Below are 72,089 nucleotides of genomic sequence, written 5' to 3'. Positions count from 1 at the left end.
TCCGTCCTTCGCCTCGCGGGGTGTCCTCTCCGTCGCCGTCGGCCTCCTCCTCCTCCTCCATCTCCTCCTCCGCCTCTTTTTCTCCTCCTCCTCCTCCACCTCCTCCTTCTCCTTCTTCTTCTTCTTCTTCCGAAGACGACGTATCGCGCACTCGTTCGGATTCCTCTTCTTTGTCGTCCGTGTCGTCGTCCGCGTCGTCTTCTTCTTCTTCTTCTTCTTTGTCCGATTCCTCGTCTTCTCGTCCTTCTCTCCCTCCTCCTCCTCTTCCTCCTCCTCCTCCTCCCGACGGCGGCGACGACGATACATCGGGCGCCGGGTCGACGAGCATTCTGACACACGTTGCGCCGATGGAAACTTTGGCAGAGCGGCGGACGGTATCGCCGCGACCTCGTTCTTTTTCTCCTTCTCCCCCTCCCCATCATCCCCCTCCTCCTCCTCCTCCTCCCGCTCCTCCTCCCGGAGGCAAAGCTTCCCACACCGGGTTGACTTTGGCAGTGTTTTGGAGGAGGCCACCTCGACCGCGGCCTCGGCCTCGACCTCGGCCTCGACCGCGGCCTCGACCGCGGCCTCGACCGCGGCCTCGACCGCGGCCTCGACCGCGTTCTTCTCCTTCCGCTTCTTCTCCTTCCTCTGACGACGGTGACGCGTCGCTCGCCGGTTCGACCTACGCGACGACCTTGGCAGAGTTTTGGCGAAGGCCACCTCGACCTCGACCTCGGCCTCGACCTCGACCGCGTTCTTCTTCTTCTTCTTCTTCTTCTTCTTCTTCTTCTTCTTCTGACGACGGTGACGTGTCGCTCGCCGGCTTGACCAGCATTTTGACGAGTTGACTTGTGTTGAATCGAGGCGCCGTCATGTTGACTTTTGGCAGAAAGAACATAAAATAAATGTAAACACTGGGCACCGGAGACGGTTTTTAGTTTAGTATGTTTCTTTTTCTTCTTTTCTTTCATTTTTTAAAAAAAAACAACCTTTTTTTTAAAAACTTTTTTCCGTCGACGCGTACGTGAGGTAACGGCAAAGCCGAGGGCGACCGAATGGTAGGTGAGATACAGACTGGCGGGGGGGGGGGAGGCGAGGCGAGGTGCGGGGCCAGTAGGCGGAGGCAATATCGTTTTGACGAAATAAAAAGACGAGTGACCCTCGATCGCGGATGGAACGCGTCGGACATGTCTTCCGCGAACGGAGGCGAGAACGCGCCGGCCCGCGACGATTCGCCGACCGCCCGACGGCGGCCTCGGGAGGCAGACGGCAAAGTCGCGCCCCGCGCCGACGGCGGCCGTGGGAACGAAAGACGTGAGCCGGCCGGCCCCGGTCCGCGCTTTGACCGGGACGCGGCCGGGCTCGCCGCGGACGACGACGGCGATGACGTACCGGCCGGAGGCGATTCCCCGACGGCCCGCCGTGTCCGACCGTGGGAGCGTTGGGCCGGCGCGACGTTTCCTCGCGAAGCGCGGGGCGGGTCGAATGGCTGGAACGCGATCCCGTCCGCGCCGATCGAATGGGCTCTGGCCGCGACCGTGCCGGCCTGGGACGATTCCGCTCCCGCTCGAGAAGCCAGGCGACGGGTGATGTTTCCACAGAGGGCGGACCAAGCGCCGCCGCCGCTGCTGAGAGCGTGGAGAGTCGCGTCCGACGGCGTCGATCCAGGGGGCGACCGGGACCGGGACCGGGACCGGGACCGGGCCTTTGACGATTCCACGTTTGCCCGAGGGGCGGGCACCGCCGCCACCGCCGCCGCGACCGCCGCCGCGACCGCCGCCGCGACCGAATCCGAACATCGGTTCGCCCGTTTGTCGGGCTCGCCGGGCTCCGTGGATCGCACGGGGCCGGGGGACGCTCGCCGGTGTGCCGAGCTTGACCCCGAGCGTCTCGAGCCAGGTGCGCCCCCCCCCGGCGGCACGTTTCTGGATCGGCACGCTTACTACGCCCGGGGAGGGCGCGCCTACCCGAAGGCGACGTACACCGCGGAGCGTCTGAAGATCGAGATCGGACGAGAGAGGTTCGCGCACCCGAACGCCGTCGCGGCCCCCGGCGCCGGCCCCCGGCGCCGGCCCCCCTCGGAATCTCGCTATGCCGACGGACGGGATGTACGTGACGCTGGACGCGCGTCCGTGGTGTTACGTGTGCGGGCGCGCGCCCCAGAACTACAGCTCGCAGTGCTACCGGAGAACGAAAGAGCTCGCGGGGGAGCTCGAACGCTACGTCGGTCGTCTGCGTTTCGAACCGTGATCCTGTGGCGGACACATTTGTGCGCGCGTGTGTGTGTGTGTGTGTGTGTGTGTGTGTGTGTGTGTGTGTTCTGTGTCGTTGCTTGTAACACTGGTGATGACTAAATAAATGTAAGACAAAAACAATACAACGCAACTGTCTTGTCATGTCTTTATTTGTATCATTTATTTATTTATTTACATTTAGCATATGGGATGACTTGTAATACAACGTAAAACTCGGGTCGTTTCGACCCGAGGACGAGGCCGAGGGCTCGCAGGTCATTCTGACCCCGGGGACGACGGCGAGGCTGGGAGCTCGCTATAAACGTGGGTCAGTCTGACCCCGAGGACGGGGGCCGGGAGCTCGGCGATGAACGCGGGTCATTCTGACCCCGAGGACAGGGGCCGGGAGCTCGGCGATGAACGCGGGTCATTCTGACCCCGGGGACAGGAGGGGGGGGGAAGGGCCGGGAGCTCGGCGATATACGCGGGTCATTCTGACCCAGAGGGACGAGGCCGGGAGCTCGGCGATATACGCGGGTCATTGTGACCCCGAGGACGGGGGGCCGGGAGCTCGACGATCAACGCGGGTCATTTAGACCCCGGGGACGAGGCCGGGGACGAGGCCGGGGACGAGGCCGGGAGCTCTGCGATAAACGCGGGTCATTCTGACCCAGAGGGACGAGGCCGGGAGCTCGGCGATATACGCGGGTCATTGTGACCCCGAGGACAGGGGCCGGGAGCTCGGCGATAAACGCGGGTCATTATGACCCCGGGGGACGGGGCTGGGAGCTCGGCGATCAACGCGGGTCATTTTGACCCGAGGGACGAGGCCGAGGGCTCGCTCGAACTCGAGGGTCGAACAGACCTCAGGACGACGGGCTTTAGGGATTCATATGTACATGCACGCATGCATGCGTATGTATACACTGGTAGTGTGTCATTTTGTGACCCTGAGACCGCTACACACACAAATACATAAACACTTGAACGTGGGTCTTTTTGACCCAGAAGGCAACAGGAGGGTTAATGAATTCTTTTTTTTTTTTTAATTTTCCAGTAAGAAAGTGTCTCAGAACATCGGAAGTACAATTTTTATGACACTTTCTTAAATACCTGAAGCTTTCATCATTATATTGCCCGCAAGGTGCATTTACTCATTATTATGCTCTTAAACGACGTTTCACACTGAACAGAGTTCAAAACTAGATTTTCTTAACGAATTGATTTTTTTTTAAATTTTCCTGCAAAAAGGTTTCTCAGAACATCGGAACTACAAATTGTATGATACTTTCTTAAATACCTGAAGCTTTCATCACTATACTGGCCGTAAGCTGCATTTACTCATTTTTATGCTCTTAAACGACGTTTCACACTGAACAGAATTCAAAACTAGATGTTCTAAAAGAATCCATTTTTTTTAAATTTCCATCAAGAAAGTGTTTCAGAACATAGGAACTACAAATTGTATGATGATTTTCATGAATACCTGAAGCTTTGATCACTACACTGGCCGTAAGCTGCATTTACTCATTGTTATGCTCTTAAACGACGTTTCACACTGAACAGAGTTCAAAACTAGATTTTTTAAAAGAATCCAGTTTTTTTTTTAATTTTCCAAAAAGAAAGTGTCTCAGAACATCGGAACGACAAATTGTATAATACTTTCTTAAATACCTGGAGCTTTCATCACTATATTGCCCTTAAGCTGCATTTACTCATTTTTATGCTCTTAAACGACGTTTCACACTGAACAGAGTTGAAAACTAGATTTTCTAAAAGAATCCATTTTTCTTAAATTTTCCATCAAGAAATTGACTCAGAACATCGGAACTTCAAATTGTATGATGATTTTCATTAATATCTGAAGCTTTCATCACTATACTGCCCTTAAGCTGCATTTACTCATTTTTATGCTCTTAAACGACGTTTCACACTAAACAGAGTTCAAAACTAGATTTTCTTAACGAATTCATTTTTTTTAAATTTTCCAGTAAGAAAGTGTCTCAGAACATCGGAACTACAATTTTTATGACACTTTCTTAAATACCTGAAGCTTTCATCACTATACTGGCCGTAAGCTGCATTTACTCATTATTATGCTCTTAAACGACGTTTCACACTGAACAGAGTTCAAAACTAGATTTTCTTAAAGAATTCTTTATTTTAAACGTTCCATAAAGAAAGTGTCTCAGAACATCGGAACTACAAATTGTATAATACTTTCTTAAATACCTGAAGCTTTCATCACCCAACTTCCCTTAAGCTGCATTTACTCATTTTTATGCTCCTAAATGACGTTTCACACTGAACAGTGTTCAAAACTAGATTTTCTTAACGAATTCATTTTTTTTTTAAATTTTCCAGTAAGAAAGTATCTCAGAACATCGGAACGACAAATTGTATGATACTTTCTTAAATACCTGAAGCTTTCATCACTATATTGCCCTTAAGCTGCATTTACTTATTTTTATGCTCTTAAACGACGTTTCACACTGAACAAAGTTGAAAACTAGATTTTCTAAAAGAATCCATTTTCTTATATTTTCCAGTAAGAAAGTGTCTCAGAACATCGGAACTTCAAATTGTATGATGATTTTCATGAATACCTGAGGCTTTCATCACTATACTGGCCGTAGGCTGCATTCACTCGTTATTATGCTCTTAAACGACGTTTCACACTGAACAGAGTTGAAAACTTGATTTTCTTAAAGAATCCATTTTTTTTAAACGTTCCATAAAGAAAGTGTCTCAGAACATCGGAACTACAAATTGTATGATACTTTCTTAAATACCTGAAGCTTTCATCACTATACTGGCCGTAAGCTGCATTTACTCAATTTTATGCTCTTAAACGACGTTTCACACTGAACAGAGTTGAAAACTAGATTTTCTAAAAGAATCCATTTTCTTATATTTTCCAGTAAGAAAGTGTCTCAGAACATCGGAACTTCAAATTGTATGATGATTTTCATGAATACCTGAGGCTTTCATCACTATACTGGCCGTAGGCTGCATTCACTCGTTATTATGCTCTTAAACGACGTTTCACAATGAAGAGAGTTCAAAACTAGATTTTCTAAAAGAATTCATTTTTTTAAAACGTTCCATAAAGAAAGTGTCTCAGAACATCGGAACTACAAATTGTATGATACTTTCTCAAATACCTGAAGCTTTCATCACTATACTGGCTGTAAGCTGCATTTACTCAATTTTATGCTCTTAAACGACGTTTCACACTGAACAGAGTTGAAAACTAGATTTTCTAAAAGAATCCATTTTCTTAATTTTTCCATCAAGAAAGTGACTCGGAACATCGGAACTTCAAATTGTATGATTATTTTCATTAATACCAGAAGCTTTCATCACTATACTGGTCGTAAGCTGCATTTACTCATTTGTATGCTCTTAAACGACGTTTCACACTGTACAGAGTTGAAAACTAGACTTTCTTAAAGAATTCATTTTTTTTAAATTTTCCATCAAGAAAGTGTTTCAGAACATAGGAACTACAAATTATATGATCTTTTAATGAATACCTGCAGATTCCATGACTATACTGCCCGAAAGCTGCATTTACTCATTTTTATGCTCTTACATGCCGTTTTAACTAGATTTTCTTAAAGAAAATCTAGTTTTCAACTCTGTTCAGCCTGAAACATATTTTAATAGCATAAAAATGAGAAAATGCAGCTATCAGGCTATAGTGATGAACGCATCAGGTATTCATCAAAATAACATACACCTTATACGTCTCGTTTGCTGATACACTTTGTTGTTGAAATAAATAAATAAAAATAATTCTTTAAGAAAATCTAGTTTTCAACTCTGTTCAGCCTGAAACTTCTTTTAAGAGCATAAAAATGAAAAACTGCAGCTTTCAGGCAGTCTTGTAATGAAAGCATCTGTCGTGGGTTGAGGTTTTGATCCTGTTTTATTTTGTAGTACCCGTAGTGGTTATGTTGTCCTGTCCGTTTGGTAGTCGTTCTTGATTCAAGATTTTAGAGCCCTTTTTTAGTGCCCTTTGTTTTTTTTGTTGCTCTTGCCGGTCCTTGTTTTTGTTCTATTAAAGATTCCTGGAACGGTACTTCGGCGTTTGGGTCCTGTTTTGCACACGTCCCATAACAGCATCAGGTTTTGATCAAAATAACATGCAACTTGTATGTCTTGGGACGGCTGTAGCTCAAGGGTGGTCGTCCCGTTACCACAAGGTAGCCGGTTCGATCCCCAGTTCACACTCAAAGTGTCTCTGAGCACGACACCTAACCCCTCGTTGATCCCCGGGCGCCTCACAGGGCAGCCCACTGCTCCTTCATCAAGGATGGGTCAAATGCAGAGAAGAATTTCCCCAAGGGGATTAATAAAAGATTATGTTTCTTTTCTGATACACTTTGTTAATGAAAGAAAGAAATAAAAATAATTCTTTAAGAAAATCTAGTTTTCAACTCTGTTCAGCCTGAAACGTCTTTTAATAGCATAAAAATGAGCAACTGCAGCTTTTCAGTCGTGATGAAAGGATCAGGTTTTGATGAAAATGACATACAACTTGTAAGTCTAGTGTTCTGAGATACTTTCTTGAAGAAATAAATAAATAAAAACAATTCTTTAAGAAAATCTAGTTTTCAACTCTGTTCAGCCTGAAACGTCTTTTAAGAGCATAAAAATGAGCAACTGCATCTTTCAGTCAGTATAATGATGAAAGCATCAGGTTTTGATGAAGATAACATACAACTTGTAAGTCTAGTGTTCTGAGACACTTTCTTGATAAAAAAAATTAATAAAAAGATTTTTTAAAGAAAATCTAGTTTTCAACTGTGTTCAGCCTGAAACGTCTTTTAAGAGCATAAAAATGAGAAACTGCAGCTTTTAGGCAGTCTAGTAATGATAGCATCTGTCGTGGGTTGAGGTTTTGATCCTGTTTTAGTTTGTAGTACTGTGTCTACCCGTAGCGGTTTTGTTGTCCTGTCCGTTTGGTAGTCGTCCTTGATTCAGGGTTTTAGTGCCCTTTTGTTTTTTTGTTGCTCTTGCCGGTCCTTGTTTTTGTTCTATTAAAGATTCCTGGAACAGTACTTCGGCGTTTGGATCCTGATTTGCACACATCCCATAACAGCATCAGGTTTTAATCAAAATAACATACAACTTGTACATCTTGTTTTCTGATACACTTTGTTAATGAAAGAAATTAATAAAAATATTTCTTTAAGAAAATCTATTTTTCAACTCTGTTCAGCCTGAAATGTCTTTTAAGAGCATTATAATGAGCAACTGCATCTTTCAGTCAGTAAAATGATGAAAGCATCAGGTTTTGATGAAGATTACATACGACTTGTATGTCTAGTGTTCTGAGACACTTTCTTGATGAAATAAATAAATACAAAGAACTCTTTTAGAAAATGTACTTTTCATCTCTGTTCAGCCTGAAACGTCTTTTAAGAGCATAAAAATGAGGAACTGCAGCTTTCAGTCACTATAGTGATGAAAGCATCAGGTTTTGATGAAAATAACATACAACTTGTAAGTCTAGTGTTCTGAGACACTTTCTTGATGAAAGAAATAAATAAAAAGATTTTTTTAAAGAAAATGTAGTTTTCAACTCTGTTCAGCCTGAAACGTCTTTTGAAAGCATAAAAATGAGGAACTGCAGCTTTCAGTCAATATAATGATGAAAACATCAGGTTTTGATGAAAGTAACACAAAACTTTTAAGTCTTGTTTTCTGATACACTTTGTTGATGAAAGAAATAAATAAAAATAATTCTTTAAGAAAATCTAGTTTTCAACTCTGTTTCGTCTGAAACGTCTTTTAAGAGCATAAAAATGAGAAAATGCAGCTATCATTCAATAAAGTGATGAAAACATCAGGTTTTGATGGAAGTAGCATAACTCATGGTTATGTCCATGGTGGATAAGACCATGTCCATGGTGGATTACCGTCCAATTCCAATTACTATTCATCCTTGCGACCCGACCCCGGATAAGCGGCGGAAAATGGATGGATGGATGGACAGTCTTTTTTTTTCTTCAAACAATATTTTTCTGTGCTGTTCTTTGATATTTCTTACTCAAGCACTCTTCAAATAACACGTGATTCCCATGCAACAACCTGTGATGTCCTAGCACCCAGGTACCATAAACATACTTGTCAAAATCATTTCTTGGCGGCAAAGTCTCAATAACCACGGTAAATTATTAGCTATTCAGGAATTATTATGTAGGATCTAACAATAACGTGGTTTTTATTTGCCACAGTATACATGTCTTGAATAAGTTACCAAGCTTGACAAAACCTGTTGTATGAAATGTGGGGGCGTTAGCACAGAGCAATAGTGTAGCATAGTCTGTATCTGCAACTGTGCAGAAATTCCAGGTTTACTCAAAAATGAATAAACAGAATGACGTGAAAAGAAATGCTACAAAGATGAGAGTGACGGCAAGCTTGATGCAGAAACAGTTAGCCACCTTTTTCTCATTCAAACAAGCTAATTTCGTGGAGTACTGTCCTCCTGTGCTCAAGCTAACGAATGTAGGTTAGCGCTAGGTAACATTACTTAACGGTGCATCTTGGGTCAGCCGAGGAACACGGTAGGACAGTATTCCACTAAACTATCTCGTTCGAATGAGAAAAAGGCGACTAATGAACCTACACTAGCTAACGTAACTTAAAAGACGTTTCAGGCTGAACAGAGTTCAAAACTAGATTTTCTTGAATAAATAATATTTTATTGATTTTTCTCAGAAAAGTGTCTCAAAACACCAGCCTTACAAGTTTCATAATATTTACATGAATACCTGATGCTTTCATCACTTTACGAAAGCTACAATTTTACCTTTTTATGCTCATAAAAGACGTTTCAAGCTGAACAGTTACTCGATTTTCTTAAAGAATTCGAAGTTTCATGAGTTTCTTCAAAAAAGTGTCTCAGAACACCAGCCTAACAGTAGCAGATTCAGTTATGGATATTTAAAAAACGTAAACACTGAAAAAATACGGACCCGCAGGGATCGTTTTGAGAGGGTTAACGTGAAACCTTGTTAATGTGAAGCCACACCCCATTAGTGTAAAGCCACACCCCATTAGTGTACAGCCACACCCTGTTAACATGAACCGCTAAGCCACACCCTGTTGACATTAAGCCACACCTTGTTAACGTGAAATCACACCCTGTTAAGGTAAAGCCACATCCTATTAACAAGAAACGTGAAGCCACACCCCATTAACATGAAGCCACACCCCATTCACAACTTGATTTACCAGCCTGCTGGATCAAAACTCGGCACCTGGCCCCGCTCCTTTCACAGAACTAGGTTTCGTTAAACTAAAGCTGTGTGCACCCATAAAAATCACAAAGCATGCCTCTCGGACTTTCCGCAAGGAGATTTAGCGTCGTCTTTTCCAGATCCAAAATGTATTGTGCCTTCCATCAGATACTTGAGAATTAGTTTCCGGAGGTTCAGACTAGAGAGTGTCCGTCGACTTAAGCTACGCAATTTCTTCCTCATGCCAGTCCTTTCTTCTCACTATTAATATCAATACCCTGTACTGTCCAAATAACAGACCACACCGGGTCTTACAGTACTGAATGCAATCTTGCACGTCAGCATAGATCCAATGTTTACTTTACCGCAGTTACACAATTATCCGAATTATCCTTTCTTTCAAGAATCAATGTTGTGCATTAATAGTCTAAAAAGTCTAAACTTATTCACTCCTATGACGCTAAGCACATTCATTCATTCATTCACTTCTTCTCAACTCAGTTGGAAGAAGCCGCCATTGCTCATTGACACGTATTCACAATACACACACTTTTGAGTGATCGAGGAAATTATGAAGGTAAAAAAGTGTAACCAATATAAATCAATAAAATCAATATAAATCATTTAGATTTTCTTGTATAACCATTTTGATTTTTTTCTGTATAACCATTGAACAAATATATATACTGTTTGGTCTTTATTTTAGTATAGTTTGTGATTAGACCATATATATATATATATATATATATATATATATATATATATATATATATATATATATATATATAGCGGAAATTGGATAAATGAAGCAACAGTTCAGTGCTTACTATCCTGTAGTTTTTTTATTAATACCATGGTCCAACAAATAATGTAAATGTTAAATACAACAATAATAATTTAATTAAGACACAATTCAAGCTGCGGCTGTGGATGTGAAAACACTAAGTGATATCTGTTGAAATGTCGAACTAATTAACAGTTTGTTAACAAAAAATATTCCACAAGGATAGGTTAATAAATTAACAAAAGCAGAAATAAAGACACATCTACGATCCAGGGGTCAGGACCAGCTCAGCCACAGCCATGATCCATTGCAGTAGGCAGGACCGGTTCCAGACCGCCACGATCTATGGAAACTAGAGGCGAGGAAGCACAGAGGCTCCCGATGTGCATTGAAGCGAGAATAATTTATCCAGAAGTAGAGAAAGGACAGGAGAAGAGGAGGAGAGGAGAGGAAGAAGAGAAGAGAGAGAGGAGCTTAGTGACTTAGATACAAATTTTAGTCTTAGTCCAAATCCAGTCTACATCTTAGTCTCAGTTTTAGTCCAAGTCCTAGTCCAAGTCTTGGTCCAAGTTTTAGTTCCAGTCTTTATCCAAGGTTTAGTCCAAATCCAAGTCTACATTTTAATCCCAATTTAAGTCCAAGTCCTGGTCCAAGTCTTAGTCCACTTTGAGTCTCTTCAGCAGCTCTGCTGAGACAGACAGATGTCACTTTCTGCAGATGGTGTTCATTCCTCCTCAGTAATTAAAATTAGTCTAAATAATATCACACACACACACACACACACACACACACACACACACACACACACACACACACACACACACACACACACACACACTTCTGATTTGATGTCTTAAGGAACAAAGTCTTTCTGCTGACTAATTGCTAACGGCTAACGGAGCTCCTCTGAGTGAAGAAGAGGAGCGCCAGCAGGACGAAGGTTCAGAATCCGGTCCTCACTATCTGCTGGCTCAGTGTCGGCTGCAGCGGCCGAGTAGCACCTGGATCACGCAGCTGAAGACCACAAACAAGGCGGTCCTTATCCAGCTCCGACCACAAAACCCTCCTCTCCTCCTAGCCCTGAACGTTACACAGACGTGAGGCAGTTTAGTGGTTTAGCGGGTTTAGGACCAGGACCACAGCACCCACTCATTCGGGTATTACCTGGACGGATTGCAGACGTGGATGACCTCCAGCAGCTGGGACCTGAAGCTGTCGTTGGGATGCGTGCTGGCCAAGACCTTCAAGACTCGGCCGTCATCGGAGCCCAGGAACATCACCGTCTGGTTCCATGAAGTGGCTGGCTGACACGTCCACCACGATCTGGGTCAGCTTGGAGCTGCAAGAACCGCTGGGTGAGAGACCATGATGCCCAGGTGACAGCCTGGGAATGCCAGCTTTTTTTCACTCCTGAAAAGTATCACTCCAGATCAATTCTAGGTCGATAAAACTCCCTTTGGTATGGCCACAGCACTCTGATACACGCTCGATTTTGGAAGCTAAGCAGGGTTAGGCCTGGTCAGTACTTGGATGTCAGAGCGCCTTGGAATAGCAGGTGCTGTAAGCTTTTTTGCACTCCAGGTCATTAAAACTCCCTTTGGTAGGCTCAGTTTTCACTTATGGCCACAACACTCTCATCACGCCCAAACTTTACCGATATACGGAGCTGATCAGGGTTGGGCCATCCAAGGCAGACCAGGGACCTGCTTTTCGTATCGGGTTTACTGAGTTAGCTGGATAAATTTGAGGATAAGATTACGCATGTCAGGCTTTTCGTTTTTTTTTAAGCAAGTTTGGAAAAATCACTATAGCAACACATCAAAATCCCTTAACCTGCTCCAGAGCAGGTTTAGTGAAAGTTCACTGGATAACATGGCCACTCCCAAAAAGCAGCTCTCTTCGAGGGGTGTCACGATACCAAAATTTCAGTAGTCGGTGGCAACGCCAGTAAAATAACACGATTCTCAATACCAATTTCGATACTACAATAAAAAAAGATTCCATGTACTTGAACTTGAAACAAACAAAACAGCCGACATGTTCGCTGCACCACACTTCACTGAAAGTTTTAGTTTACTTTCCAGATTTAGAATTAGCTAAGAAGTGAGTCCTCCCGCCTAATTTTCATCTCTGTTGAGAGTTGCGCATGCCCAGAACTGATGGTGACTGGGTCCGCCCACTTACTGTCAGAAAAAAATCTTCCATAGCAATGCGCTCGTCTGCTAGCTCAGTCAGTGCACAAAACTGTCTGCATTTGCTTCAAACCTATCCGTTTTCTCTTGAGAAGCTAATGTCAACACGACGAACAGACCTAAGCAGACCTGCTTTTCAAATTCCATCGCGCATGTCTCAAAAGCATGGTCAGATGCAAAATAATCTCCAGTGGCAATCTGTAGTTGTTAGCTCGCGATCTAACAGCGAGCTATGCAGGCCTGCTTTCCAGTTTCCATCGTGCATGAGATCCACTTGCCAGTAGGTCTAACACAGGGAAGAGCCCTCCAGCTCCAGCTTCTTCTGCACTTCAATAAATTGTTCAATTAAAGGAGCACACTAGGTGCATATGTAACCACTATTAGATGTCTTCTGGCGAAATCAATCTGGAGCTGGATCAGTTTTTGTCAACAGCAGGTTTATATCACGTTAACTTTTCAATCCTTTTCTTTCCATCATCTAAGACAAAAAGGACACGTCTGCTTCTGCGGGCAGCGCATGCTCTGCCTTTGCAAGAATCCTCTATTACTCTGGGGAATAACACAGGACTAATGCAGAACTAATACAGAGAACAGTGATTGTATAGTGATTTCTTTAACATATGAAAAAAATAAATGAAATATAACAGAAAATGTCTCTCTCTTAAAGACATGAGGAGAAACACAAAATAAAACATTACCACAACAATAAAACAACATACTGTACATAATTGCATTTAAGACAAAAAGGGAGAGAGGGCAAGCTTAATTCCTGGCATGGGCACCTCAAAGAGCATGTCCGGTTTTCACCGCAGATGCCCCTAATCTTGTTCACTTCCAGTTCCCACCTCAGATATCGTGGCATGCCCAGGCATCTGCGGGTCATGCCACGAGATCTGAGAGCAGTTGCTAGTAATTATGTGTAGGGTATATGCATACTTACATATACACATACATATATATATATATATATATATATATATATATATATATATACACACACACACACACACACACACACACACACACACACACACACACACACACACACACACACATATATATATATACATATATATTAGATTATATATTACGTTAATATCGCGTTAACTTTTCAATCCTTTAATGGCGTTAATTATTTGATCATGCCTTAACCTCATGGTTTTTTTTTTGCATTGGGAGGAGCTTATGGCTTAAATCTCTCCGGAGTTCAGCCCTGGCGTCTCACGGTTCTCCCAGTCCTGCCCGCATGAGGTCAATCAAACATGAAAAAGAAATAAATAAGATAATAAACGCATTACAGCGGCACTGCTTTCACTTTAAAGGCGATTTATGTTGATGCGTGCGCTGCCGCAGCCTGACTTCGTTATGCAGCAGACTGGCAGCGTGGCGAAGTGAGTCTGACGTAAAACACGTATTGTTCTGTAGCTTCTGTTCTTAACAAGCAGCGGTGCTGTCACGAGCCGCTTCACACGCGCTCACTGGCCGGAAAATACACTCCAGGTATATGTACTGGCAGGTACCGCGTCCAGATTGAAAGTTGATCGCGCATGCGCAAAGCTCCTGACCCTGAGGTCTGATCCATGCAGAGCACTTTAAAGAAGCATCACTTCTGGATCTTTACTCTTCTTTCAAAGAGGAGAACTTTCCTAACATCAGAAGTTGTTGAGTGCACTTGTTTAAGCCAACACAGACTGGATTTTTCTCACTGAGGAAGAAAAACTGAGAAAAGAAGGAGTGGTTTGTCCCTCACAAGGACACTTACTACAGTACCTGTTCAAATATATATATATATATATATATATATATATATATATATATATATATATATATATTTTTATATATATATATATATATATAGATATATAGATATATAGATATATATAGATATCTATATATATATATATAGATATCTATATATATCTCTATATAGATATCTATATAGATATAGATATCTATATAGATATAGATATCTATATCTATATCTATGTCTATATATATATATATATATATATATATATATATATATATATATATATATATATATATATATATATATATATATGTATGTTAACTTGCTGTTGTTCCAGAGTGCTGTTATATTGTTCTGATAACAGTACTTTAAAATAAAAGCATGCACCACACTAGTTTTTTACTTCATTGTTGAATTTGACACAAAAAGAGATCAATTGTCATGGTTATTTGACATGATTCATATTAAAATACTTAAGTATATTGAATAGCTCATAATACATATTAGATTTGGTTGGATAAATATTAATGAGTTCAATTAGACAGAGAGGCAGATATTTGATTCAATATAGATGTGTATTTAACCAATAACAAAACAGAAAATGACAGTTTGAGTTCACATAATTTAGATGCCCTAAATTTAGGCAACATAATAAGGCCCCATTGCAACTACACAAGCAGAATAAACTGGTGAATAAACGGCTATGCTAACAAATGTCCTTGCACAGTCGATTTATAAATTAAGAAAAAAATATTTTTAAGAGAAACAGAGAAAAACATCTCTACACTTGTGGTAATGAATACAAAATATGTATGTGCCCTGCATTTGTTTACTCCTGACAGAAGCGCTCAAACAAAGGTATACTTGCTCTTGTGGCCAAATAGGTCAATAACACTCATCTTCAATATGTACTGGGTGCAGAAAACTGGAGCACAGTCACAATTTTCTAAACTACCACATTAATATTTTTTACAAACAGTGTAGGTCATGCCATGAAGCTTTAATGAGATACAATTCAATTAAATGAATAATATTGCCATTAACTTTGAACTTCTTGTCATATACATTTGACTATCAAATTTTGAATAACATTGTAGTATAACTGTATGGATGCCTCGTTAAAAATTATTGATAAAAGAACATAAATAATAATCAAGGAAACCTTGCAAATGAATGCAAAAACCACAAGATGGTAATGCTACTTCTAAGGAGTACAACATTGACGACTGACATCCTTAAACCATCTGGGCATCTCACTAGATGCCTCAAATAGGTTCTTTTCTCTTAGGTTGCATAGCACCTGAGTAGTGCAACATGAAGTGCCTATAAGACAGGAGTGTCAAACTCATTTTTACCCCGGGCCACATCAGCATCATGGTCTCCTTCAAAGGGCCAGTTGTAACTGTAACACTGTATAAATACTACCGAACATATTGTAAAATAACTGTCTGTGTATTTGATTATTGTTTATTCAAGTTTAAAAACATTGTACATGCCTTTATTTAGGGGCGGCTGTAGCTCAGGGGGATGAGTAGTCGTCCTGTTACTCCATGGGAACCGTGACGTGCCGCGACTGGTGCCTGTGGTGCCGCGGTGCACGAGGCATCTGAGGGGAAAACCGGGTATACCGCAACGTGCAACCGGACATATCTCTATGAGGTGCCTGTGCCACGAATGGAGCTTGCTCCTCTTGCAAAAAAGACACATGTAACTGTTGGCAATAAAAACAGTTAACTGAATACAAAACTGGGCGGATACAATAACTTCACATACAAACAAAGCCAGCTCAACTCTCACATACTTTTATAACTAGTTACACAAACTTTTCCACAGACATCCATACACGTTACCTCTGCAAAAATCCTCTATTACTCTGAGGATTTCCCAGTCTTTTGCGTTATATATACAGTGCAGGTACATATTTTGAACAGCAGGTGGCATAGGTTTCCCATTTTAGCTGGATTTAACGTGCCCCTTATTCAACTATGTTACACATACAGTGCCACAAGTACAGGAGTTTGTGTGCACTGTGCAGGGAACACACAGCGCCTGGATATATACAGGGATTAAACAGTGACGGCCAGGCCGTTGGCCTTCACTGTTTAACCGTCGGAGAGAGAAAAGAGAAAAATAAGAGAGAGAGACATATAGAGGGACAGATGTGAGATCTGATTGGATAAAGAGCATAAAAAGCAGTGTCTTAAAGCACCAGCTGTACAAGTTGCATGATATTTTCCTTAATACCTGATGCTTTCATCACTTTACTTCTTCAAAGCTGCATTTCCATCTTTTCAAGCTCCAAAAAGATGTTTCAAGCTAAACAGAGTTTAAAACTAGATTTTCTTAAAGAATTCATAGTTTCTTAAGTTTCTCCAAAAAAGTGTCTCAGAACACCATCCGTACAAGTATCATGATATTTTCTTTAATACCTGATACTTTCATAATTTTAAATGCCCGAGAGCTGCATTTCCACCTAGTTATACTTCAAAAAGGTGTTTCAAGGTGAACAGAGGCCCAAAGTGGATTTTCTTTGATTATGTGTCTCAGAACACCAGCCTTCTAAGTTAGCAATTTAAATTGATACTTTAGCAGTTAAAGTTGTTTATCAGATACAACAACAACATGGCTTTAAGATGAATTAACTTGGTTTGAGTTTTAGATGCCAAATTAATCACATCCCAGGTTAGTAAGTCCATAAATTCTCCTTAGAATTAAGGGGTGAAACCGTCCTCTCCCGGTGATTTTTTGGGTTGTAATGAGCATAAGTCCTTTTCGATTTCTTTCTGAGTGAAGCGCAAATCAAGATTCCTTTGGTCTTCATGGCAGAGTTTTGAAACTTCAATATTGGACAGAAATTCATCAATTTTAAATAGATCTTATGGCAATTCTGATGTATAAGGATTTGTATAAAACTGTTTGAATGCATTGTTCATTTCTGTTGGGTTGTGTAAGGAGCCGATCACACTAGATCGAAACACTACTCTACTACTCAGAAGACACTCGAACTGACACCTGCTCAGCCGAAAGTACAACTGAAAGTATTCGTCATCGAGACAAAATTCGCGGAATAGATGGTGGTATTCGGGACTCGTTGCTTTTTTTTCTTCTGTTTTTTTTAAATATCTTGAACCCCAAAACTTTTTTTTTCTTCTTATTTTTCTTCTCCTCATCCCACAACATAGCAAGGGCAAGAGGGAGACGTTTGCTTGAATTTATTTTGTAAATTAAGTTTCATCGCCCGGTTGTGAGCGCAGGCCCGCTAACGCGTTTTTGTCAAGGCGTTTTTTAAGAGGGTGCGCTTTTAAAAGTCGCGTCAGGTGTGATCACCCTCTAAGATTGCACCTGTTACAGTTTGAATTGCTTTAATTAGGGCCCGAGCACTGATGTAGTCAGAGCGGAGGACCTATTGAAATGCAAATGTTTATTATTAGGGCCCGAGCACTGAAGTAAACCTACATTTTTTTTAAATTGACCACAAATCTAACAAAAACAAATAAAATTTCAACATATTGAGGTGACTAAAAAATTTTTTATAGCGCCCCATAGAGTTGAACTTAGGTTTTACAGCCCATAGCCATCACCCACTATCAATGATTAACTTGATATTTTACACAGATGTTCGGTTCCATCTACTTTCCAAAAAATATTGTCGGTCCGTTAAGCTCCACCTACTTAGATTCTTTGCCATTTTGAATTTTGTAAAAAACGTTTGCATGGGAAAAAAGGTGCTTTGGCTAAACCTATATCATTCAAAATTACCACACCAATCCGACTCGGCGAAAAAAACAATCTGATTTGGGTGTCCGACAAAAGCGGGAGAAAATAGCTTGATAGCGCCCCATTTAGATGTGAAAGCCCATGCTTTTTTTTTGGCCAACAATGACCGATTGACTTAAAATTTGACACACGTGTGGGACAAAAAAAAGTCAAACATAGTACTAAGCTCCACCTACTTAGATTTTCCGCTATTTTGAATTTTGTGAAAAACACCTTATTTTCAAACGCTGGGTCCGATTCTTACAAAACTTTCTATGGATAATTATTGGTTCAATGTGATCAAAGGATACTTTCAACTTTCTTTAGGGTGACCAGACGTCCTCTTTTTACCGGATATGTCCTCTTATGGAGACCTAAAAAATGCGTCTGGCAAGGGATTCCAAAAACGTCCGGGATTTTGCCTCGTTGGATATTTTTGTAGCTTAGCACGACTCGTTCTTTTTTATGAACTAAAGATCGCGTAGATGCACGACTGTGGAGCAGGATGAAACAATAACAGGGTTCACCTTACGGCCTATAATTGCATTGTTTACCACCCCCACACACACACACACAATGAAGCGTCCTCTTTTTCACAAACTCAAATCTGGTCACCCTAACTTTCTTGATATCTCATTGCGTTTAGAAGATATGAAGCAATTAATCCCTTAGGGGCGTGACTTAGTACGTCAATACATATAACTTTCAAATCACTTGGCCTATAATCACAAACTTTATAGCATATGTCAACATTGTGTCCCTTAATGTGCCCATATTTTTTCAGAATATTCAAACAGGGGGCGGTACTGCAGTGAATCACTCAATTTTGGCATTTTCCTTGTTTTCAGCCGTCTCCTCGTGGAGAGTAAATACGATTGATTATACATTCAGAGTATATGATGTTGAGACCTTTGCAGAGCAAAATTATCAAAGGATTTAAAAAATATCAAACTATGTGAGTGCAGAGCAGCGGCAAAGAGACACCATTTGGAAAAAAAATGTAAGTTGTTTTAACTCGGCCGTACATTATGCAATCGGCTCCATATTTCTCATATATCATGAACTCCCGACCCTGAAGTTGATAAGGAAAAAAATTAACTGAAAAAAGTTAAACAAATTTAACTGATGGCATTATTTTTCTGCATTATGTGCCAAATTCAATAATGAAGTAAAAACTAGTCTATTGCACACTTTTATTTTTAAGTAATCTTATTAGAACACTAGAACAGGCACTCTGGGGCAACAGCAAGTTAACATACATACATATATAGTTTATAAATCTGTTTTCTTTTTTTTCTGATCTGGTACTGTTCAATAGTGTTAAGATTCTAAGAATATATTGAGACTTTATTTGTATAAGGTGGATACCATACAGAAGTACAAAATGGATACCATACAGAAGTTGTTGGGTTTTGTAGAATTGTAATAGTCTGGGGTGTGACTATTGGACTCACACATGTATAATAAAGAATTGTTTAATGTGCATATTAAAATACAAGAGAGGGATATGATAATTAATACGGGATATTATTAAGAAGGATCATATGCATAAGAAGGTCACTGTATGTTTTTAATTACTTTAGAATGATTCATGGAATGTATTCAGTGCGTTTACATGCTGGTAATAATTCGAATCTTGCTTTAGTCGGACTATGCTCTCTCTCGGGGCAACTGCTGTTATCCGAATATACATGGCAGTGAATAAATCGAATCATTGGCCGAATGCATGTCATATCCGATACGCTAGGTGGCGCTGTTTTCATTACATGTAGTGGTGATACAGCCATCTCCGCTTGACCTCTTCACTCTTCATAATGGAGAGAACCCCGCTAGCTTCGGTGGTTGTCGGGGAGCTAGCGCAGAGCAAACAGGGAACTAGCAGCAGCGCTAGCTGGCTACATCAGGGAGCTAGCAGAGACACCCACCGAAGGTAGTATCGGCTCGTAACCCGACTTTTACGTTTGTTTGTTTCTGCCGGCCGTGACAACTTATCGTCTCTTTCGACTTCCGGGTCACGACCTGGGAGGGCGGGAGGGAGGAGGCGGCGGGATCTTGAGCATGCGCACAAACGCATTGTCCAGTTCCGATCCGATTCAGCGTATACATGCAGCGTTATTCGAATTATCAATCGAATCGAATCGAGTTATCCAGGGGTGTTAATCGGATCGTAGTCGGACCGCAGTTATTCGAATAAAGGTGTTTACATGAACTGGATAATTCGATTTTAGTCGGACTAAGCCAGTTATTCGAATCCATGTAACCGCACTGATTGAAGCAAACTATATATAGTGTCAATCAGGTAACATGGAGAGTGAAGAGGTCATTTACACACAGATTGGGGTGTTAAGTGTCTACAGAAGAGCATTTGGTTTAAGGAACAAAGGGAACGGCTGGACCACCTGTGGTCTGAGGAACTTCCTCCTGGTCTTATCAGGACAGGAGGGGGATTCAATTTGCATTTGAACGGCTGCAGAAGTGGGGAGACTTATACATGCATGGGGTTTCTGGAGGATGACTGTAGCTCAGAATAGAGAATTCCTGTTGCACTATAACCTGTAGAACTGAATAACAAATTCCTTCTAGGTCAAATATGTTGTTAGCTAACACAGGAGGGCGGAGTGACGACTTTAGGTACCGGAAAACAGGAATGTTATGGAGCCAACTTCAAAACCTGCGCCAAAGACAGACTCCGCCCCTGTGTGACTCTTAGCTAATCGCATGCCATAAATTAAAAAAAATCAGAATAATATCCTATAACAAGTTCAATAGGGTCCTCCCAGACTAATACATAATGTGTTACATGAGGAACTAGAAAGAGCATTTCCTCCAGAAAATGCGTTGGAATGCAAAAAGCTAAAAGCTATGGCTGAAATATTTGAAAAAAAATAGCGGAACAGATGAATATATAAATAAATAGCAAATAATTACTCAAAATATTGAAAAGGCAAAATAGATGGTGAAAAGTATTACAGTTCAAAATCATTTAACTGAACTGTTGAAAATCCTTGTCGTTTAAATGTATAATTGGAAAAGTTGAAAGGAAAACTGCATCATCTAAATCAGGGGTGTCAAACATACGGCCCGGCCCAGACTTGTGATATTATTGGGTTGGAGAGTCTCTACAAAACCATCTGTTAAACCTCAGAGTGTGACCATGAGCGTCACTCTGTACGTTTACATGATGGTATTAATTCGAATTTTGCTTTAGTCGGACTATGCTCTCTTTCGGGACAGCTGTTATTATCCTAATATACATGGCAGTGAATACATCAAATCGTTGGCTGAAAGCATGTCATATCTGATACGATAGGTGGTGCTGTTTTCATTACATCTAGTGGTAATACAGCCATCTCCGCTTGACCTCTTCAGTCTTTATAATGGAGAGAACCCCGCTCCCCTCGGTGGTTGTCGGGGAGTTAGCGGAGACCAAACAGGTAACTAGCAGCAGCGCTAGCTGGCTACAGCTAGCGGAGACACCCACCGAAGGTAGTATCATCTTGTAACCCGACTTTTACGTTTGTTTGTTTCTGCCGGCCGGCTCCCGGCAGTGACAACTTATCGTCTCTTTCGACTTCCGGGTCACGACCTGGGAGGGAGGGAGAGGGCCGCAGGATCTTGAGCATGCGCAAAGGTGCATATTCCAGTTCCTAATCCGATTCACTGTTTATATGCCGGGATGTACGAATTATCAACCGAGTCGTATCGAGTTATCCAGGGGTGTTAATCGGATCGTAGTCGGACTGCAATTATTCGAACAAAGGTGTTTATATGAAAGGGATGAATCGAATTCTGTCCGATTAAGCCAGTAATTCAATTGCCTGTAACCCCACTGAGTGGTGCTGTTAATCCTGATGTCTGTAACCAAAGTGACCTGCACACACGTGAATGTGCATGCGACCATAACAACACCTTAGCGCGGCCGTTCACTCGCAGCCGTTCACGTGCGCGGCCGTTCACGTGCCTGCAGGCTGCAGATGCACACAGACCAACAAGATTCAGATTTTAGACGGATTTGGTCTCACATTCAGTCGGACTTGCTCTCACATTCAGTCGGATTTCAACACGTCTAAATCTGTTGGATTCCTATCGACCGCAGCTTACGACAGAAGACAAGATTTCCCAAACAGTAGACGGTTTGGAGTAGAGGGCAAGTTTAAAATATATTTTTCACAAATTCTACGTCTCTCTCCACTCTACGTATGACATCACCCGCTCTGAGCTGCCCAACACACAATAATGATGAAGGCAGAAAAGGTGCGGAAAAAACATAAAACGAAAACGCAGACAGTTAAAACACTATAAAAGATATCAAAAAAGCTGAGTAGTACAGTAATAGCTGAATGTTTTGTCAACATTTTAAAGGTGAAATGGTGTCTCTAGCTGAAGGCATGGCAGAGCCTTTACCTTTTGAAGTTGAAGAGTTGAAAGCACATATGAAGATGTTCTTTATTGGAAACCATTCATTTATTATTGTCTCGAGCTAAACTTATGAAGAACCTGTAAACATTTGAAGTTGAAGATGATTTGAAGATTTCCCCATATGGTCCCGTTACAAAAAAAATCATAAAAAGCTTAATAATTCAAAAAAATTGAAAGGTCAGATATATGAAAAGTCTTAGTCATCGTGTCCTTAAGTAGCTGAATATTTGAATAATTTAACTTTTTTCTGCAGCTGAAAATATGAAGGAGTACATATGGTCCAAAATACATACGGAAGAAATAGAAAAAGAAAAAGTTTAATAAAGATTTATTAGTTGGAATGCTTGCAGCATTTCAACTAATAAAGATTTGAAGAAATATCAATATGACACATTAATCCTATGATTATGCTCCATCTCACCTTCCATCCTCCTGATGTGTGATTTTCAACATCCACGTCCACTCCACGACTGTAAAATAGTTAAAAAAGATAAATAATTGACATGCCTGTTACGTTGGCATGCCGGTTACGTTGCTCATTTTGGTCAATGACTTCTATTGCTTCCGTCCATCCGGGGTGAGGGATCCTCCTGTGTTGCTCTCCCTCAGGTTTCTTCCCCTTTTTCCCTGTAAAAGGGTTTTTATCTTTATTTGGGTGAGTTTTTCCTGATCAGGCATGAGGTCCTGGGACAGAGATGTTATGTGTACAGATTGTAAAGCCTTCCGAGGCAAATCTTGTATTTGTTATTTTGGACTATACAAAATAACCTGAATTGAATTGAATTTAAAGCCTCAACTTCACTCAACACATCAACTTCCCGACTGGTATCCAAGGTCACATATTTGAAGTGATCCGTTCCACTAGAAGTATCATCTGACCCTCACCACTTGGGACCACTCAGACATCATATTGATTGAGTAAATTGCGATTGTGTCTCAGTGGTAGAGCAGGACCGTCCTTTCATCAGAGCTGTTCAATCCCTGGCTCTGCTAGACAATGTTGACATGTCTTTGGTCTTGCACCTACGTTGCTTCTGTAGTTGTGTGTTTGAATGTTATGAGTACCTTGCATGGTAGCCCGTCATCAGTTTGTGAATGATAGTAGTTAAAGTGATTTGATTGGCTGGAAGTCTAGAAAAGCGCTGTACAGTCCATTTAACATGGACATTCCCATTTTATAAGCCTAACAACTGCATTTTGTTGTGCATCAAAGTATGGTTTACATTTTGTACTACCGTGTCATTTGCAAGTGCCTACATCATTTCAAGTGTTGATTGTAAAAAAAAGAAAGAAAAAGAAATGCTATTTTTGCATAACGTGTTGCATAATGAAAATAAATGATCCACTCGTAATAAACTCTGACACTTTGACAGGACTCACATGCTTCACTTGCAGATACTATTGCCTTCATTTTGGCTGATCTATTTTTGAGTTTGTCAAACAAGATGGCAACAATGCGGAGTAGAAATTGAGGTGAAGGCGGTACGGATTACCCATTTTACACACATTCTCATATCCAGTTGCTGAAAATCCTAAACATTGCTGAGTCAAAATTGAGGAGTCAAAATTGAGGTGAAGGCTATATCGATGATCCATTCTACACACACACATCCTCAAATTCACCATTAAAGATTACAAAATAATTGCACAAATAATAAAACATGTATTGCACCTTACATCCCTCTGAAATGCTGAATAGAAGATAAAATAAAGCAGGATTGAGAAACTCAGAAGTCAAGTAAAAGGTCAGGAGGGATATATTTACATCCCTCCTGACCTTTTAAATAGACATCAATCATAAGGGTGAGCTAAACCCGAGGAGTGCTTGCTTACTTGCATCATTGAAAATGTATTTAAATTCATAATGTTATACTGCTGCTATGCCAACCAAATAGTATGTGACAAAGCAACCCCCAAAATGTCACGTGTTTGGACAGGTGAAGAGACCTTACCTGAAGCAAAACAATAAAGACCAAAAACACATCATGTTATTACAACATTAAATGACTTTAATCCACAACTCCAGTCATATTAAAACACAAGTCTATTTTACATTGCTCAGTTAGCGGCTAAGAAAAAAACAAACTGTGAATTGGATGAGAAGTCAGATTGTACAGGGAAGAACTTAGTTTAGCCGCTGGTAATTTCTGAACTACTGAGAATAAATGACGCAGGACTCCGTTTACATCTGATGATAATTTAGTTGAAAGTTGAGCATTTTAAGTACAAGTGGATGTATTTAACCCCCTTGTCTGCTGATGAATGCCCCCCAAACAAGTGCTTGTTCAACCATGTGTCATGACAACAGTGTGCAGCTTTTCACTCCAAACAATACAGAAGCAATCGAGATAAACCAGCGTCTCTCATGGTGTACTGGAATAAAGCAGGGGCTTGGTCCTCTATCACACCATGTCATGTAGTCAGGAAACAGGAAAGGTTTGGTTGGTAGAAGCTGTGTCCCACTGTAGAGGCTGCCTGCAGAGGTGTGTTCTTCAGAGGACTAAAGCTACATTACAAGTTACAATACTTGACCTCACAGAGACCACCATTAATGATGCATTCAGGCAGTCCTTGTCAGCTCGTAAAAGTAGACATTTATTGTTCAAATATATCCGTATAACTTCCATTTCACTGATAATACATACACATAACAATATTCCAACCAAAGTAACCAATGCAATGGAGTTTGGGATATTAAGGACTACCAACAACGTATCTATTCTGTTCTTCAAATGTATACAAAAAGAGGCTGCATTTCAATTGGACTTTGGAACGGGGCAGCCAATATACTTTGTCATGAAATGTGGACTTGACAGGCAGTAGCCTCTGGAGTGGGACACAGCTTGGGGAAATGTTATCCTGTGTTTTATGATGGGAACTCTTACATGTATCTCAGGAGATGACCTAAACTTCCTCCCTCAACACTGACAACACATGCAGTTTTCCAAACAGAAAGGAGAAGATTACGTCAGGCAAGTTACAAGACTGAGGTTCCTGAGTAAATGCAACCTTTGAGGAAAGGAGAACAGAATTCTAAAAAAAAAAGCCCAAACCAGAGAGTGGCTCCCTGGATGACTGAGGATCAGTGGTAATGTATTTACAGTGGAAAATTCTGGAGGAGGATAAGCAGAGAGATGATCTTGGGAACAGAGCAAACAGCAGAGTGCTTTATCCTCTTCTCACCTTTCCTTCCAAGGTCTAGAGAAAGTTTTCAGGTTGACACAAAACAAGAGAACAACCAACCACAAAGCTCACTTCACTGATTGTAGGACCACAGCTGGGTTTCATCCATATGTGCCGATCCCAAGTCACCAATGAGCCGTTTACTGCTGAAAATCATAGCTAACATTTGTAATTTATAGACCTTGGCAGGAAATCAGCATTTTGGAGGGTAGAGCCAGAGGTTGAGGTCAGACATAGAAAAGTCGTACCCTGGAGGTGCTGACATGGAGGTCATCATCGTAGAACTTGGTCTCTATGATCACATTACCACTGAAAAACAAAGACACATGTAATAAAGATTACTACTTTGTCATATACACAATAATAAACGTTGTACTAACAATAGCTTGAATCCAGAAATGCAAGACAGAAAACAAGTTAAAGAAATATTTCAGCTGATTACAATGGGTCCTAAAAGTGTAGTTTTCATCCCTGTCCGTTAAAACACTACACTCACAAAGTCAATAAAGAGGTCAACTGATATATCTGTGATAATCTCACAGAAGAAACTCGCAGAGATGGTTGATTGTCCAGATGTATCTAAACTTTTTTTCTGGGGAACCACTTTAAAAAAAAAAAAAAGACAACCCATCATAATTAAATTCACAAAAGAGCAAATTGGTGCATAAATGGTCTTCCTTGAGACCAAAAAATGCATAGGCAGAGTTAACAGGCAATCTCATTTTCTCTTATCAGTTTAACAATATACATTTAGGTGGACTTAATACACTTGTTTTTTTTCTCTCATTACTAACATAGACAAATGTACGCTATCCTTTCCAATTAGATTCCATGTTAGAAGACTACAATTTGCAAACATTGAGGCTCCCTCGTGGCTCAGACTGGAAGAATTTCTGCAAATATGTTTGGCGATCCAAATAAATCTTCTGCGACCCAGTCTTTGGGAAAATGTTTCTAACGTGTTCACATTTAAAAAATAACCTCTGTGTCACATGTACCTGTTTTTTGTATCTATTTGTGTTGGTTAGATGTCTCATAGCTGTACAATGTTGAGCTATGAGTCAAGATGAGAAACTAATATCTATTGCTCAAACAGAGAAGTGAGGATGAGCTGATTGGAGACTCACGTTAAAACATTGGCTGGCATCATCTGGGACTCTGGAGCTGCTTCTATCAGAGACTGCCATGTGTTGGTGGAGTTGGGGATAACAAAACCAAACTCAAAGAACCATTCTGGGCAGAGACATGGACAGACAAAGAGTTCAGTGTTGCCCTCACAACATACAATATCTGGTAGGCACTACAGGACACTGTACACCAAAACCACCAGGCACAAGAACAGCTTCTTCCCACTGGCCGTCATTCTGATGAACAATTGAACAATTAAACAATTAATCAGACAATTCCACCTGCACTTTCTGGACCACTGTTTAATGTTGACTGTCTTTTTTTATGTTTATCTTTTGTTTAAAAAATTTGCCAACAAGTACGAAGCGCAGAATCCGGCGTCAAATTGCCAATGGACATTAAAGCTGATTCTGATCATGACTTAGAATCTTGATTATAAAGTAGTCAGCGTACCATCATAACCAAAAGACATTGGCCGCGTTTCCCAGATTTGATCGTTCTTAAGGACTTAAGAAGGCTCTTCTAAAGCTAGGAACAACTCTGGGGAACACGTCCTTCTTTTACAGCGCTCTTAAGAGCACTCCTAAGAAGCCCTTAACACAGTGATTCCCAAAGTGTGGGAAGGTACTGCAGGTGGGCCGCGAGAGGCCATTTACAATAAATAAATAAAACGTTTTTAATTTTGAAAAAAAATGGGGGGCTTTTACTTTGAAGGCGATGTATTAAGGTTCTCGCGTGTACTTCCGCAGCCTCACTGGACGATTTGCTGACGTGAAAGCACGTATTGTCATGTAGTTTCTGTTCTCAGCTGCCGCAGGTCGCAGAGTCGCTCCCCTCACAAAGTTTCACAGGCGCTCAGTCTACCTTCCCGGCAGGCTCGCGCGGCAAGCTCATCATTGGATTTAACATGAATCGCGCATGCACAAATCCGCCGCTGATGCCTGTCAGCAGAAAAGCAGTGGTTTGTCCCTAACAGGGACCCTTACTACTGAACAGTACCAGTATAAGAAAAAAGTAAACTGATTTATAAACTATTTATGCAGGGCTCTCAAGTGTCACTAATTGAGCGTGACAGTCACTCATTTCGACCTTAAATCACGCCCTTCCGCCACACATCGTATTCCTCACGCTGAAAAAAAACTCCAGGCTATTTAATGTGCCGCAACGCGCAAACATGACTTAGTCGCGCTGCCCTCACCGCGGAGGAATCAACCCCCTCCTTCCCCGTGAGGAGCCACTCATCAGCCAATCAAAGAAAGAAATGGGCTACAGCCAATCAGAAAAATATATCTTTTGTATCCGGGTAAGATGTAATAACAGGCGGGACTGAAGCCATCCGGCGGCGCGTATTTGTCGTCGTCATGGTGCATCCCCATGACGACGGAGGGAGGGAATAGTTGCATCAGCCAATCAGCGAATCAAACTGCTGCCGGTCACCCGGAAGGAGCGCTGATAGCGGCTTCATTCAGACTGTTGTGGAACTACGGATACGACTATGAACCCAGACACCATGGAGTTTATGTTCACACGTTTTTGTGACTTCCACAACAAGTTTAGAGCAGACACTTGTAGATATTGAGCAGAGAAGTAAGGAGTTTGATGGCATTTTCATCAAAAGGTGTTTTGTTTTTTATTTTGTCTTTGTAGGCTCCTGAAGCTGTTCTCCCATCCCCAATTAAATATTAAAAAACAAACTCAAAGTTGGATAGTAGTCTCGCTCTTTCCTGTCCTAAGACCTGGTCAAAACATTAGTGTTGCAAATTTCTGTATTTTACTTAAAATGATTGATAATTGCTAAGATACCAAACGCACATCTTTTTCTCAGTTTAAGTATTATTTGAACAATTCTAGCGTTAGTTATGTGAAACATTAATTGATGAAGCACAAACAATTTGAACAAACAGATTAATAAAACAATAAGGCTCTCGCTCGAAACGGCTGTTCTTGTCCGCCTGTCGTTATTCAACAAAAGGCACCGCCAAACAAAACAACGTCAAATAAGGCGCGGTTTGGGTGGGCCCCAGAAGATTTTCAGATTTTAAATTGGGCCTCGGCATTCTTGAGTTTGGGAACCACTGGTTTAGCATCTAAACTTATGGACGTAAAGAGTGCACTCTGCTGCATTAAAAATTCCCTTCAAAATAAAAGCACAGGGTTATTTTTGCCCACGCAAAGGCCCGTGACTCACTGAAAACGTGTTTGACACCAGCGTTCTACGAGGTGCCAGTGCCACGACATAAAAACTAGTGGCGAAAGCCGTGGCATCTCGTAGAATTAGTGGCAACTGCCTACGTAATTTGCGGTATCTGAGTTGGAAACCAGAAGTGAACCAGACATGCCTCTATGTCATTAGTGGCATCTGCCGTGAAACCCGGACATGTCTCTACGTCATTGGTGGCATCTGCGGTAAAAACCGGACATGCCTCTATGAGATGCCGGTGCCACGAATTGAGCTTGTTCTCTTTCCTATTATATCAACATGATAATCTCGAGTCCGAGCACATCTGACCTCACCATAAGACAAAAGCGAAGCAGCACATGCAAAGCTTCTGTAGAGACGGCTACACCAGGAAAGTTTGGCTCGCTGGATGTAGTCATGCTAATGCCGTATTTTGCTTTCCATGCTTCCTTTCAAAATCAACGGGGACAGATCCAGTATGGACAGATATGGGAGTAAGGGATGTGGGAAAAGGTTTTGTGGGGCTTTTGAGTTGGCCTTGTATGACGAGACTGACTCCTTGTACAACCGTGACAAAAAAGAATTACACCAGCCACCACGCCCGGCTCTCAACTATCGGGGCTCTCTCTTCCTGAGGTGCACTGACTGTGATGAGACAGACAGGGGAGCTGAGTCCAAGGCCTTGTAGGTATGCATTTCATGTATGTAATTGCTTAATAAACTAGAAAGAGCATTTCCTGCTGAAAATGCGTTGGAATGCAAAAAGCTGAAGCTTATAGCTGAAATATTTGAAAGAAATAGCTGAATATAGCTGAACATAGTGGAATATAGCTTAAATTAGCTAAATATAGCTAAATATATTTGAAAATGAAAGAATAGCTGAATATATGTAAAAATAGCTGAATATATTAATATAGCTGAAAATAGCGGAATAGATGAATATATAAATAAATAGCAAATCATTATTGAAAATTATAGAAAAGGCAAAATACCTGCTAAAATTTTACAGTTCAAAGTCATTTAATTGAACCGTTGAAAATTCTTGTCGTTTAAATGTATAATTGGAAAAGTTGAAAGGAAAACTGCATCATCTAAATCAGGGGTGTCAAACATACGACCCGGCCCGCCACAGTGTCCAGTCCAACAGAAGAAAAAAAAAAGTTTTTTTGAAATTATAACCTGCCATAGGTGGGGTTTGAACCACTGACCCTTTACTCCTAAGACTGAGTTGCTAACCACTGATCCACAGGCGCAGTTGGTAAAACATCTGATATTATTGAGTGTCTACAAAACCATCTGTCAAACCTCAGAACGTGAACGTCAGTGACGCTGTTAATCCTGACGTCTATAACCAAAGTGACCTGCACACACGCGCGCGCACACACACACGAACGTGCACGCGACCATAATAACACGTTAACGCGGCCGTTCGCGCGCGCGGCCGTTGAGGCGCGGGCGCACCCGTTGGCGACCGTTTACACGCGCGGCCGTTTCACGTTAGTGGCCGTTTACGTGTGCTGCCGTTCACGCGCGAGCACGGCCGTTCATGTGCGGCACCCGTTCGCGTGTGCGGCCGCTTACGTGCCTGCTGTCTGTAGATGCACAGACCAAAGGGCTGCTGCTGGGGACGGACCTGCTCTCCCATTCAGTCGGACCTCAACACGTCTTATCTGTTGGATTCCTATCGACCGCAGTTTACGGCAGAAGACAAGATTTCCAACGTTTTGAGCTATAAACTAGAAAGAGCATTTCCTGCTGAAAATGCGTTGGAATGCAAAAAGCTGAAGCTTATAGCTGAAATATTTGAAAGAAATAGCTGAATATAGCTGAACATAGTGGAATATAGCTTAAATTAGCTAAATATAGCTAAATATATTTGAAAATGAAAGAATAGCTGAATATATGTAAAAATAGCTGAATATATTAATATAGCTGAAAATAGCGGAATAGATGAATATATAAATAAATAGCAAATCATTATTGAAAATATAGAAAAGGCAAAATACCTGCTAAAATTTTACAGTTCAAAGTCATTTAATTGAACTGTTGAAAATTCTTGTCGTTTAAATGTATAATTGGAAAAGTTGAAAGGAAAACTGCATCATCTAAATCAGGGGTGTCAAACATACGACCCGGCCCGCCACAGTGTCCAGTCCAACAGAAGAAAAAAAAAAGTTTTTTTGAAAAATTAAAATCTGTCATAGGTGGGGTTTGAACCACTGACCCTTTGCTCCTAAGGCGGAGTTGCTAACCACTTATCCACAGGCGTAGTTGCGGAGAGACCAGATATTACTGAGTATCTACAAAACCATCCGTCAAACCTCAGAACGTGAACGTCAGTGACGCTGTTAATCCTGACGTCTATAACCAAAGTGACCTGCACACAGGCGCGCGCACACACACACGAACGTGCACGCGACCATAATAACACGTTCACGCGCGAGCACGGCCGTTCATGTGCGCGACCCGTTCGCGTGTGCGGCCGCTTACGTGCCTGCTGCCTGTAGATGCACAGACCAAAGGGCTGCTGCTGGGGACGGACCTGCTCTCCCATTCAGTCGGACCTCAACACGTCTTATCTGTTGGATTCCTATCGACCGCAGTTTACGGCAGAAGACAAGATTTCCAACGTTTTGAGCTATAAATTATGCCCAAAGAGTATACGGTTTGGAGTAGAGAGCAAGTTTAAAATATGTGTATCGCCAAGTGCCCTCGCTCTGGAGTATTACGTCACTGCTCTGAGCTGCCCAACACACAATAATGAGAAAGGCAGAAAAGGTGCGAAAAAAACATAAAACGAAAACGCCTACAGTTAAAACACTATAGGAGATATCAAAAAGATGAGTAATACAATAACAGCTAAACGTTTTGTCAACATTTTAAAGGTGGAATGGTGTCTCTAGCTGGAGGCATGACAGAGCCTTTCCCTTTTGAAGTTGAAGAGTTGAAAGCGGATTTGAAGATGTTCTTCATTGGAAACCATTCATTTTTTTTTTATAAAAAGCTGAATAATTTTGAAAATTGAGAAAATATGAAAAATGTAAAAGCGTAGATTAATAGCTAAAGGTTTTGTCAACATGTGAAATTTTAAATATTGTCTCAAGCTCAACGTATGAAGAAACTGTAAACGTTTGAAGTTGGAGATGATTTGAAGATTTCCCCATTGGGTCCCATTATAAAAAAAATCATAAAAAGCTTAATAATTTGGAAATTTCAAAAGTCAGAAATATGAAAAGTCATAGCCATCGTCTCCTTAAGTAGCTGAATATTTGAATAATTGAACTTTTTTCTGTAACTGGAAATATGAAGGACTAGTTACGGTCCAAAATACGGATGGAAGAAATAGAAGAAACAGTTTAATAAAGATTTGAAGAACAATAGTTGGAATGCTTGTAGCATTCCAACTAATTATGTCCAAAGAGTATACGGTTTGGAGTAGAGAGCAAGTTTAAAATATGTGTATCGCCAAGTGCCCTCGCTCTGGAGTATGACGTCACCGCTGTGAGCTGCCCAACACACAATAATGAGAAAGGCAGAAAAGGTGCGGAAAAAACATAAAACGAAAACGCCTACAGTTAAAACACTATAGGAGATATCAAAAAGATGAGTAATATAATAACACCTAAACGTTTTGTCAACATTTTAAAGGTGGAATGGTGTCTCTAGCTGAAGGCATGACAGAGCCTTTACCTTTTGAAGTTGAAGAGTTGAAAGCGGATTTGAAGATGTTCTTCATTGGAAACCATTCTTTTTTTTTTATAAAAAGCTGAATACTTTAGAAAATTGAGAAAATATGAAAAATGTAAAAGCGTAGATTAATAGCTAAAGGTTTTGTCAACATGTGAAATTTTAAATATTGTCTCAAGCTCAACGTATGAAGAAACTGTAAACATTTGAAGTTGGAGATGATTTGAAGATTTCCCCATTGGGTCCCATTATAAAAAAAAAAATCATAAAAAGCTTAATAATTTGGAAATTTGAAAAGTCAGAAATATGAAAAGTCATAGCCATCGTCTCCTTAAGTAGCTGAATATTTGAATAATTGAACTTTTTTCTGTAACTGGAAATATGAAGGACTAGTTACGGTCCAAAATACGGATGGAAGAAATAGAAGAAACAGTTTAATAAAGATTTGAAGAACAATAGTTGGAATGCTTGCAGCATTCCAACTAATAAAGATTTGAAGAACAATAGTTGGAATGCTTGCAGCATTCCAACTAATAATCATTGAGTGTACTATAACCTGTTCTGTCAATTCTTGAACACTTGAGAAATAACCTGTTGACGGACTTTTCCCTTCACTCCTGATAAATATTTGTAAAGAATTTTACAATTACTTCATCAGAGTGGTAGAAGGAGGCTGTTAAAATAATTGGCCCTATGACAAAACTGGCTGAAAAATACGCGTATATATTGATGTGACAAATATGAATTTATCTAGCATCTTGGGGTTATTAATTGTAGTTTTGTGTTTTTTGGCAAAATCTGTTAAGAAAAAACAGAGGGGAAAATAGGGACAAAAATACATATTAGCTTTTCCGTCAGTTATTGTCGGGCATCCGATTTATTTTCTGTCGCATGGTTGACAGCTTCATCGACGTTTCAGCACTAATCCTTCCTTGTCTCGAATGCAGTACGGAGCGACTAAGACAGGTTCAATCCAAAAATATTCAATCCGGATATACTAATTGGAACTGTTGTCAAACCATGTCAGCAGTAAGTGTTAAACTGTGCATAATCTTTTAATAAGTGTGGTAGATTTGTACCACCCCTGTAGTTCTTTCGGTGTACTGCAGATAATTTGTCTATGGCAGGAAGTGAACAGAGTGCATTTCCATCCATTAGCTATAACCGCTCATCCTTTACAAAATTGCGGGGTGGCGAGAGGTGGGGTACATCCTAAAAAAGTCATTAGTCAATCACAGGCCGGCTCATTGAGAAGGATATGATCAGTGCAACAGTGTAAAATGCCCAAAAGTCCCCTTTACCTTTTAACCGTTCAGATTACCTTCTAGACACTGTCCTTTGAAGAAAACTTTCTGCTCCAGTCTGAACTTCTCCAGTTTCTCTGAGGAAGAAAAGTTTAATTCTCTGGACACTGCTTTACACTTCAGGATCTTCTTAGGGACACGAGCTGCAGAGACAATGAAACTACAATTAATCAGAACGAAATTCCAACAAATTTCTTGTAAATAAGGCCGATTTTGATCAACTTTGCTACGGATTCAAGACCTGAAACAGGTTCATTTGATAAATGTAATCCATAGCAACCAGACGTTTGAAAAGTAAACACTGTTTACTTTTCTATTGTAGGCTTCCATAAGACTGAGAAAGTGTGTGGCACTGGTTGACTGCTTCCAGCTGAAAGAGGCCAGTGACTTTATAGCATCAATGCTAACCCTACTTAACCTCAGACCAAATGCTAAAAATCCATTAAAATGTGCATCATTTAAAATGCCAACAGTGTTCTTACAGCCAATTGGGGACTGATCATGACTTATTTTATTAATCTATAATAATGAAGTTAAAATGCTGAAGCAACTCTGGTAATGTTTGCACAGTTAACAATCCTTACTTATGCTGTGTTCACACAGAAAGCGTTGTGAATTCCTTGCGTGAGTAGATTGCATGAGTGTCAATGCACATAAGCAAATGGTTGCGAACAACGCAAATTTCCACCGGGCGGCGCGAATGGCGCTGTGCAATTGTTTTTTTTAGGGATGAGCCACGGCTCCTTTCTGGTGCGAATGATGCAAATTTACCACATATTACTGGGTATATTCCATATCTCGACTATATTTGTAAAATAGGACATCTGCGCAAAAATATATGTTCAAAGAAAAAGGTTTCGTTAATAACACTTTATAACGATTCTAGAAATTGGGGAAAACTCAATCTCTGAACCCATCCGAAAAGCTAAATGATGGTCAGACCATGGCCGGTCGGTTCCCAAATTGCATTTTGGCTTTCCATCTTATTTGCTCTCCAAATAGATGGTTTACCTGTACTTAACCAAAGCCTGCTCCAACGTGATTGGACTACACACTGAAAGAGGCCAAAATCTGGTCCCATTGCCTTTCAGACTCATACATATGAATCCAGAATCTGTTTATCGAGATTAGGGTAACCGTCTCATCTACCTCTCCGATGTCTTGTTCTGTGTTACCATATCCACAGATCTTTAGCTGTTGAGCAATAATTAACAAAAAAAATATACCGACCAAGACAACTGGCTAACAAAAAATTGCCCAAATTAATACATTGTCCTACAATACATGCGTGTCTAACATACCTTCATGCTCTACTCCTGGAACAGAGAGGTCCTCAGTTCCCTGCCACAGCACTTTGCCCGTCTCTGCATCTCGAAGGTTCATCCAGTTTCTGTCAGGAAAAGATTAAGTGGCAACAACCAATCTAAAGAATAGACAGAATAAACTGAACGGAACAATGTTTGAATATTTATTACCTGCAGACATCCATCCATTGACATTTTAAGTTAATAGTTAACATCAAATAAAGTTTATCAAACAAATGAGAAGTTACAGGAGAGCTAGAGGGAGTGAGACAGTGCATGGATGCATCTAAGTAATGTCACCTGTGACCAGATTATCATCTGGATTATAAAAAGGCAGCGCAGTGAAAAAATGTGGACCTGCTGATGAGCATTGGAACCCATTCATATGAGACAGCTGTCTATATGTTTGTCGCTCTTTTCAAGTTTCTTCAATTCAATGGCTTAATGCTCACATATTGTGCAGTTAAGTCCTATCCTAACCATCTTTTGCTTTTCACTGTCAGGTAGCTCTGCGAAGTTCTGTGTCCTAGAAACCGAATAATCTACTCACTATCTCTTCAATTACATTTCAATAGATCACATCCCACTATGTGTCTCGGACTCACATCATAAATTCAGTCAGGAAGACTATACTTTACATGTTTAGGCTTGTGATTTATTTCTCATACAACAGCCAATCACTCTTCTTACGCATGCAAATTCATGTTATTGCTGTCATTGTTTGATGCTGTTAATCATGATTACAGCGGTTCTGATCAGCTGGTCTCTTCCATCTAAAAGCACAACGAAACAATGACATTGGTAGCCTATCATCCTATGCCTCTCTTTTCAAATATGATTGAATCTTTCCCATCAGTAAATTCATGTTGCTCTTAGATGCCCGTATACCTCCCCATCTCTGCCCAGTCTTCTCAGATCCATCTGCTTCATCAGCTCATTAGTCTTATCATTCATCTTGCTGCTGCTCAGAGCAGATGCCCCTCGCTTACATATCTCCCTGTAGAGTCCAAGCGCCAAAGACCTTAGTACTGCGTTTATCTCATTATTAGATTGGCTTCCATCAGAATGTACAGAAACCAACTCACTGTTTAAAACACACCCCTCAGCCCTGTTCTGGCATATGACATTTAAAATAGAACGTTTCCACAGAACCCTCTATAATCGGACCATTGTCCAAAAACAATATGGTATTCCATAATTTTTGAGGGATCTTAGATATAAATCAAACATATAAAAGTGCCTCTGAAATGCCAGAGCAACTTACGCATCAATATACAAAAAAAATAACTTCCCCTGGTTTCTATTTAGCATTGGAGCCAGACTGACAGAGATTCACAGCTCTGTTGAGCCTTGTATTCCTATATTTCGCAGTAGTAGGGACTTCATGAAATTTCTTGAATAATGGGTTCTATTCATCAGATCGATCTCAATTTGTATGTAAATCATTAAACCTCTATCAACACCATCATTAGTCAGGGAATTCCATGAGGTTCTGTGCTTGGATCAATTGTATTCACAATATGCTTCCTTTCGACAATATTACCCCCCAAAAAATAATCATAAAATGTAATTGTTATGTAGTTGATACTCAATTATATATATCAATTGTTGAATGATCGTAGGGAGAATATGAAAAGTCTAAGAGTATGCTTGTGTACACATAACCTGCATAAAATGCTATCCTGAACAAGTGTGATACTGAGGCGGAACGACCCTGCCAGAGGAACTTAAGGTAAGGACTGGTTAAAAACTTTGAAGTGTGTCTAAAATGTGAGTGTTCAAAATAGGCAGTGTGATTGTAAAGACATTGTAAGTACTCATTTGATAAGGGTTAATACGAGTTATAGCCTATGGTGGAGGCCTACAGCTTTTAGCTAAAAACACGAAAAATGACAAGACAAATATGCGCCGTCGGACGGCTCCAGTCCTGCCTGTCATTACATCTTACCCGGATACAAAAGATTTTTTTCTGATTGGCTGTAGCCCATTTTTTTTTGATTGGCTGATGGGTGGTTCCTCACCGGGGGAGGGAAGGGAGGAGGGGCAGCACACGACCAGGTCATGTTTGCGCGCTGCCTGGAGTTTTTTTTCAGCGTGAGAAATACAATGTATTTCTCTATCTCTCGATGTTTCTCTCGATGGTATTGTCCTGGCATCCAGCACCACCATAAAGAATCTTGGAGTTATCTTTGATCAGGACTTGTCCTTTAATTCCCACATAAAGTAGATCTCAAGGACGGCCTTTTTTCACCTACATAACATTTTAAAAAAAAATACATCCTGTCTCAAAGCAATGCAGAAAATTGGTTCATGTATTTATTACTTCTCGGCTGGATTACTGTAACTCCTTATTATCAAGGCGCTCTAATAAGTCTCTTAAATCTCTCCGGTGTATCCAGCAATCTTCAGCTTGTGTATCGACAAAAACTAAGAAAAGAGCTCATATTACACCTATTTTAGCTTCTCTGCACTGGCTCCCTGTAATATCAAGAATCACATTTAAATTCCTTCTCCTCACCTACAAAGCCCTAATTGGTCAGGCACCATCATCTCTTAAGAAGCTTATAGTACCATATTACCCCATTAGAGAGCTGCGCTCACTGAATGTGTGTCATGGTTCCTGCTGTGCTCCTCTCCCCTTCTGGTATCCTGCCTGTTTTCCCTCCTCTGTGTTTTCCTGTTGATCCCAGTTTGGCCTGTGTGGGTGTGTCTGCCTGAGGGTGGCCTTCCCTTCCTGCTGCCAATTTACCGACACACCTGCAACCCGTTTCCCTCATCAGCCTCACAGTATATTACCCCAGTTCTCTCTCTCCACTCCTTGCCAGATCGTCAGTTCACGCACCCGGAACGACTGCCATGGCCGTTTTGGATTTCAGTATTTTCTTGTGCGTAACTTGTGCTTTCCCAGAATATCAGCTCCCTGGAACTCTCTGGAAGAACTGCCTGGCCAGCCCCTAGTCCGCAGAGGATGCCAGCAAGATTTCCTACTTCTCTCTGGCTTGAAAATAAATATCATTGTGTATCACTCCTGCTACTTGTTTGCTTTTGGGTCCAGCCTTGCATCAGCATGACATGTGAGGCTGCTTGTGGTTCCTAGAGTCTCAAAAAGTAGGATAGGAGCCAGAGCCTTCAGTTGTGAAGCTTCTCTTCTATGTAACCAACTTCCACTTTCAGTCAGGGGGGACACACTCGTCACATTTAAGAGTAGGCTTAAAGCAGCATATCTAGATATCCTGGTATATGTGGCGAGTGGGTCTGCTCCCTCGACCAGGGGGAACTAATGTTCAACAAGGTCCAGTTAGAGAAAATGTCCTCATGCAAAGGTTTGGGACATAACAATGTCCAACTTGCGCTATGATTTAGTCTCATGTGTATTAAAGTAGCTAGCAGTTTTCATACAAATGTTGACAAACCGAATATCAAATCAAATAGAGAAAAAAAGAAATACTATCTCAACAATAATTATGAGTTTTCAAATTTAACTGGATAAATGATAAATACTCTATTTTAAGATTTAAAAAAAAAAAGCTTTCAGTATTTTTTTTTTCCATAAAGTATTAAATTGTACAAAAACAAATGTAACTTAATTGTCTTTGCCTTGTAGCTTTACATTCAGTTAATTCAACTTATCTTTTCTTCATCTGTCTTGTTTCTCCTGATTAGAATGTTGGGCAGGAGTACTTGAGTATTCATTTTTATGTTGAGAAGTCATTAATCTCTTTGAAATCTGAACAGTTTAATTTATCAAAGAAAAATGATCTGCTAGATAACATTTTAAATGACTGGCTTTTAGTTTCTTTTATCCAATATTCAAAAAAGGTTTCTTTCCATTTAGTTTACTCTGATGGTGTTTGGAGAGCATTCTTTTTGTGAAACGGGTCCCAGTGTGTCTGAGTGGGGACATCTAGCCTCAGTAGCAACTTACATAAGGGACTCTTTTCTGGACTCAGCTCTTGAGCTTGGAAGACTTTGGAGCGTGGATGTCTCTGGGATTTAAGGTTCAAATATATGCTCTCTTTTGAATGATTGAAAAAAATGATCATGAGTATCTCATAGTCACTTGGGTTAGTCTACCAAACACTGAGGTGACACATCTCAGGACCAGTGATGAGCGACCAAGCGGGGTAGCTAACTCCCGCTAGCTGGCTAGTTAGCTAGCATAATCAATATGTAGCTATGTGCCAACAAACTATGGCACACTTGTGCCACTGACGAACATGACCCCCCAGCACCATCATATTAATGTTCTTTATCACTTTGTGTTGTGTGTATTTCCATTTTGTTTTGAAAAGATAACTGAAACTTAGCTTTGAGGCCCTGCTTGCAAAGCATAGATAGTCTTCACTTTAGATTAGGTCACAGAACATACATAACTACTACTTAACTAATGAGTAGCAACTACTGAATTAATCATGAATATTTTATGCTTTGTAAGGCAAAATAGTCTTCACTTTAGATGAGGTCACAACAGAACTTACTTAATCAATACTTAACCAACGAGTGGTAACTACTTGAATTAATCAGGAATTGCAGCTTTTTTTAATCATTCACTAACACTTCACAAATTATCTTATTAATCATTTATAACTCCTTAATACATCATTTACAAATGGGGACTTCATCATTTATAAAGTATAAAAACCCAAGCTTTTTAATCAAGAATGAAACATTTATAACTGTTTATGAATTGCATACGAATGAGTTACTAATGAGTGTTCAATTTGAGAACAATGCTTTATAAATTATGAATTCAGTGTTTATTCATGCTTTAATAATGCTAAATAGTGTAACCCAAACTTCTGTTTTCAGCAGCGTGTTCCAGGTTGGGTCAAACCAGGGATTACTTTGGAAAAGTCCCCGTGGGCCGACAGGGTTGTGGCCGGACCACCTCCATCACCAGCCGGCCCTCCCTCTGCACAGCAAATGGAGAAGAGTTCATTTTTTGGTGTTGGTGAAATGTGAGCATATGTAGAGTTAATTTTACTCTGTATTGAGTCAAATCTCGTATATTTAACTCAGTTAACAAATTGTCAGTGTCAAAACCGAGTGTCTAAACAAAAAGTCTGCTAATTAAATCTGTAAGTGTCACTTCAGTTAGCTTTACTCCGATTTTTTAAGTCTGAACTCCAAACCTGACTTGTGACAACGTAGGTGTTAATTCACCCCTCCCCCTTATGTACTTTTAAATGACTGAATCAAGCCAGTGAGTCTCCGAGTTCGACATGAAAGCAGAAACTTCGTCCATTACCTTGGTTTTTTAGCATAACATTTTCGGTAAGTACTTTTCTGTTAACTAAGTTATATGTTTTGATTTATATATTTCTCTTCCGGCATGGTGAGCAACTGTTAGCATTGTGTTATAACGATAGCGTTACTGTGTGCCATCACTACACTTAACATTAGCGCTTAGCATTAAGCTAACCTAGCTGATTCACTCCAGTAATGCTGAAGACGGTGGCGGGCCATGGGTTTACGCTTCTCTGTTCCCGACTTGAGTTTACCGATGCACGATGACGGCAACAGACAGCTGTTTGTGTGTGTGCTCGCGCTTAAAAAACGATGTAATGACTTCTGCTGCGCACACACAAACAGTCTAAAAGAGCGCTGAGCAATAAGCATTAAGAAACATCAACGCTGGTCTGTTGCCGTCATTGTGCTTTGGGAAACTCAACTTGGGAACGGAGAAGCGTTACAGCGGTCTTGCTTTTTTAATTTACACATTTGTGAAATATGCTTTTTGTGCCATCAAAGCCACCGTAGGCCACCATGCTGTAACACATGAGGGGCTCACTTTCAAGCAGCAATTGTATGCAGTCAAATAACGTTAGTAATCGGATATTTCTTGTGGTACACTCATTATGTTTTAGAATCGAACTTTAACTAACGTTAATTACTTGATGTTGTCTCATATTGACTATTTATCTTAATTACTTTGGCTAACGTTAACTAAAGCTAAGGTACTCTTGCAACAGAAAATGCTGGCAAAGGTGGAATACGGAGGAGTCCAGAAATACATCAAAGTTCCACAAAAGGATAACATCTTTGATTTCCTCCAGTTTCTTCAAAAAGGTTTGTCTCATATAATATTAATATATTGTGAAACATAAAAATGTAATTACTCAAAAAGCTAAATTAACGCAATTTTATTTTTATTTTAATTTCTCCCAGTAACGCAGAAATTTAGTTTGGAGGCTCAACTTCTCAGTGAAGGTGTGCTAATCCTAACTGACACTAGATACTGAGGTTGATGCAGACATATTTGATGGGCTGACAAAGTCAGGGGTCCAAAACTTCCAGATTGGATACCGCCAGTGCCCAGTAACAGGTATGGTTACTTAATAAATGTATCAAAGAATTGATATGACTCTTTTGTCTAATCTGCATGTATCAATATGTCTGCTATTAGACATCTGATATTGTGTCATACTGATTTATTTTTTGTAAATTGTTTTAAATTCATTCATTTTCCCCGAAGTCCCCACGTCAAAAAGTTGCTGGCTTTTGACACTGAGGCTGAGAATGACTTTGGTAAATATGGACAGTTTTTCTGTGTAAAAAACCCAAATATACAAGTCGAGTAAAACTAAAAATTGAAATAATATAATAAGAATAAGAAAGAATAAGAATAATAAGAATATGACTATGGTTTCTTTGAATATTGACTGGAGCTTTGAAATAACCAAGAAATTAATACTGTTTTCGAAGTTATTTTCATAATCACGATTTCTTTAAATGAGTGGTCACTGCAATTGTGCTGAGTTTAGATTTATGGTAGCTGTTAGAGGCTAAAATAATGTTTTCTTTTCCATTGCTTTATTTTATTCTTTTCAAAATATCTTACATGTCTTTAAGGCTGGGATAGTGATATGTCAGCTCTTCTGTTGCTGTTGCATCTCCTGCCCCCTACATCAAGAGGCCACACAAAAACAGCCAAAGTAAGGTCAGCCCAGGCAGCCAACCATCTTGTAAGGTGTATTAAGGTATGTACCATCAGCCTTTTGTATGAGCAACATTTAAATTTTTGAGTGCTGCAGTTATATATAAGGGCCGCGTTTCCCAGATTCGTTAAGACGCTCTTAAGCGCTAAGAGCGTCTTGGGAGCGCCCTAAGAGCGCTGTTAAAGAATGACGTGTTTCCCAGAGTCGTTCTTAGCTAAAGACGCTCTTTCACTAAGAACGAAACGTAAGATCAGTCTGACCCACTCTTAAAGCCTTCTTAGCGACTAAACGCTCACTGCAGCCGCGTCAGGGAAAGTTATATCTGATATTCAAAGGGATACTAAAACCATGCGTAATGATGAATGTGCGCCCACAGCTGCAGAACACTGACGCAAGAAAAATAGTATAAAAAGAAAAATAACGATATAAAAATAAAGAATTTCCCGTGTTCCTGTAGCTATGAAATGAATCATCATTAATATCACTCATTGCGTTTTCACACACATTCGGCATGAGTTTACGTTAGCTATAAAAACATCAACAACCCTGTGGTATTCCATAGATAAAGGAAACTGACAGGTGTAACTGAACTCAGCTGGAACCTCATCAAGAGAGGCTCCTCGTCTAAAGGCGTTGCTGAAGTCCACGCGTGAGGCATCAAGGCTGTAATATGGCATAATCTCGCTAACCAACAGCGTCGCCGTGCGCGAAGCCAGATGGTTTACATAAATGCATGTGTGCGTCAGCACTTCTCCCCATTTATTGTTCTGTCGGACTGGGCTGTCCAGTCCACGTACCGGCTTCCCCGTGTGGAGATCCAACGCCCCGTCACACTAGTGTCACCACACATCCAAAGGCCGACCCGCTGCAATGTTGCCCTCAGCCTGTGTTTTTACGCAGTGGGGAGCTTCCTGGAGGTGGTGGGGGACGGCACCGGCCTCAGCAAGGCATCGGTTTCACGGAGTGTGGCAGCCGTGACACCGGTCCTCCCGCGCCATGCCCGGACAAACATCAGAATGCCCACCAAACGGCACGCGCGCGCAGCGTAATTGCACCTGTGTGTGGGGACCACAGAGTGTTGTGTGTGATTTATGTGCTGATAAAGTGGTGGGTGATCGATTAACCTGGCATCAATTGATTTAGTTTCATCACCACGGCGGTGGACAGCTCCCACTAAGAGCGTCTTAGGAAGCTTCTTTGGCGAGATCTTAAGAAGGCAAGAGAGAGAGAGAGAGAGAGAGAGAGAGAGAGAGAGAGAGAGAGAGAGAGAGAGAGAGAGAGAGAGAGAGAGAGAGAGAGAGAGAGAGAGAGAGAGAGAGAGAGAGAACTGCTTATTATGCTAATTATATGAATCTATTACATTCAAACAATGAAGGAGCCAGCATCACTACATTCCTGGAGAAAGTTGATGCTAGACAGCCCTTCCTCCTCTACATCGGTGGGCAAGAGAAGAAGATCGAAAGATTCTTCATCATTGTGCACCAGTAAGCTGTAAGCTGTCCCATGCAACGCTCAGACATCGGTGGCTGCGTTTGATGTGCTATTTAAAGCTCACTATGTCTTCAGCCTTTCATACGACGAAGCTCTTTCCAGTTTCTCCACCCTCATTCAACCCACGATTTACAACATTGATGTTGGAAACACAAAGGAAACCCCACAAGTCAAAGAACTGAGAGCAAGACTACTACGTTAAAGTACAAATATGCCACCAGTTCACAAAGGTCAGAGCGAAAACAAATTGTATGTTTACTTGTTTTCTGTTCTTTGTCAACATTTAAAATTAAATGTTGACATGTTGTATGTTAGACCTTTTGATAAACAATACTCAGAGTGACAGAGCATACATTATACCCTCTTGTTGTATGTTTTAAAAAGCATTGTAAAATGTCCATGTGATGCACTGGTTTAAAAATAAATATGTTTTAAAACAAACATGTCTCTTTCCCTTTAACAAACTTTGATTTTTTTAGTATTTCTACTAAAAAAAAAACACATTCACACCTTATAGAGTTAAAATGGGACTACATACAAGTTAAAAAAAAAACAACTAACACTGCTGAGTGTTACAAAGAGTTAAATTTAAACTCCCAAAAGAGTCAATAATAACACTAAATTGGTGTTAAAGTACTAATTCTCCAAAAAGAGTGAAATTAACACTTTGTGGTGTGGACCCTTATACACTCTTCAAAAGTGTTAAAATCAAGAGTGTTAATTTAGCTCTGCTGAGTTTGCTGTGTGGCATTGCCGGCCCGACTACATTCTGTGCTTTACAGAACATGTTAAATTGACTCCGAAACCTGAATTTCAGAAATCACTTTTATAATACTCCTCGCGATCTGTATTCACACTCATGGTTTCCCCACCCATCATGCAACACTACTGATCGCGATCTGTATTTACCCTCACAGTTAGGATGTTGCTTGCAGGTTCTCAGAGCTTTTTGGCGATTTTAGGACATTCTTCCTTGATTTTAATCCAGAACATCGGCACTCCGGCAGACTTGAAACGTACATTTAAGTTTCATTTTTGGGGCATTGTTGTTATCATCACATAGCCTCTAACATGTGTCAAGAGTAAAAGGCTCAGATCACAGACGGATGTAGCCGGTCGTTTTTCAAAATAAAACCGGCCTTGTTTTTTTTCTTCATTCTTTCTGTGCGGCCCGATACCAAGGGAATGTTGTTTCACTTGCTCACAGACGAAGACGTTTTTGAGAGTGATTTAACAGCATGGCACCAAAATGTCAATCCTTTAAAAAGGAGTATACTGATATTGTTTTTTATTCCCATGTGACTATTATGCACCTGCGCCGCAGAGTTAGTTTAGGTTCTGTTACTTATTGTTTTGTTATGCACCTTCAACACCCCTACACCCACACACTACTGATCGCGATCTGTATTTACCCTCGCGGTTAGGATGTTGCCTGCAGGTTTTCAGAGCTTTTTGGACATTCTGCCTTGATTTTAATCCAGAACATCGGCACTCCGGCAGACTTAAAACGTACATTTAAGTTTCATTTTTGGGGCATTGTTATCACGTAGCCTCTGACATGTGTCAAGAGTAAGAGGCTCAGATCACAGACGGATGTAGCCGGTCATTTTTCCAAAATAAAACCTTGTTTTATTTGTCTTGTTTTTTTTCTTTTTTTCTTCATTCTTTCTGTGCGGCCCTATACCAAGATGACGTTGTTTCACTTGCTCACAGACAAAGACGTTTTTCAGAGTGATTCCACAGCATGGCACCAAAATGTCGATCCTTTAAAAAAAGGAGTATACTGAGCATACTGTATACTGTCTCCATACTATCTCAGGTTCAAACTGCACCATCATTTTATTAAATACATTGGAGATGTCAAGGGTGATGGTGGGTCCCGGAGCCAGACCGGTTGAGAACCACTGCTCTATGATATATAAACCGACATATCACTCATTTGGGTGAAATCCCAGCATATAAAAATCAGGCTTAAATCATATTGGTCAAAATGAATCTGAGGAAGCATTAAAAAAAGCTGCGTGGAGGTGAGTGAGAGGAAGCTGAAGAAGTATTTGTCTAGATGATCCCGGCTATAGCCGTCGCATCAGTCTGCCAGTTGGTCAGCTGTTTCTGACCTTTACATTCAATATAAACACAATACAGCCGTCAATCACAGAGTCTGTAAGGACCTATTATGTGATTGCACTGTATTTTACAGCTTCTCCTGCTGCGTCTCCTCAATCATTTCAACAACAGTCTGAAGGCGCCCCCAATGAATCAGCATGCATTGAATCTATCTATCTACTTACCTACCAATCACTGTACCTTTTTAACTCTACAAACATACATAACTTTTAGAGAGAAGTCAATTGGTCGGAAGACAGGAAGGTAAATGGACTGTACTTGTATAGTACTTTTCTAATCTCTCAACCACTCAAAGCACTTTAACACGACATTCAGCCATTCTTACACTGATTGCAGGAGCTACCATGCAAGGTGCCACCTGCATATTTGGGTTAAGTGTGCTGCCCAAGGATACACTGATATGGACTGGTGGAGTCGGGAATCGAACCAACAATCCTTTGATTGAATGATGGTTGGTAGACAGGCAGGCAGCCTGTCCGATCATTATATGCGTGTCGAATTAACTACTTGGATAGCTGTCCTGCAACAGCCTCAACTAATATAACATATTTTTTCGGCTTAAATTAGTTGTCCTGGTTTCTCCTCACGAATATGCTTTGCATTTTGAAATTAAAACGTTGGCTTTGAGCCTGACTTGGTATAAGAGTCATGTGCAGCACTGTTCCAAAAATCAGGATATGTTCAGCCTGGGATTCTAAATTGATCAGTGTGTTGCTGGTTTGTTTCAGTTAAATCAGAAAAATTCTCCCGAGGAACTGCAGAATTAAAACACTATGGCACACACTGATGCTACCTTGTTTTGTCTTTGGATAGCAGAACCATCATCCCACAGCCTTCTGTTCTTGAAGATTCTCCACTTAGGATCCTGTCACACTCAAACTACTTAGTGTCACATACACTTGACTTCTCGCCATCTGTGAAGCTCTCCATTCTAACGGCCTCAAAACACACAGCTACTGAAGCTCCAGGGCCTGACATGTCATATTGTTACATGAGTGATGAGAACATAGTTGCATTACAAATGCACACATCTGAAAGCAATCATTCAGGGATTCACCCTAATCTCATATGACTATTTGAGTTATAAATCCAGTTGGTCAGGATGACATTTAAAAAAAGATTCAGTAGAACACATAGGTTTAAGAAGGGTTTGTTCCACTGTGATAACAACCAGTGTATGTGTCATATAGTTTAATAATTAGGCTATATATTTGATGATTACATTTGGATTTATTTGCCTCCTTCTGCAAGACATATGTGTTGGGGGATCATTTTTATCTTCACGCAGTTCCATTTATCAGTTAATAGTATTACAATTTTAAATCACATCTCAATTATCTTTACTTTTATGTCGGATCATACCAAATTCTACTTATAGCCAATGGTGGAGGAAGTACTGAAGTTTAGTACTTAAGTAAAAGTACAAGTACCCAGGAAAATAAAAGTAAAAGTGCTATATCAACAATCCTACTTAAGTAAAAAAGTACTTACTTTTAAATTTACTTTAAGTATCAAAAGTAAAAGCACTCACACAATGGGTTGTCTCTTAATGTCTAGGGCTGTACCATTTTGAAAAAGAATGCAGATATAGCTTCTGGTAGTACTTATGCCTCTACAGAAGTCACTCCTAGTAATAATTATAAGCAACAACATTTATTTATTGGAAAGGTTGGTGTTATTATTGTGCTTACCCTCTGTAATACTTTTCACACTCGATTTTACAATTCTGCGGACGACAAGTTATCTACCAGGGATTATCTGCAAAGATAGCAACTCTTTTTTTTGAGGTAGATAGGAAAGGCATTGAAACCTCCACGAGTCATTCTTGGGGCCTTTGAGATCGAACATGTTTTTTTACATTGGCCAAGGGTGGCTCATATCCGAAAGCTCAGATAAGGCTGACTGGATCCATGTTGAAAAGTTGTTTGTTAGGCTGTCTGTCGAATGTTTAAGCAAATAAGGCAAGGCTACCGCTAGTGCTGCTGCCAAATGCACACTCTGCTGTCAATGGAGCAGATAGAGACACCTGATTGGTTTAAACTTCCAAAACAGCAATGCAATCCATATTTTTGTGTAGGCCACATTTTGGCGAAACTGTGTTCATAAAATGTAACGAATAACGACACATATTGTAGAAATGTAGTGGAGTAAAAGTATAGGCAATAGCTGCAAAATGTAACAGCGTAAAAGTGAAAAGTATGCACTATTATTTTTAATTAAGTAAACAGATACGTAAAAATTTACTTAAGTACAGTAATGAAGTAAAAATACTTTGTTACATTCCACCAATGCTTATAGTAGAGATTCATTAAACCCCTAAAAATACTTGATTAGTGAATATTAACTGCTTTAGGATTTTTTTCTTCTAATAAATGTATCTATTAGGGGTGTCTAATAGATATATTTCCACGACTAAGAATCTACAATATTAAATATTATTAAGTCAAGTCGTTGCTATAGTTGACTGATTGACAATTCATGTTTTTTTAGTCTTGAATATGGATGTAAGATCTAAACACTGTTTCTTATCCTTGCTTTTCCTGGTTGTAAATATAAAACTTTTTTTCCCCCCTCATCTTATGAATCAACAGAAGGGAATTGAGCTGCAACGCTGTTTCTACACCCCTCCTTTAAAATGTATATAGCTCTGATGATAATAATAATGATAATAATACTCTAATTTTATAGCGTTTTTGAAAATGCTCAAAGACGCTTTACATACGACAAAGACAAACGGAACAGAAAGAGAAGGGAGCAAAAAAAAACAAACAATCAGAAAAATGTTGATAAAAAAGAAAACTGGAGAAGCTGCAAAGAAATGAGTCATGTAGTGGAGGGTAAGGAACAGAGGTTAGCAGGTGAAAGGTAGGGAGAAGGGGTTCGCAGGTGAAGGCAAGTTTGAAGAGGTGTGCTTTGAGAGCTTGCTTAAATGATGATAGGGTGGGAGCCTGACGGATGTGGATGCGGAGGGCATTCCAGAAGGGGGGTGCAGCAGCTGAGAAGGCCCTGTTACCCGAGGTCCGGCACTTAGTCCAGGTGGTCTTTAGAGTGTTTGCATTGGCAGACCTGAGGCAACAGGTTAATGCGTGAAGGGGGAGGAGATCGGAAAAGGTTGGGACGGGCCATATACTGTATGTGCAGTGCCCTCCAGAATCATTGGTACCCGAGTGAATATGAGCAAAACAGGCTGTAAAAAAATGTTGTTACTGTTTATCCTTTGGTATTTCATGTTTAAAATATTCACAACAATCTTACCTTTTCATTGAAGTAACATTTTTTAAATTATTTTTTTACAATTAACACACTTTTTTCTCCAAAACATGTGCCACAATTATTGGCACACATGTTTTGTGTAAATGTCAGGATTAAAATCTAACGGAAGTATAATTACAGTCATCGTTAAAAACTCTAACTCTTTTTTTGATTAGGAACTCTTAAGTGGTCAACTTTATTGGGGTTTAAATATGCCATGACACAGCCAAATTCCCTGAGTCATTTATCACTATGGGAAAGACCCGAGAAAACAATGATCACAGCTGTAGAATTGCAGAGGTTAGTTGAGTCTTGGGGTCCGCAATAACAAAGTTGCCAACAGTTTACCAAATGTTACTGGGACTTTCAATGAGACTGGGTTTCATGGTGAGATGAGATCACAATAGACTTTTTGCAACAAACATCAAAGGTGGGTTTGGCATAGACAGAAAGATTTAGAAACACCCTCATGCCCACTGTGAAGTATAGTGGCGGAACTTTGATATTGTGGGACTGTTTTTCTTCTAAAGGCTTAGGACATCTTGTTAGCATCTTGGTATCATGAACTCCATCAAATACTAAACAAAAACCTAAGAGTATCAGCCAGGAAACTTAAAATGGGTCGAGGTTGGATCTTGCAACAGTTTTGCCATGGCCATCACAGTCCACCTGTCCAAACACCACATAAAATCTGTGGTATGAGTTGAAGAGGAGAGTCCATAAGCTTCAACCTCAGTATCTGAAGGATCTGGAGAAATTCTGCATATCTAGGTATCTTAGATCCAGATATTCAGGTATCAGATTCATCCATGTGTTCACCATCCTCATCCCATATTATAGGAGAAGACTCAGAGCTGTTGTCTTGGCCACAAAGGACTGCACAAAATATTAAGTGAATCAGTGGCGGGCTGTGAGTGTTAGACTTAGGCCTTCTGTGAGTGCTGTATAGCCAACTTCAAGGGCTGACCGGGGGGAAAAGTGTCCCTGGAGTTAGTCACAGACCGACCCACTCAATACACGACGCATTCATACATGTGTGCCCCCGCGGTGCAATTACGCAAAATTACGCACCTTTGCTGGCGCATGCCGGCCCTCACTTTCATTGCGCCACGGGGTTTCAGAGGCAATCTGACTCGTGTGTGCGATAGATTCCTTGGTCCGTGTTTCCAAACGGGTTGGGTGGGTTGCCGACGTCACCGAAGACCCCTGATGCCCTTTACTTAGGCCGATCCCTGCCTTGGCGACACGGTTGAGGCACACTGAGAACAGTGGCGCCGGGAGCAGGGGGCCCTGTGCCCCCCCAGCTGGGGAAGAAGGCAGCAAGCACATATTCCACGGCCCCGGGAAGCAGCGAGGTCTGGAGGCGATGTGCCGCCTTCCCCCGAGCCTTTCCAAGCCGACCGAGAGTCAGTCGCAGCGCACCACATCGGAGGAAATGCGCCCGCCAACGTGCCAGCAGAGCAAGGGGAGAGCACAACTCCATCAACAACAATGCATGTTGTCCAAATCAAACAAACAAAACCCTGGCACTGACAGACAAGACATTGCAGCACAGCTGTGCTGGCGACAGCAGCGCACAGTGGCTGCAATGTGACAGCAGCGCACCGTGGCTGCAATGCGACCTAATGCTGTGTTCACACCGAATGCCTAAAAAAATTTCTCGACATGCTGCGAGAGTTTTTTCGATGTGCGTCTAGAAATAGTGTGTTCACACCAAAAGCAGCAAGACTATTCGCGGCGCCACAACGGGGGCGTGGCTTATCTCCGCCGCTTTTTTCATTGAAAAGAGCAATCTTTTCTTATAGACTATCGATGAAATAACCACTAGATCTGCTTTATACTTGTTGTGGAAGTCACAAAAACGTGTGAATATAAACTCCATGGTGTCTGGGTTCATGATAGTATCTGTTGTCTCACAACAGCGCCTGAATGAAGCCGCTACCAGCGCTCCTTTCGGGTGACCGGCAGCAGTTTGATTCAGCACCGGCAAGACGGCGGTGACGAGCGGACCATCTCAATGCTGATTGGCTGACGCAACTATGACTCGCGCATTTTTGCAGCCGGAGTTGGGAAATTTGAACTCACGCGTCAACCCGAGTTCGCTCCGGGACCTGCGGGCTGTTCGTGCTGCTTCTACGCGTCTGACGCGCTGCTCGCTGGAAAATACGCGTCTACGCGGCTGTGCATTGACTTTACATGAAATCTCGACGCGCTTCGAAATCTTGACGCGTTCGGTGTGAACACAGCATAAGAGGCCGCGGGTAGAAGCAGCAGCAGCCGAAGAAGCAGCAGCAACAACAGCGCGGTGGCTTGTTTATGATTAAATATGACTGCAAATGTATAAAACAGTAACATAATCAGCATTTCACTCACCAGACACACATAAACCTCTGTGGGAAAGGGGTCATTAGTAAGTCCTGAGATTCTAGCTTCTAGGTTTGAGATGGTAGCTACACTGACCAATCACAGCGCATGTTGATGGTCACGCGGGTCCTGTGACCAATCACACGTTGAGAAGGCTGTTTGACCAGGCTAATCTTGTAAGACAGGTGAAATGTGATTGGTTAAAAATGCTGTTAAACAGGTCCCAAGAAGCCATATAAGAGGCCTGAAGGAGCAGAGGAACAGATGAAAGCAGCTGTGCAATGAGAACATAAGCTCATAGGCAAAAATAATTATAATAGAGCTGATTGTTCTCCCCAACTTTTTTGTATCATATGGGGCAAAATCTGTTGGTACTGGGCCGCACAGAAAGAATGAATGCATTTTATTTTATTATTTTTAAAATTAAAAAAGAAAAAAAAGTTTTATTTTGAAGAACAAAAAAAAGTCAGGAAATTTATTTTGAAAAAGGACTGGAAACATCCATCTGTACATCTAAGCCTCTGACACACGTTACCCCAAAAATGAAACCTTAGTCTGCTTCAACTCTGCCGGTGTTCTGGTCTAAAATCAAGGCAGAATATCCTGAGATCACCAAAAAAGCTCTGAAAACTGTTTCCATTCCAAACATCCTCAGAGCCACCAACTCTTGGTTTGGCCGTGTAACACGCCACACAACCAATATCTCATGGCAAAAAAAAAATTCTGAGGCGCGTTGGTTCCTTTTTCAACTTCCCGACAATAGATGGCACTAAGGAGCGCATCTGTAAACCTTTTCGCTGCATAGACATCCTATTTACCCCAAACAGACACAGTCGTGGGAGAAACCTGCACGACTGGGGGACCGCCGGCAGAGAAGAGCAGAGAGACTGAGGTATCAGGGCTCTCAGGTGTCACGCATTACCGTGACTGTCACTCATTTCAGTCTTAAAATCACGCCCTCCCGGCACACAGCGGAGAGTATTTATTGCCCCCCGCCCCCACCTCCCTGTCGGCAAAATCTCACTTCAAGGTTTTTTGAACAGTTGGCAGCTCTGCATCCTGTCTTTGTTAAGCGGGATTTAAGATAAGCAGTAGACCGGACGTAAAGGTTTAACTTAACCTGTAGACTGGACGTAAAGTACACTCGTCGGTTGTCTCCCATCCCGGCTCCTTGTAGAGAAACAAGTTCAGGGCTCCCACTAATTCGGCGTAATATTGAGTTGTATATTTATGCAATTTATAATTGCTTTATGCCGGTCGTATCATTTTATCACGTCATATTTATTGACAACACCGTGAAGGCCGGTTCATGAAAATATTGTCTCACACAAAACCGGTCTGTGGTGCACAAAAGGTAAGGGAACACTGGTTTAGAGCATGGTCCCAAGAGACTTTCTTTTCAGTTCACATGCGTTACATATACCTACCAAGTTTCATACATGTAGGTCGATCGTAGCGCTGGAGCTGCTTAAATGAATATTTGTGGGGGGCGCTATTGAGCCAAAGTGGCATTTTGAAGCATTTAAATCATATCAGGTAACTACATCTTTGCCTTAAAATGTGTTTTCCAAGTTAAGTTACGAGCATGCTCAGTGCCTCAAAAGCACCTTTGTTGTTGACCAAACTTTCGCGATGCTCCGACTCGACACCATTCAACGGATCCGTACAATCTTCACGGTGATGCATTGTCAATGTCTTATCGTCCGACACATTTTAAGAGGGATCTGTTTAATCTCTGAGAAGGAGCGTATTGAAAAGTATAAAACATGCAACCTTAAAATGATTACATGGATGTCTTCAGGGTCAGGGGGTCAAGACATATGAGAAATATGAAGCAGATTGCATAATGTACAGCCGGGTTAACACAAATTCCATTTTCATGGAAAATTATGTCTCTTTGGCGCTGCTCTGCGCTCACATAGATACTTTGAAAATCCTTTGATACATTTTTCCTGCAAAAGTCTCACATCATATTGCTTGAATGTGAAATAAATTGTGTTTAATTTTTAGAAGGAATTGGTTAGATTACAACGCCTGAAAACGAGAAAAAGCCCAAAATCGAGCGATTCACTACAGCGCCCCCTAGCAGGCCCGGGGTGGGTAATCGGGAGAATTAGTAGTTCCCGGTGGGCCGCTTTACTTCTTGACCGGTCAAAAAATTTATTAATCACGTTAGTCGAGCTCCTCTTAAAATGAGCTACACACGTTTCCCATTCTGACACCGCAGCCTCTGCATGGTTTGTACCATGCAAAGAAGTTCACCCCTCCCAAATCGAGTTGGTTCGGTCCATTATGGAACCAACCAACGGCAAGGGGGAGTACTTCCTCGCGTGGTACACCGGTTGTACCAAGCGAGGAAGTTCTCCCCTCCCAAATAGAGTTGGTTCGGTCCTTAAACTTCATTCCAAAAAGTTTTCTCAGATAGGCAGCTGATAGCTGGGCCGGCCCGACAGCAACGATACGCGTCAGGGAGGATAGACGGAGGAAGAGGACAGGCGGGGCTGAAAAAGCCTGGTTAAAAAAAATTGTTAGGCTATTATTGTAGCCTTGATTAATAGGGTTGTAGCGTTGTCAACCTATTCCCAATCAAAATATTACATTGAAGTGCTTGTATCTTGTACCAGTGAACTGCTGGCTTTACACATTACAAAGTACACGGATATCAAACTAAGGCCGCGTCTACTACCAAACACTTTACGAAGTACACTGCAATACAGTTCACTCTAATACAGAGCACTAACATCTGTAGTGCACTCTGTCGCTGATAAGCGCTGTATGAAATGGAACACTTACGTTAACCAATTCGCGGAAGTGACGAATGCAAATCTGTTCGCGGCACCCGCGAAATTAAGCCGGAAGTGACGTTAGCAAAATCTGCTCGTGATACCCACAAACTAAAAAACTGACAAAATGAACGCACTTCTTACCCTATTTTTGTCCCTTGTGTACCCCTTCCTCCAACCCATGTGGAAACTGCGACACCTTCACAATCGCAGTGGGAGGATATAAATAAATTAATGAAAAGCTGGCGAAAAGGGTTCTTCCGCTACGTAGCCAAGATGGCGCCCGTTTAGTGAGAGTAGTGTCCATCGTTTTACACTGAATTTTTTGACCGTTTGCAGTGCGCCATCCGGGTACTTTCAGTGCACTGAATTCTGCTGGTGGTCAGTGTGGCGCCCTAAGAACTGAAAGTCAGTGCTCAAAGTGCGCAAGTGTTCAGTAGTGGACACAGCCTAAGTCAATTATAAATACATGGAGAAAGGCCTGTACTTTCGGGTAAATAGTTACGGTATGCCCTTAACAGGTTACGCTGCGAATGCGCGACTCGACAATTTTTGGCGTTTTGCCAAAAGCCAATCTTCGCCAAGTCTCCATCAGGTGTCTTTTCTGCTGTTCCATCTCTCAAAACCGGAAAAATACCTAATCTCAACATGGAGGGTGAACTGAGAGCATCCATATCAAGTCTACAACACACACACACACACACACACACACACACACACACACACACACACACACACACACACACACACACACACGTCAGTGCTGTACCACCTTCACCATCCCCCATGTCTCCTACAGGCTTTCTAGTAAAGTGTGCTGAGTTGAATGGTTTCTCTAATCCTTTAAATCCAACTAAATCCAATCTCCTGCATCAAACTCATCGTCCTCCACACCTTCGAGAAGCATCCAGGCCATACTGCAAAGTATTTCTCACTCTTTCACCAGGTGGCATGTCTAATTTCTAAACGTTTCACAAAAGAGAACCCATGCATAACTTTAGCAGGATGTCCATAATGAAAGTGGGTAAACAGACGGCAAAGAAATATAGGCCATTCTCCTGGTCATGTCTGAAAATCTGTGACTTTTCATTTATTCTCTCTCAAATTACTTCATCACAAACTAACCTAAAGAAACTATTGTGCAGCAATTGATTTAAGCTCCAACAACATCATATGAAGTTGTACCATTACCTCCTTTGCGCCTGCTGCAAGTGTGTGTGTGTGTGTGTGTGTGTGTGTGTGTGTGTGTGTGTGTGACTAGGGTCCCTGCACAATTCAGAACACACCAAGTTAATGAGCCCCTAGTGAAAAGCTGCAGTTACCATTTAGTCTGCATTTGTTTTAATAGTTCAAAGTAAATGTAGTTTCTTAACCTGCTTCCTGCCTTCCGGTATCTCACGTAACAGAACAAACCAACCTTCTGAGATACCGGAAACAGGACCCAGATGCCAAAACCAGTTGAAATAATATTTAACGTCCAAAGAAAACCGCTTATCAAACGCAAACACGATCAAAACCAGAGACAGGACACAGGCAACAGCTTTACACCGGGGAGACAAACAGAACGAACCGACAAGGAGACAGGAGACAAATGGGGTTTAAATACGAGGAGGTAACGAGCAACAGGTGGACACAATGAGAGCAGCACAGGTGCAGGGAATCCACAGTAAGGAACCAGGTAGACAGACAATCCCAGACAATCACGAGAACAGAAAGTGCAGAGACGCAGGGGACACAAGACTATAAAATTAAAAAAAAACGGAACAAAAAAACTCAACCCATGACAATAGAGAGTGAACTGAGAGAGGCCGTATCAAGTCTACAACCCCATTTTAGTAAGATGTGTAGAGGAAAGCAGCTCACTGCAACCACTAATACTGATACAACCCGATGCTTACATATGTTTGTAATTTGCTTTTAGTTTTCCAAAATTAGGTATTTAGTAGTAACTACATATTATTTATTTGTCATGTCTGTTAAGTATGTATGGATGTGCACTGCCTAGGAAGTAGTGATTACAATTTATTTATATCTGCTTTTGTTAATTTATCAACCTATCCTTGTGGAATAGTGGAATATGTTTTGTTAACTTCTCATCTTAAGTTGATTTGTATTGTTGTATTTAACCTTTACATTATTTGTTGGACCAGTTTTGTTGTTAATAAAACAAAACTACAAGATAGTAAGAGCTGAACTGTTGCTTCATTTATCCAATTTCCACTACACCATGGAAAAAGTGGGTCGGTCTTGAGCTTGAAATTCCCGGGCTGAAAAGTGGCCCCACTCCGGCCCTGCTGTAAGGGGTAGTTTTATATTCTTCCAAAGGTTTTTGGATAACGTGATGTATCAATGTTTCATTTACAGTTTGGAAAATAAAAATAAAATGATGTGCTGTTTAGTCTCTGTGTGAGCTGTAATAAGGCACTAGGGACAGAAGGTAGTAAATCCCTGTTCCACTAAATCATGGATTTAGGCATTACCGCACTATAGCAACAGGTCTGACCTTACTAAGAAAGATACACAAGCTCACACCTACATCTTTTGTATAGATTGGGATAATAAGTACAATATAATAAAAGGGGCACAAATTGTATGCCTATTTAAATACCTAAACTATCCAACTGTTTGATTATGTTTTCACTGACTGGAACACTGGTTCTTTGTTGTCAGTAAGGATAGCATGCTGCAGTGCTCGGCTGCTTATTCTCGAAGGAATTACTGGTACTAATTCGGTTTTACTTTGTCACATCAAGACACAATCCAGCAAGTAATATGAAAGCATCAATTTGCCACATTGGCTCCACCCACACTCACATCAGATACAAATCTACAGTTTGCATTTGTAAAATGTGCAAACATTGCAAATCAGTCAGCAATGCTGTATATTATTTGGCTAGATGCACTCAGCTATGTTATAAGTAGCAGCCCAAAACAGTTAAACTGGAGAATAGTGAGTAAGGATTCAACAGCAGTCAATGGAAGTATAAAAAAGAACATATAGGGTACTTTGAGAAAGTTTGAGTCACCATAACCATTCGACATCCTTGAGCATGCAGTCACAACTAAGCACCCAAAATATTAAGAGGTGCACATTTACTTGCTCATTCATGGCAACTACACCTATTACGATGCTCCTTACAGAGATAACAAGGAGATCAAATAATAAACTTTAAGCTCTTGGGACAATATGTGTTTTAGGATAATATATCCAGAAGGGTTAAGTGATTATCTATCTGAGGTGATGTTCAGGTGCATTAGAGCCTAGAGTCTGTATCATCTTCGTGCATTCCTGTTCAGCTCAGGTTCAAAATGGATGCGGACACGGTTCTGTTTCCGCTCCCTTAGGTGTTCATGTTAAGTGGTACGTAATGGTCGGCAGACTTTTTTTTCCTTCAAAATGTATGTTGTGTTTTGCAATGTTGGTTTTGTTGTATTCAATTGATGGGGGTTGGTGTTTAGAAAACCCTTCACTAAGACTGTGAGAGTAGCCTCCATGTTTTTTATAAATTATATTATCTAATCATAAACACACTTAACAATATAAATGTCAATCAATTTACAACAACACATTACATGTCTCTATGCACTAATGTGTAATGAGAAGAGAGCAATGTTCAACAATGCATAACCACATCTATTATTTAGGTATTTTGTAGATGATCTTACCCAGTGCAACCTATCGCATAGGTGAAAACACAACCACACAAGTCGAATAGATACTAAAGTATTAATAATCAGCAGTAAATCATAACAATATTAGCCGACTAACAACATAGTAAAAAAAAAAAAAAATTCCTGGGCATTCTAGACACATACTATATAAACACCTGGGTCTCTCTCCTCCTCTGTCCCCCTCTCCTCCTCTGTCTCCCTCTCCCTCTCTCTCCCTCTCTCTCCCTCCTCCTCCTCTCCCTCTCTCCCTCTTCTGTGGCAGCTCCTCAATTTACTATGTAATCAAGGCAAATGAATTCACTTATTTCCAAAAGACATTTTACTTGTTTGAAATTTTAAATGGCAGCAATAACATACATGTAACAGTGGAGCGCATGTTGATCTCACTGTGACACAAACAAAAACATTCAAGCTCTTAAAGCACTTATTATCGGAACTAATACGTACGTGACTTTTGGAGAATATGATAACACACGAAATACGAGCACTAAAGCCGTGCCACATTGCAATTGACTGATTTCTCAAGAAGTTTCGCTTCACCTCTAATAACGTTACACATCTTCCCAAATGTAAAGTTGCATTACTATCAAAACGCAAACAAGCTATATACAAGACATATTAGCTAAATACAAGTTTGACAGAAATCACTCACTATCTATCAGCTAGCTGTTACGTCAACATTGACCCGTCGCATATTGCTACAGCACATTACGTTGGGGCACTATACAGCATACACCAAGCGCACTGAGCAGCTAGCCAGGCTGATTAGCCACAGTCAAAGCCACTCATTTCAAAAAGCAGGTCGTCATTTACATGGGAACTAGCTGGTTCGTAACGACAATAACCTTTTAATTTTGTCACATCACATTAGGACAGACATCGGCTGTGAAACGTTAGATGACGTTGTCCAATGAGAGGTGAAACTGACAGGTTAGCCACAACAGCTAACCTTACTGTACAATCCTAGTCATATAAAACATGTCACAGCATCTTGCTTGTGAGGTGACGTTATCGCGTACCAAACAGGACCGAGTTATAACGCGTCTAACCTTCGCAGAACATCAGCAAAAAGGATACAGTTTGAAGCCCTTCAAAATTTCCTTGGCCCTGTCTTCGTCTAAAGACATTTCTCAAATCGTTTGTTTTCGTTACTTACAGAAAATCCAGAATCTGCTGAAATAACAAAGCTGCTGTTGAAGTAAGCTTACCCAGTTAACGAACTAGTCTTCCAGCTAATGTTTGCATGAAACCAGCATAAACTATGTGTAGTTAACTCTATATTGTTGGACTGCAGGTTAAATCTGATCCGATAAGGCAATCAGCTAAATATATCCAGTTAACTAACAGACAGCTAACCGAGCCAGTCAATGGCAGAGGGTAACTCCTAACAGCCAATCACAGGCCGAGAACGAAAAGGATGGGCGGGACAACACTGGACAGAGACGCGTCACCAGGGGCAACCCGCACACACTGATCAGACTGATCGGGGAAACGTTTCGTGCGTGATGCACCAGTTATGTCTCATTATTGCAATTATCTCAGTTACTCAGAGACTATTTGGGCGATGAATAAAATCTTAATACATCAAATTTATATCCTGCTGCTAATAAGCAGCAGGATATAAATAAAGCTAATTTGGATTCTCGTAACAGAATCCAAATATTCTGGTAACAGAATCCAAATTAGCTTTATTGGCCAAGTGTGCATGCATTTGAGTCCGTGTTTTTGCATCTCTCTCAAACTACTTACACATAAATAGAAGCTATGGGGACAAAGACAACAAAGCTGGACGGACAAAGAAAAAAATAGACAGAACATATGTGCACAGAGTCGTGAAAATTGTAGATATACTGTATAAATAATAAAGTTAAGTATTATGTAAGGTTTAAACAAACCAATTCTGGGTATACATGGATTGGGTGATTATGTACAGTTTATACATGTTAAAGTGTATGTATGCTGTATAGTTTGTAGAGTTCATATATACAGTAAACGATGATATATGCGTTCAAACAATTCACATAAAAACAGATTATACTTGATAAAGGCAGTATTGGTTGTAGAGGATTGCTAACTGATGTTACCTGTTCATCAGAGTCAAAGCCTGTGGCAAGAAACTGTTTTTATATTGGCAGTCTTTTGGCCAACAGTGTAGCACCTCCAAGAGGGTAGAAGCTGAAACAGGTTGTGTCCAGGATGTAAAGGATCCGCAAAGAAAGAGAGAGAGAGAGAGAGAGAGAGAGAGAGAGAGATAACTGCTTATTATGCTACATTATCACTACATTCCTGGAGAAAGTTGATGCTGGACAGCCCTTCCTCCTCTACAGCAGTGGGCAAGAGAAGAAGATCAAAAGATTCTTCATCATTGTGCACCAGTAAGCTGTAAGCTGTCCCATGCAACGCTCAGACATCGGTGGCTGCGTTTATTTTTAGTTTGCATTTTTGGCTGTGAGTTATTTTTTTTATTTTTCAAAAACACTTTATTTACATTATTTTTCAATTTCTACAAATAAAGTGCTAATGCGTTAAAAACCCAGGTTGTATTGTTTTGTCAAAGAAAAAAAGACATGTAATTTATCTTATAAAAACTTGTGCAAACACCAATTCTTCATTAACAACAGAACAAACGATATTTTTAAAACACCAGCGTTGTTTAAAAGCGTCCAAGCCCCCAATGTTTCGATAAAAGCGGAACTCCAGTGAGAGTCTGGCCTTGATGTTGGTCAGCCAGATCTCCCTGGCCTCCTGCCCCTCCTTGTTCTTCACTTTGGCTTTCCTGCTTAAATAAATCGCCATCTTGGCTTTCCCTGAAAGATAGTTCAGGAGCTGCCACCTCTCTTTTTCTGTTTTTCTATAGGCAGCTCCCATGATAAAAACCCTTTCAGTAAAAGCCACCTTAAAAAGACTAAATACCAATGTTAAAAGAGTGAAGAAAACCGTGAGTCTCTTGCACTCTGTAAAAACATGATAAAGTCTCGCGGAGATCGCAGAAAGGGCACTGACTCGGAACAGAAGGGTTAAGAACAGAAATAAAAGAGTTTGTGGCGACAGCACCGTATAAAATCCTCTACTGGAGGTCGGTAGTCTGTTTTTTCAGGGGATCTTTGTATAAAATCTCCCACTGTGGGCCTGACCCGTTGTGTCCTACTCGGCCTGACCACATAGTGGGGCCTCGGTCGCACAGCCTGGACCTGTTGATGGCCTTAACACAGTTCAAATACAAAGTCTTTTTATCTGCCCTGTGCATCGTTGAGTCCTCTGGTCATGTTGTTGCAAGCAGGGGCCGGTCAGGGCCCCTAGCCCCGGGCTCAGGAAGATCTCAGGGAAAGGGTCCTGGGGGTCCGGCTGGATTTCTCTTTGGTTGTAGTCTCTGAGGAGGCTCCACTCCTTCCCGGTCATTCTCTGCTTCCACAGCTCCAGGAGCCTCCTCGCCACCCGGACAGACCGCAGACCCAGCAGGGAACCCAGGGCGGGGGCGTCGCTCAGCGTCGGCCCCATTGCGTCGACCAGCTGCTGCAGGCACAGGGTTCCTGAACTCAGCAGTGCTCCCATCAGGCCAGGGGTGGTGCTGCTGCTGACATCCAGCTTGGCTCTGTGAATCAATGGTTCTCTCAACAACCAGTACAGAGAGTTAGACTGTGGGCACCTCTTATGAGTGAAAAGGGCCCAAGACTTAAAAACACGCTGGTAAAACGGAGGCAGTCCACTTAACTTTAAAACACTGGACTCTGTTAAAAACAGAGCAGTATCCAGCCCCAGGTTATTTGTACGTCTGAGGATGCAGCTGGCCACATCTCTCCACACTAAGCCCTTTGGACTTGTAAGATATTTATGTATGAACTGGAGTCTAAAAGTGGCCGTCCGGCTGGCCAGGTGGACAAGACCCTGTCCACCCTCCTCTCTGGTTAAAAACAGCACCCCCTGTGGCACCGAATGTAGTCCAAGTCCACCATCCTCCTCTGTATGTTGACTCGAAAGCCGGAGGGAGGGTCCAGGCATGTTAAGCGGTGCCACAGCAGGGATGCTTTGAGGTTGTTTAAAACCAGTACTCTACCTTTAAAAAGACATCTGAGGGAGCAGCCACTTCCACTTGGAAAGCTTTCCCTCAATCTTTTCTGTGAGGCCCTTTCAGTTCTTCTGGACTATATTCTTCTGTCCAAGATGTATACCGAGGTACTTGAACCCATCCTTCCGCCACACGAGGTTCTGAGGAAGAACTGGGAGGCAATCACACCATTCACCGACAGCGAGGGCTTCACTTTTCTCCTAGTTCACCCTCGCTGCCGATGTCCTGCTAAAACTCTCCACTATGTTAGTTAAAAGGTCTGCATCCCTCTGGTCCTTAATAAAAACAACATCATCAGCATAGGCTGATAAAATCATGGCTAGAGCATATCTTTATGAGGAGGGGTTCCAGGGAGAGTGCATAGAGGATGCCGGACAGAGCACAACCCTGCCGGACCCCTCTACACACTCTAAAAGGAGCACACAGACTGCCGTTTATCTTCAGCACACTCTCAACCTCACTGTAAAACACTTTGATCTTAGCTATGAAACCAGCGCTGAACCCAAACTTCCACATAACTTTCCAGTGGAAGTTATTTTCACCAAGATCAAAAGCCTTTTCCTGATCTACAGAAATCAGACCAGTGTCAATACCCAATACCCAGCTGGAGACCTCCAAAACGTCACGAATGAGGTAGACATTGTCCACCATAGACTTGCCGGGCACACAATAGGTCTGGTCCCGATGGAGGACCTGCTCCATAGCTCCCCTCAGCCTTGAGGCAAAGACCATGGACAGGAGCTTATAATCCACACACAGCAGAGACACAGGACGCCAGTTGCTGATGTCCTGCAGGTTCCCCTTTTTTTGGCAGAAGTGTTATCACAGCTCTCCGGCAGGACATCGGCATGGAACCAGAGGCCAGACCTTCGTTGAGAACATCCAGAATGTCACTCGAAAAGATGTCCCAGAACGGTAGCTCTTCGCAGAACTCCTCTATTGGTTCATCCTCCTCCCTGTACTCAATGGTATACAGGGAGGAGTATAAGCCCACAGCTCACCTTTTTATCTGGCTTTGTTCCACAACTGGCTTGGTTCCACAACTGGCGTCTGCTAACAGCGAGTGGATCACCGCCCCTGCCCACTCTTCCTCTCCAGGCCGAAGAAGAAGCTAGAGGGAGTATCCATCTCCGCGATGGTCTGAATCAGGACCTGACCAGTGCACCCTGAACTTTAACGTCTAACAGGTCGGCCAGAGCCATTTTTTTCCTTCAGGACTTCAATATGTCCTCAATCTCCTGTGGACTCGCTTAAACTTTCTAGGTCCACTGTATCAGTCTTCAGGTCCTTCATAGACCTGGTGATGTCTCAGGTGACGTTGAATGTGTGCTGCTGGCAAAAGAGCCGAATCGCAATCTTACCATGGTCCCGCCACTGCCTAACACTACTAAAATCCCTCTTCCTCAGCCTAAAAACATACCAGAAGTAAATAAGAACCTCTCTAAACTTTTTTTTTTCATCAAAGGTTAAAACTGAATTAAAATGCTAATATGCACTTCTAGGTAAAATGGTCCTTATAAAAACATTACATAAAAGCAAAAAGTGATCAGTAAAACCAGCAGGAACAATACTGCACATTTTAAAAATTATAAAATGGTGCTTAAAAACATAAATACAGTCTGACCTGGCTGAGGAGATACCACCATCTCTAAAATGGGACCATGTGTACTGTCGGCAGTCAGTAAGCATCCTTCTCCACACATCCACTAGGCCATGGGAATGGACCAGCTGCCTCAGAACCTGCTGGGAAGCTCGATGTGGCTCTGTGTGGTTACGGTCTTTTAAATCATTTTCTGTACAGTTAAAATCCCCACCCAAGAATAAAAAATCTTCCGAGGCACAGCCATTTAAAACATCATTAATTTTTTGTAAAAGCAGCTTACTCTCAAGACCGGTTGTTGGAGCATACACATTGATAAAAAACGCCGTAAAAAGGTTGAACCGTGCTTTAATTAAAAACAACCTCCCTTGATTATGTGTGTGACCTCCAGTGAAACCGGGGTGTGGCAGTGGGGTGGGGTTGCGCTCAGCTGCGGAGGGGATGGAGCGAGGGAGTGGTTCAGGGAACAGGTGCGAGGTATGAGAGGTAATCAGCCTCAGCTGCGCCTAATCTGTGTCTTGTGTCTCTCCCCATTATAAGCAGTAGTAGCGGCTGTGGAAGGCAGAGCGGGACGCAGCGTCGACACGCCAGGACGGCAGCAACATTGAGCGCTCTCGGAGCCGACATTGGGTGCCCTCAGAGGGAGCGCACCAAAATAAAAAGACATTATAATTGAGCTGGTACTGTGTCGCCCTCTTTTGTGCCTGTCGGGACTCAGGACGTAACGCGAACACGTCACACGGGGTAAAAGACCTGGAGAAGAGGAAGCCCACTCCTGCATTGAGGTTTGTGTTGAGACCCAGGAAGACTTCCCCCTTCCCACTCCCTCCTCGAGTCAGCCTCGTTGGTGCTGTCGCTACGTGTTTCCTGTAGGAAGAGAACATATGTTTCATTTTGTTGAATTCGTAAATGGATGCTCTCTTCGTTACATCCCTGGCTCCATTCACATTCAAACTCCCCACTTTAAAATGATGCATTGCGGGTAAAAAAAAATGGCTGCACGGTGGTGTAGTGGCTAGCACTGACTCGTCACAGCAAGAGAGTCTGGGGTTCGGATCCCGGTCTGGGCGGGGTTTGGATACTGGTCTGGCAGGTCCTTCTGTGTGGAGTTTGCATGTTCTCCCCGTGGCAGCGTGGGTTCTCTTCGGGTTCTCCGGTTTCCTCCCACAGTCCAAAGACATGCTGCATAGGTTAATTGGACTCTAAATTGCCCGTAGATGTGAATGGTTGTCTGTCTATATGCCTGCCCTGTGATGAACTGGCGACTTGTCCAGGGTGTACCCTGCCTTTGCCCCTTCACAGCTTGGATTGGCCCCGCGACCCTAATGAGGATAAGCAGTTCAGATAATGGATGGGTAAGAAAAATACAACAATAAAAATAAATTAAGATACATTGGACATCGTCCTTGCTAATAACTGTCTTTACTTTGGGGCACAAGTTTCTTCAGTCTATAACCCTCCTTTGTTTTGATGCAAGCCTCCTCCTGTCGGCGCATGTGGTGTCTGACTGAAGCATGGAACAAGCAGAGGTCCGGAAAGAACTGTCCCATTTGTACCCCCTTCTTCCTTTTTTTGTTTTTTTTAAGAAAGATTTAATTCTTTCTGCCCTATACATTTCTTGTCGTTGACTGTTCGTTAAAACGACAGCCGGAGCCTTGCTGCTGTCCGACACCTCATCCTCACTATTGCTGTCCTCAGACTGCCACTGCTCTTGATCTGCCGGCTCGTCCTCCCCCACTTTACTGGCCTTAGCCTCGCTAGCTGTGCCTTCTTCCTTTTTTTGGGAAGCTTTTTGTTCCCCTGCCTCCTCCATCTCAACCTGTTCTCCCTGTTCAGCCCATCTCAACCCACCTGTGCCTTCTTCTCTTGACCCTGCTTCTCCAGTAACCTGCTAATCCACCTCCTCAGGGTTTCTCCCCCGCAGCAGTTAGACCCGTGTCCTTTCCTTCTCCTCCATCCTCACTATTCCCCACCTCAACCAAAGTTTCCCCCCCACTGCCCTGGTTACCATCAACTCTTACACTCACCCCGTGCTGGTCAGGCACAGCAGAGGCCACGCAAGCATCCCCAGCCGGGGGCGCCGGCCGCCCCGACACCGCGCCAGCGCCCACCCCCAACCCACCGGAGACGCCGCGGGCGCTGCGTCGCCCGCCCCACCCAGACCAGGCAACGCCTCGGATAGGCCCTCACGGTGTGTCCCTCCTCACCGAAACATTTCATCGCCGACGATGTTGCAAAACTCATGTACTCATAATCATCTACCTGAGTGTGGAAGCGGAGGTTGAGCTCCTCATGCCAGTTGTTAAGAATCATATACAGGTGTCTGCAGTGGACACTACGTGTTTCAGCAACGGAGACCCACACTCAGACAAGATCTTTTTTACCGGGGACACAATCTTCCCGTGTCTGGAGAGCTCTCTGCTGAGGAAGTCGTCGGTGATGAACAGAGGGACATTCGATATTACGATCTTGCTTGCCGGCTGCTTTAGCGACAACACCTGCACAAACAAATCCTTCACCGTGAGGCCTGCCTCGACAACACTGTTTACTTTCAAGCTGGTCCAGGAAGATCACGACGGTATCGTTCATGCTAGCGGCCGACTTAATTCTGCTGTGCCCGACATTCTCTCCCACAGCTAGCCCGATGTCCTTCACGCTGCATGAGTGGTCCACAGCGATCTTGAAGCCGTGCTTCCTCATGAGGTGGGACAAGGTGTCTCCATTTACCATGGCGTACGCTGACCAGCGAGACACCGGCAGGAGGACAGAAAACACCCAGCGAGACACCGGCAGGAGGACAAAACACCCAAAGAACAACCCCAAACTACCTAATCGTGCAGACACGAAACAACCCAAACTACGGTGGAAAAACACCCAATAAACCACATTAAATGAATATATAACTAAGGGAAAAAAGGCAGAGCTTTTCATTAGGGTGTCCTCTTCTTCTCGGACATGGGTAGGCAGGCAGACAGACAGAGAACGGCTAAGAGACATGTCCAAAAGTTCACCAAGATGTTGTTGGTAGACACAACTTTCTTTAAGAGAGGAAACTTTGCTACAGATGCCTGAAATCTAGCAACAGTGCCAGCGACTGTCATTACTATCACTTCTGTGACAACTGCAAAGGAAAGCATTCTACAGTGCTCCATGACTATAACTATGGAAAGAAATTATTTCAACAGTGACAAATCAAGATGCCACTGCAATGTCACTCCCGTGGTCTATTGTGGGACGCTCCTCACGAAGCCATGACTCACAAGTAACCTGTATCAAAGAATCACCATTACCTCTGGTAACGCTGCAGATGCTATTCACATTCTAGAATGTAACTTCCTGGGTGGCAGTGAAAACAGCAAAACAGTATCACAAGATGACATCACCTTGCTTAACAAGCATACAACAAAGATTGCTTTAACCAATTAAAGTATTTATCATGCAAGAAAGCCGGATAGACTTTGCATAGGGTTTGATTGCTCTGCCAGATACAAAGGAACCAACTTGAATTTTGAACAACTTGAATGGACATCTCATCCACTTTCAACGGCATGAGACTGATTGCAACTATCAATGCTTTCTCTGGTGGAAGCAAGTTATGAACTCACCACCCAGCGAGTTCCAGAAAGCACTGACAATGCTATTCAGCTTCTTAGAGAAGCTTAAAAACTTTGTGCTATGGTTGGTCTGCGACTGCACAAGTTTGTCAAACAACAAAAATGTTCTCAAGAGCATACCACCCTGGGAACAAGCAACCAATGTAAAGAATATGGATCTTGCGTTCAATGAACTGCCACTTGAAAGAGCCCTCGGGATTTAATGGGATGTGAAATCAGACCACTTCTGACTTAATGTGAGCCTCAAGGATCCGCCTGCAACACATTCGACAGTGGCCTGCCTGTATGATCCTCTTAGGTTTGTGGTACTGGTCCTGCTGCTAGAGCCTGATTACATAGGGCGACTGTGGCTCAGTGTTGAGCAGGATCGTCTTTTAATCAGAGGATTGGCGGTCCCAAAGCGCCACTAGCCCATGTCGATGTGTCCTTGAGCAAGACACTTAACCCTAAATTGCTCGCGTAGCTGCGCCTACGAGTATGAATGGTTGATACGGATGTGGCACCTTGCATGGTGGCTCCTCCATCAGTGTGAATGGGTGTGATTGGGTAAGTGATGTCAGGTAGTGTTAAAGCGCTTTGAGTGGTGCAACAAAGCACTCACAGGGGGGCAGTCTACCTGCAGGCTTCGCATCCAGATTGAAAGTTAATCGTGCATGCGCAAAGCTCCTGACCCCATGGTCTGATTCACTATGACAGAGCACTTTAAGTCGGGGTCACTTTTTGATCTTTACTGTTCTCTCAAAGAGAACTTTCCACACATAAGATGTTCAGTGCTTGTTCAAGCCAACACAAATTGGACATTTCTCACTGAGAAGAAAAAATTAACTGAACTAGAAAATAAGAAAAGCACTTATTACTTTTGTATAAAGTTAATCAATTGCTGGTCTTTAACATACATCTTTAAGGTAAGCAATAGACTGAACATGGACAAAAGGAGTGACTTGTCCCTAACAGGGACTCTTATTACTGAACAGTAACTGTTAAAAAAAAACATTTATAAACTATATGTATCTATGTTAACGTACTGTTGCTCCAGAGTGCCTGTAGTATTGTTCTGATAACATTACTTTAAAATTAGGGCTAGGCAAGTTAACGCGTTAATATCGCGTTAACTTTTCAATCGATTAACGGCGTTAATTATTTGATCATGCGTTAACTGCATTTTGGGGAGGGAGGGCTTTTACTTTGAAGGTGATTAATTTAGGTGCGCCCTCGCGCTTCTGTACCATCATCGGACTATTTGCCGACTTGAGCCTGACGTGAAAGCACGTATTATTCTATAGTTTTTGTCCTCAACGAACACCGCGCGAGCGAGTCACTCGCCTCACAAAGCGATCAGTCTACTGGCAGGCTCGCGCTGCAGGCTCAACGTCCCCGGATTGAACATTAATTGCGCATGCCCAATGTCGCTGCTGATACCTGTCAGCTGTTCTTCACATCTCCACCTCATTCAACCAGACTTCAGTACACTTGTTCAAGCCAACAGAGACTGGACTTTTTTCACTGAGGAAGAAAAACTGAACTGAACTGAAAACATGAAAAGCACTTATTGCTTTTGTATAAAGTGAATCAATTGCTGTTCTTTAACATACACCTTTAAGGTAAACAGACTGAACATGTTTGTTACTACAAAACAGTACCTGTCCAGATAAAAAAGAAATTATAAACTATACATGTATGACAACTTGCTGTTGCTCCAGAGTGCCTGTTATATTGTTGTGATAACATTACTTTAAAATAAAAGCCTGCAATACACTAGTTTTTACTTCATTATTGAATTTGGTGCATAATGCGGTTAATTGCCCACACCTATTTAAAATAAAAGCGTGCAAAATATTAGTTTTTATTTAATTCTTGAATTTGGCGCATAATGAGATTAATCGTGATTAACCGCAGAAAAATGCCATTAAATCAGTTAAGTTTTTTTTTCAACTATGCCCAGCTCTAATATTTATGTTCGTCATAATAAGGCTGACAGTTGAACATGAATAAAGGCCTCTGGAAACATCAGTACACTTCACCATTGTCCGGTTGGGGCCGCTACACGCACTGCGTGTGCCTTGGACACATCATTAGGGCTATACCGAATAGTTTGATGCTTCATTCCGAGCGTTGGCATTCAAGTTATTTAAAACATTGCGGGTTATAGCCACAATCATATTTGTTTGCGACACCCGCGAAATTAAGCCGGGAGTGACGAACGCAAATCTGCTCGCGATACCCGCTAAACTAAAACTGACAAAATGAATCCAAAAAGCTCCTCTTCCGCTATGTAGCCAAGATGGGCCTTAAGCACTGAAAGTCAGTGCTCGAAGTGCTCAAGTGTCCGGTAATAGGCTTTTTGTTCTGTTCCGTCGGAATCTCTTTAAAATTTTGTTTTAATCCTTTCCTAGTTTTTTGTTGGAATTAAATATTCTTTATTTGATTGTCGGCGTTTGGGTCCTTACTTCCTCCATCCTGTGACAGAATTGTGTAATAATATTGTTTCCTCGCTCCTTGATTGAACCGGAAGTGGTTCTGCATCTTAACAGCTGTCCCAAAGCTCTTATTCTGCTCTGAGGAGCGAGGACGGATGGCAGCAGTCATCAGAAATCGACATTGCTTCACGTAGTGACGATGCTTCACGTGACGCTTCAGAGGAAAGGACGTCTCGTGTGTTAACCCTCTGGACCCTGAGGTAATTTTCTCAATTTTACATAATTTCTTAAATTTACCTTTTCACCTGCACATGAAAAAAATAACAAAACAGCTGAATATATATATGAAAACTGCTGAATATATATGAAAACAGCTAAATATTTATGGAAACAGCTAAATATATATGAAAACAGCTAAATATATATATGAAAATAGTGGAATGAATATATATATATATATATATACATACCCATGTGTTACATCTAAAATTGCAGAACAATCTCAGCTTTAATAATGAGGCACCATTGTCATAAGGCACAAGTGTAAAGTGATAATATGACCTTGAGGCCGAAAAATGTAATCTTGATTTTGGAAATTCTTCATATCGCTTGTAAAAACGTTACTTAATTGGTCAAACGGTTTTGGTGCTAGAAATTGGTTTACCAAAGGCCGTAGGTACACAAAATCAGTGAAATATATGAATAAAATAGTAGATATGTGTAAATGTCTAAAACCCATTTTTTTTATGACCATTTCACTACTTTTATCAAAATGAGAGCGGGACTGAGAAAAAATTGGACTGAGAAATGACTTGATGCAAATGAAAAAATATCACAACGGTTTTTGTTTTCAAAATATAAACAATATATTTAAGTCAAAATATGTACTGAACAAACCATTTACAATGTTTCCACAATGTGCATGTTTCAGTTTTGTTTTTAAAAACTGTTTGTTAGAACAGTTTTCAGAACAGCAACAACATATGCACTCTGTGTGTATGTGTTTACTATGTATTGTTTACCAATACAACGTTTGTAGTGTGCTGTCTATCTGAATAAAAACCAGTGGATCTTTGCAGCATTGGTGGGTGGATAGGTCCTTCGGGATTTCCTGAGTTTACATTGCGAGTTTCGCACAAAATGTCGACGGACACCTGAATTGACAAATCACAGCAAAAGGCGGCGCTCCACACAGATTTAAAGTCACTACCTATGCCCAATCCCTATGGCCCTAAGGGTCCTCCTGAACCCTCAAGGATTTACTGATATCACCTTTTAAATGGTTGTGAGAGTGTAAGAGACTGAAAGGGCTTGAAATTGTGTAAATATGAATGAGACAGCACTTTGCACAACATATCAAGTTACCGTGACAATGTAAAACAATATTGTGTCCAATTGTGGGTATTTTTTTAATACTTTTTACTCCCTGATTTGGACGTCATCCAGGCTCTTTTCATGGGATGAGAGATAATTTTAAAGTTTCTGTTTACTTGTTTTCATGAAAATAAAGCTTCAATAACGAAACAAAATGTTTGCTGAATAACTGTGTAATGTAATCTCAGCTTCTATCCCTCTGATTCCATGTGTTTTTTTAATCCTATCTTTAATCCTTAATGTTGTGTAAATGTAATTTGCTAGGGCACCCATGTGCAGTTCTCTTTTGTTTACCTTGTTTTACGTCTTGTTTGATTATTGTCACATTATGAATTGTAGGTGATTCCTTTGCGCAAAATCTACGGTTGCAGTCATGTAGTTAAAAAAGTCCCTCCTTACGACTAACCCTTACCACTGTTTCTTGACCTCTGTGGAAAACGTCACAAGGTCAACGAAAGATGGGAAGGAGAATTCATGAGGAGACAACCACAGTGTTTAGAGCAGTAATTCCCAAAGTGTGGGCCGCGGCCCACTGGTGGGCCAAACTGGTGGGCCGCGAAGGTACTGCAGGTGGGCCGCGAGAGGCCATTTACAATAAATAAATAAAACGTTTTTAATTTTGAAAAAAAAAATGGGGGGGCTTTTACTTTGAAGGCGATGTATTAAGGTTCTCGCGTGTACTTCCGCAGCCTCACTGGACGATTTGCTGACGTGAAAGCACGTATTGTCATGTAGTTTCTGTTCTCAGCTGCCGCAGGTCGCAGAGTCGCTCCCCTCACAAAGCTTCACAGGCGCTCAGTCTACCTTCCCGGCAGGCTCGCGCGGCAAGCTCATCGTTGGATTTAACATAAATCGCGCATGCGCAAATCCGCCGCTGATGCCTGTCAGCAGAAAAGCAGTGGTTTGTACCTAACAGGGACCCTTACTACTGAACAGTACCAGTAAAAGAAAAAAGAAAACTGATTTATAAACTATTTATGCAGGGCTCTTAAGTGTCACTAATTGAGCGTGACAGTCACTCATTTCGACCTTAAATCACGCCCTTCCGCCACACATCGTATTCCTCACGCTGAAAAAAAACTCCAGGCTATTTAATGTGCCGCAACGCGCAAACATGACTTAGTCGCGCTGCCCTCACCGCGGAGGAATCAACCCCCTCCTTCCCCGTGAGGACCCACTCATCAGCCAATCAAAGAAAGAAATGGGCTACAGCCAATCAGAAAAATATATCTTTTG

The 72,089-nt window shown here is 41.6% G+C and overlaps 1 protein-coding gene and 1 pseudogene across 4 annotated transcripts; both read right to left on the bottom strand.

Annotated features, from left to right (window-relative positions):
- LOC137795610 (piggyBac transposable element-derived protein 4-like) overlaps window positions 1-124 on the bottom strand; it is a 1,940-nt pseudogene extending 1,816 nt beyond the window's left edge.
- Window positions 125-24,356: 24,232 nt separating this feature from the next.
- pde6d (phosphodiesterase 6D, cGMP-specific, rod, delta) lies at window positions 24,357-59,123 on the bottom strand. Of its 4 annotated transcripts, XM_068593235.1 has the most exons (6): window positions 58,991-59,116; window positions 58,860-58,899; window positions 35,153-35,241; window positions 33,869-33,994; window positions 26,681-26,786; window positions 24,357-25,862 (listed from the first exon to the last, which is right to left on the bottom strand). In XM_068593235.1, the coding sequence occupies exons 3-6, from the start codon at window positions 35,232-35,234 to the stop codon at window positions 25,781-25,783; spliced, it is 396 nt and encodes a 131-aa protein (XP_068449336.1). In that variant the 5' UTR covers window positions 35,235-35,241; window positions 58,860-58,899; window positions 58,991-59,116; the 3' UTR covers window positions 24,357-25,780. The 4 variants fall into 4 exon arrangements, with proteins under 4 accessions (XP_068449336.1, XP_068449334.1, XP_068449338.1 ...); XM_068593233.1 differs by having other exon boundaries at window positions 58,860-59,123; XM_068593237.1 differs by lacking the exon at window positions 58,860-58,899 and having other exon boundaries at window positions 58,991-59,104.
- Between the last annotated feature and the right edge of the window lie 12,966 nt (window positions 59,124-72,089).

Source organism: Clinocottus analis, unplaced genomic scaffold (genome assembly GCF_023055335.1).
Source record: "Clinocottus analis isolate CAN_PGR_092001 unplaced genomic scaffold, fCliAna1.0.p SCAF_29, whole genome shotgun sequence".
In the NCBI taxonomy this organism is placed as follows: domain Eukaryota; kingdom Metazoa; phylum Chordata; class Actinopteri; order Perciformes; family Cottidae; genus Clinocottus; species Clinocottus analis.
The sequence above is the reverse complement of the archived record's forward strand: the minus strand, read 5'-3'. Positions and strand labels throughout refer to the sequence as shown.

Coding starts and splice junctions, on each gene's coding strand:
- pde6d (XM_068593233.1), bottom strand. CDS start 58,909: ATGTCTTTAGACGAAGACAGGGCCAAGGAAATTTTGAAGGGCTTCAAA. Junction 35,242..58,859: donor ATTTTGAAGGGCTTCAAACT/GTATCCTTTTTG, acceptor TTTTCCTGACAG/AAACTGGATGAACCTTCGAG. Junction 33,995..35,152: donor TCCAGGAGTAGAGCATGAAG/GTATGTTAGACA, acceptor TTGTCTCTGCAG/CTCGTGTCCCTAAGAAGATC.